The following is a 72,089-nucleotide window of genomic DNA, read 5'->3' on the forward strand; positions in this document are numbered from 1 at the left end:
TCATTCCTGTCAACCAACAATATTATTCTCACCCACTTACCATCTCACTTCCATCAACCAACCAACATATTCCTTAATCACTCTTTATAATTATTACAAATTTGCACCGAGTGAGATTCAAACCCTCGATCTTTACTATGTAGAATGAACACTTAACCATTATACTACTTAAAATTGTTGATTTCTTTTTTATAAATTTATGTATGAATATATAATTAATATGACTAACAATTATATATATAATGTTATGTATATATATATATATATATAATAAATTATATAAATGAATTAAAAATATTATTAGTTTAATTATTTAAAATGTTGAAGTTATATAATTAGATATGTCATATGTTCATCAATTTTGAAGTTGATTTTTGATTTTATTTATTTTTTCAAGCTTATGGGTGGGTGGGTCAATCATAACCCGACCTAATTATCAGTTTACTCTCATATACATATTCAAATTAATCACAGCTCTCGACCCGACAATCCGAACATTTTTAAAATTATGCATTATTATTATATATATGCACAATTATCGAAAATTATCGCCAAGAGCGAAAGAGTGCTCTCGGGAATATTAATATCACCGGGAGCAAATGGTTCATTAGTGAAAAAATGATTTTTAACGAGAGCATAAGCTCTCGGAGAAAGACAATTTGCCTTCGGTGATTGTTTTCACCGAGAGCAACAATGCTCTCGGAAAGTGTTAATGATGCGACTATCGATGAAGGAAAAATAAATATCACCGAGAGTAGTTGTAGCTCTCGGAGATAATTAATATTTTTATCGAGAGCGGAGCCAATTCTCTCGGTGATAATCAGAGCATTTTCTAAAAAAAATGAAACCCTAAAAGCTTCGATTTGGGAAGAAGTAGAAAGCTCCAATTTCAATCTAAAACAGATCTGAAATAGATTTGCAACCATCGCTAGTATCAAACCCTCCTTCTGTAAATCCAGAAACATTTCAGATAACACCATAACAAGATTAATAAATCAATTCAAATAATTCATTTGTTAAACCAACAATCAATCTTCAAACACACACACCAAACTATGAAACTGAAAAAGAAAAGAGAATTTGACTGTTTTTTACCTCTTTATATCTAGTCAAGTAAAGCTTAAAAGGATCAACATAATCTTCAAATCCTAAAGTAGTCATTGCCCAAATCAAATCATCTCCATTGACCGTCTTCTTCTCTCTCTAACGCTTATCACTCGCCCTTCACCAAACAAAGAAAACAACTTTATCAATAAATCAAACATATATCAATTAAGTATATCTATTCAATAACCGTCATTATACTCGCTAGTGATAAAGATGATAAACTACGAAACACATTTTTAAACTGGCATCTTCGTGATCTTACCGTTAGTTGGAAGTGATTTCTTCATGATTCAACATATATTAGTAATCAGTACATACCTGTCATGTTCACGAACATTAGACCTAGGACTAATTGCTTTTTTCATGGCTACCACCGCCAGGACTGCTTGGATGATTGTTGTCAGACATGTTGGCGAAACCTAAATTGATAATAGAGATTGAGAAAGAGGGGAGGAAGAGGAGAATTGGGGTTTTATGAAGAGAATTTGTATCCACAGTCGATGAAGGAGAAGAGAGCGAGGAGATCGATTGAACATTGGAGAAGAGGAGATTGAGATTGAGGGTTTGATTTTGAGCATTACTTTAATGAAATGAGGTCAAAGATAGGAAGAATAAAGGAAGAGAGAGGAAGAAGAGAGAAAAAAAGAGAGGCGACCGAGAGGAAGAAGAAAGAGGGACGCGGAAATAGGGCAAAACATAATAATTTTACCAATGGAGTATCCAATTGCTATCGTTAATAATAATTATCACCGAGGGAAACTATTTACTCTTGGTATTAAAAACTATCACTGAGGGCAACCCTTTGCTCTCGGTCATTGTACATTTTTTACCAGTGGTTGTCCTCGGTGATAGTTTTTAATATTACTGAGAGAAAATAGTTGCCCTCGGTAATAATATTCTATTTTGCCCTAATTTCGTTATTTCAAATTTGTTATTCCAGATTTTGTGTTCAACCTTGTACCACCTTCACAAAAAATTGACTATTTTATAAAATGAGTCAAAAGTAATGAAGAGGCAAAATGAAAAGTCAACATACTTTGTGAATGTGGTACATAATGAAGCACAAAATCTAGAACAACCTATTTCTTCTTCCTCTCTCTTCCTCTTGACCACCTATTCTCTCGTCGTCCGACTTCCTTTCTCGTAACTATCATTCATTCATTTCGTCTTTATTCATATTATCTCCGAGTTTTTTTTATGGTTGTCGACATAGAGCCACTTGAGATTCTTCTCCATCTTTATCTACTTTCTGAAGATAATGTAATACATGTTAACTCGTATGCAATTAGCTAGGGTTTGTTTGATAGTTCATGATTAGTGTTAATTCGATCTAAGATTTGTATGATACATTTACTACTGTATATATCAATCTCGATCTCCCAAAAATGAGAAAATCTCTGTGTTTTGAAACTTGATAATTTTTCATTTGTATAAGAGAAGAAATTCGAGTGGTAAGGAAAAAAGTGGCGGCTATGGAGGACTTTTCAGAAGGAAATCAGCAAACCAATCGGGTCAGATCAAACATTTCATCATTTGGATCCGATGGAGGTCTTTCTTATGCCATGACCACAGTTCTCTGGGCTCCTCCTAAAGATTTCATAACTTTCAGACAAGAATGGGCTACCATCAGAATCCAGACTCTCATCCGCGCTTTCCTGATGATGAATTAAACTCTTCTTCATTTGCGCTTTCCTTTGAATCACAGAAATTTCTTAGCTTTATGATTCTTGTAATGAATAGGAAAGACAAACTTTGAGAGTGTTGAAGGCAATAGTGATGTTACTAGCTATTCGAGAAGAGATGAAACTATAGAGCTTGGATGATCCTTCGATGGTTCTTGACAAGTTCTAGGGAGGTTTCCAAAATATGTCCAAGTTGTAGTTCTTGTTGGTATGAATGACTGTCAGGTTTGAGGTGGAAGAAGTACGAGATACTTGATGTCCAAGCAACAAACCAAGAGGGAAGATTGTAAATAATAAGACAATGGAAAAGACATATACACAAGAGGTAAACAACATCATGAGAAAGAATGTATTCAGTAAGAGTTCTAAGTCTATGTTGAAGACTAAAGAAAAGGTAAAGTGCTTTCGGTGTTAAAAGGAAGGACACTTCAGAAAAGACTGCCTAAAACTAAAGAAGCATAAAAGAAAAGATTGTGTTTGGAAGGCAAGAGGTGGATCATTATTGGTGAGCAATGTACTTTAGTTGTTATGGAAGGAGTAAATAAAAACGATGTGTACTCTCTATAAGGTAACTCACAAGTATGTTTAGTTATTATCTACGAGATCACTCAATATACATCAAAGTTCTAGCATCTAAGACTTCACCTCAAAGTCTTGCAAGAATTGGGTTAGAAAGAACTTTTTGGTGTAAAAGCTTTAACTCATGGTAATGCAAGAGAATATGGTCCAATGACAAAGAAAATTTTATTTATTGGATTTTAGAGAATGTCAAAGGGTATAAAGTTTGGCTAGAAGAAGGTGGAGATAAGTTATGCTAGGTCAAGATGTGAAGTTTGACAAAGCTGGAGAACACACGTTGAAGACACAAGTAGTGATTCAAGGGGAATCACAACTCGAGGTGGAGATATGTCATAAAAAATGTACATTGCCGAGGGAGAATTATCATGGGACCATTGAAATTTCTTCTAATGTTGAGGAGCAAGAACCTTGGTGAAGAGGTATCCTTGTCCATGGATGAAAAAAATAATGGTACACAATAAATCTTATCAAAAAGGCAATTACTGATGACAACATTGTCGACGTGTTGACAAGACAATCCTTCGGCCCAAAATTGCTAGATTGCATTGAGTTAACGGATGATTAAGGATTGACATATTTATAGTTAACACACAATATGAATGAAAGACTAAGAAGAGGAATATCAATGGAAGATACTTATAAATTTAGGTAGAGACATCATGAAGCAACTCTCAAACGAACCAAGAAGAAATCCTTGCATTATCTTTCAATGTGAGAAGATGAATAAAACCTTGAGTGAGATTCCTAGTCATGAAAAAATGGCTAGATGAGAGGCTCGGTTAATTCAAAGGTGATGATTTGAGTACTTTTTTATTCTATCTTAGTTGTTCGTGCATTGTGGATCATAGTTAAGATTAATGAAATAATTGATTTGTCATCTTATTGAGAAGAGGATTGAGACCTTGAATGAGATTCTTAGTCATGAAATAGGGGCTAGATGAGAGTCTTGGTCAATTTGAAGGCAAATGAGATCATTGAATTGCATTTGATGCGAAAAGATGAATGAGACCTTTAATGTGATTCCTAGTCATGAAAAGAGGGCTAGATGAGATTCTCGATCAATTCAAATGGAAGGACATTCGCAATTTCTTTTGAAAAAACTATGAAGCATGTTGAAAACAATTGAAAACAATTAGAGAAGTATGTGGTTCAAGTTCGTTGAGTGTGTAAAAAAACAAGACAAGATGAGTGACAAATGTTTGGCTAGATATTGAGCTTGAGTAAATAGATGTCGATGAATACATAATTATTTAGACGATGTAAGTTTGTCTTAGGTCTTCTTGACTTTTGATCAATATCTTACTTTGAGGAGTAGACAATGGATGTTTGTCTAGGGTGTTCTCTTCACTCTCTAGATACCTAGGTTTAGGTATTTCCACCATTGGTGAAGATACATTTTATATGTATGCACCATCTTTGATGATGATGAGGATGTTTTGAAGGTTTATGTAATCCGTTAGATTGTAAATCTTAATTTGCAAAAAAATATTGGATAACCCATTATATGTGATATAGTGGATGATTTAAGCGGCCTAAAAGTCCCGTGGTTTTACTCTTGTCGAAGGTGTTACCACGCTAAAGTTCGACGTGGGGCTGTACATCGAGAGGAGCATAATAGAGCATAGAGAAGTTGTTACCAAGAAGGTGACAATGTTGTTGATATGATGGCGCTTCCTGAATTGGGAGTTATGGGACTTTGCTTGTTGACAAAACAAATGATAGAAGACAAGACAGAGATAACATGTAAATCAATGTGGAGTGTTGAGAATGGATTTACAAATATGGTATATTCATGATACACAATCTTAGTACAAGGAAATGATATATTCAATAAAAGGAACATATATTTTTTGGTGTATAATCTTGATATTAGGAAATAAAATTATCAAATAAGAAAATTAGATCTTTTGTTATGAAAATACAATTAGAAAATATGGTAAAAATATTTTGGAAGCTCTTTGAGAGATTTGCACAAGATATTGACCTAATTGTGAACTTATTTAAAGGTGTAATCGAACACTTTAGAAAGTCAAGTCTTTGCATTGAGAGCATCGCTTCTTTGTGAGTTGTGTGTGAGTTTTCATTATGAGCGAATAATTGTAATACTCATATAACAATCTTGATAATAAAATTGAGAGTCTTTTGTGCTTCAAAAGTGGATGTAGGCCTGTTTTGGCCGAACCATTATAAATCTTGTGTTTGCGTTCTTTAGTTGATTTTTTCGTTTCCGCAATTGTTCGATGTTGTTATTATTCTTGCATTAAGGGATACTTCATCTCTTGGTATCCCAACAAAAGACAATAGTGAGCTTATAGGCTATCTTTAGAGGACGTCAAGTAAGAAAGGAAGCAACTATTACTTTGAGATGATGTAGAGTATCACAGAGAGCATTGACTCTGCTCTCGGTAAAAAAATTAATTATCACCGAGAGGGATTAGTGCTCTTGGCGATAAATATTTTTCCTTCACTAACAGTTGAATTACCGACACCTTCTGAGATCATATATCTCTCTCGGTGAAAATCATCACCGACAACAATTTGACTTTCAACGAGAGTTTTTGCTCTCGTTAAAAACTATTTTTTTACTAGTGAGCAAGCCAAACGAACCAATAAAATAATGTCGAGTGTTGGAAAATTATAAGCGACAATTAAAACTATTCTTAACCGAGTGTTGGAAAACAATACCGGAAAATGTCTATCAAATGATAATGGATCATCTGCATATATGGCCGAAAAAATGTGAAACACATACACATAATGAGAGGATATTTATAAGAGAGTCTCCATATTGAAATATCAGTTCAAGTAACTCTTTATTGAAAAAACTGAAAAATAACTTCAGATCGATTATTTGGTCTCCTTTGTTGTTAAGAGAGGGGACGACAGACACGAGAAATGATAACCAACATAATCGGAAGGTATGCACAGGAAACAACCGACCAACGATTAAAAGTATTATTCATATTACAAAAATTTCAGATTCGACTAAATAAAAGTATTTGTGATGAAAAACCTATACAAACACATTCATCCTCATAAAAAAAATTAGTTTAAAATAAATAAAGATTTTACCTTCTACAACAAAATATGATCTTTGTATGATATTTTATCAAAAAAGAGAAATAGATTTCTAATAAAATTTAATATTTAGGGATTAGTTAATCTCACATATAAATACGAGATCCGGTTGAATATCTATTCAGTTTCCAGAAAGTGTTATTACGAATAAAACTGACCATCCTGAAGTTACTACGCGGCATCATTTCTAGAGAGAGAATCGAGATCGAGACACCATTTTTGAAGAGATGGATTCCTCAACGGACTCTTCAGACCTAGCAACGGTTCAGGAAGAGAGAGACGAACTCCCACCGGCTGTGGTGCAAAGACAAAACAGTAACAACAATGTCAATTCCGCCATCTCTTCCGTCCCCAGTCGTCCTCCTGTACAGTGAGTTTTCATGTTTCAGACTCAATTCTGCAAAATATATCCACTCATGAATATTCTGAAGCAGTTCGCTATCATTTTCACACATAATAAATCAATACAGATTACCAACCGACACTGTTGAACTTTATTTTGTTTGCTTGTTTCCAGTTGATCGATCGCTCTCATTGTAGAATTATTAGTTCAGGATTGCAATAATGAGACCGGTCTCAGAGTTCCGATTTGTCATATATTTTACAAAATTTATGCAGTGGTTAAGATGTTTGTGCAAGTTCATGCTGAAAGAACATTTCAATGAGATATAATTATGTTATGATAGAAGAAATGATACATTGAACATGAGATAGCTGTCATTACTTCTTTTTAAAGGAACATATGATCAGTATAACAGTTATTATCTTTATTTTGATTCCAGAGATTCATTTGAAAAGATTCAAAAGAAATGAATTAATTGTGATGGATCCATTTACATCTAGATGTATGTGTGAAAAGGTTTTATGATGGCATCTTCATTTGTCTGCTAACTTGTTTAAAGCCTTGATTTGGATTTTGTTTTTCTTTGGCTGTTGGATTGGCACTACCGTCGCTTAAATTTTCAATGTTTGGCACGCTCCAGCGGTTCTATAAGTCTGCTTGTTAATGTTCTACAGGTCTTCTTCAGAAAAATACAAGCCATTGGATTGGACGAGCTATTTTGATGAAGAGGATGATATTAAAATCCCTAACTCAAATGATGTGAGCTGTTTTAACTATCTGTACTATCACCTGGTCATATTTGTAGCTTTTATGTTGCTGGACTACTTATTGTCCTCCTTTTATGTCTCTGCACTGCAGTTAAGGGTCTTAGAGAGTAAATTCAGTGGTTCTCATATTACTTTCTTTACTTTTAGGTTTTTCACATATATAAAGCAGGGACAGAAGGACCAGTTGTATTTTGTCTGCATGGAGGTGGTTATTCAGGGTATGCACAATTTTTGGCTCAAGCTACTGTAAAATACCTAAAAATAATGGGCTTAAACATAAAATTCTTCAATGCACTATTTACATTGTTCAGCACTTGTATCTGACAACTAGTGCATGCTTAGGAGGGATATTATCTTTTCTCTAGTGTTCTTAACGTCTTCTAGGTAACATGCAGCGGAAGAGAATAACATAAGTAAATATAATGAGAAGTAACTAGTGAAATTCCAAATCAGATGATAGTTGACAATTTTTCTCCATACTTTTTATTATAAAAGCAACAGAAATGTCATACTTTCTCCCATTTTTATTGCATTACTTCTAAATTTTCAGGATCAACCTTCTATGACTTATGTTCACTGTCTTTACATCTCTTTTGCATCCAAATCTTCCCTGCAAAATGATTATTTTCTTTACTAACCACTAAAATTCCTTTGAAGAATAAATCCAAACACTTTTATGCCTAATGAAGACTAATTTGACAGGATATTCAACTGATTTATATTTTCAGTTCTATGTCAAATGCTTTAGATAAGACTATTTAAATATAGCTGTGGGTGTATTTTAGTTTGCAAGCAGATCTACAGTTGAATTATTTTATTGACGGATAACAACATAGAAGTTTAATCTTGTACGAAAATAATCTATTTGGAGACATTCATCAATCTTATTGACTAATTGCGTTTTTAGATGATTCAGAAGTCATACATGATTAAGTGTAGTATTATTTTATTCTTGTTAAATTTACCTCACACGACTAGTGTAAATTGACAGGCTTTCTTTTGCATTAGCAACTAGTAATATTAAACAAAACGCTAGGGTTGTTGCCATGGACCAAAGAGGACATGGAAAGTCAGCTACAGAAGATGAGCTTGATCTATCTATTGAGGTAAACAAGAATGTTAAATGAAGAAAATATTTGCTCCTCTGATGTCTTACTGTAACTAACTACTCATTGGGCACTTCACAAAAAATCAACAGTTTATGCTTGTTGCAGACCCTATGTAATGATGTCTTTGCTGTCTTAAAGGCTTTGTATGGAGACTCTCCTCCTGCAATTGTGCTAATTGGCCACAGGTTTGCTGACACCTTTATGTTGATACTTATCACTAACTATTCAAATAATGGTTTTAAGGTGAACTTGCGACATATGTAAGTCATTATTTAAAAAAGATCTGATTTTGACTGTTTTCTTTATGCCTTGTCTCAATGCCAAACTGCTGTCCTAGATCCAGAGCTTGTTTGATCTTGGATTATTTGAAAACAAAAAATCATGTTTGATGTTTGTTTAAAAAACATAAATTATTTAAGTTCATTTACCATTTTATTCTTACTTAAATTATAATAAATAAAGTTAAAAAAAATGAAGGGTATTTTAGTATTTTAGTTGATGATTTGCATGATGGGTTTAAAAAAAGTGATGTTTGATGGGAAATAATCCACATCAAACAAGCTCTCTAATCTCCTTTTAGGAATTTCCTAGGATGTCATTGAACAAAGAATCTAATGTATAATTTGTTAGAGGAGAAGGAAATATGGTTCCAAGGCAATTTTGGAATGCAATGCCCTTGTTTACTTATTGCTTACACTTTTTTATTGAGAAGAAAAACACCATAATGGACTCCAAGGGTTATAAGATAATGCGTAGGTACTTGTTGAAATTTAGTTTTTAGTGACTATACTTTTATTTGCTGATAGATTGAACTCACTGGGTCTAAGTGTTTTGTAAGCACATCTGGGAGACTTTCGAAACAATTAATTTTACTGTGTTATTCTACTGCAAAGTCACGAAAGATAATGAACCATTGAGGCTTTATTTTTAGTGGTATTTTCCTCTCCCTAGCTAGACTTTTAATTGCACATGACATTGAATTTATTGTTGAGATGGTAAGAGAACTGTTTTGTTATCCATCTTTTATTTTCAAGCTGATCTTGTTTTGTTAAAAAAAAAAATCACATTTGTTGTTTTGTGAAAAAATCTCTTGTGCCAAATGAACAATAACTAATTACACTATAATTTGGATCATTATCTAAGACAATTTGTATATGAGATAACAACAAAAATCACATTATAATCTGGATAATAAATAAACTATGATACTGACTCAAAATATGATACAACTAATCCGTCAGATATAGGGTCTTCATCTAGTATAAACCGATGTAGTAAAGCTGAATTTAAACTTATCCAAAAAATTGACCAAACCTGATCCATAACCAATGAACCAATCCTAGGAGGACATAGTCTTAACCTCAACTAAGGTTATGAAAATAGAACTAAGTAGCATACGGTCCAGCATTCTTTTAATTTCAAATGTCCTTTTATTCCTTTCGAACCATATGATCCACCATAAAATCAAAATCACTAGGATGCTTTTTTATTTCAGTCTCGGAAATACACATTATCTAGTCCATGCTTCCAAACACTCCGTGATAGTCCTAGGTATAACCCACTCCGTACCTAATGAGTTCCTTTGGAGCCCCTATATATTTTTGACAAATTTGCAGCGAAGCAGAATGTGGTTCACCATTTGTTGCTCCTTGTGACATAATCGGCTAACGATTATAGCCCATTTTTGTTTAGAACTATTTGGGAGAAAGGTTTGCTTTATTTTGTATCTTAATTGCTAATTATATTTCTGAAATTCACAGCATGGGGGGCTCAGTCGCAATACACGTTGCTGCAAAGAAGGCATTACCAACTCTGTGTGGGCTGATTGTTGTGGATGTAGTTGAGGTGTGACCTGCCATTGATTATTGTTGTCATTGGTTTGATGTACTTTTTATTTGAAACTTTAATTGGTTCCTGCTCTTTTATCCATTCAGGGAACAGCAATGGCTTCACTTATTCATATGCAGAAAATACTTTCAAATAGGGTGCAGCACTTTACAACCATTGAGAAAGCGGTAAATTGATGGCATTGGACTCTTTATCTTTTCTATCAAACACTTGTTTTCTGTTCTTAGCAAGATGAAAAAAAATTAAATAGAGAATTACCTAAATACTGTTAACTACTAACATAACTATCTTTAAGTACTATTAACCACTTATAACATACAACTACATACTAATGGTCTATTCATTATGTATACTAATTTTATTAGGCTGCCTGTATTGTAACATTGTGTTGTTGAGAACAGGGATCTAATGCTTTATATACAGATAAATAGAGTACATGTGATTATGATATAAAATCATTTATGTATAATATAATATTTTTTACATGTGGTCTTCACAATAAGTACAATATTGTGTTGACATTAAGAAAAGTAACTCATAAATATTTTGGATCTTGATTTATAGTGTGGTTTTTGGCTTCATTTGTTATAAATATTATTTTATGGACCATAATCTTTATAATTTTTTTTTATAGATGATGATAAAAAAAAATACTTTTTAAATCATTGTGACAAAATCAGTTTTTTCTGGATAATGATTCGGATCTTTTGTGATAACAAATATGCCCATGTATAATGCTAGCAATACAACTGATGTATTTTTTTCTGGAAAATGTGGCTTTACATTGATTGGTTTTAGCATTACAACATACTTAACATTTGCGCAGGTCTAGAAAACTTCTTAAAGTATTTCATTAGTTTAGTAAAACTATTCCAGGCAGATGTTGTCTTCTTTAACTCGTCTTTGAACATTTGAAATTCCTAATGCATTTTTGTATTTGTTGTTGGCTACCCGAAGCTCTGATTTTGTTTCTAATTTATTAATAGATTGAATGGAGTGTTAAAGGGGGTTCACTTAGAAACATGGAGTCTGCAAGAATTTCTGTTCCTGGCACGTTGAAGTATGATGAATCAAAAAAATGGTACGAATGTTTTCATGCTGGGTAATTTGGTTTGTATCCCCTTTCTTGTAATCAGGTTTAGTAGTCCATCATGTTAGGTATTCATGTAGTGGGACCATTCTATTTGATAAAATTGAAAATTAAGTGTTCAATAAGTATCTGAAAAATAATACAGAATTAACCAAACAAAAAAATCTAAATTTTATGGGGAAAAAAAATCTAAATTTTAACTACTTAGTATGTAAGTTGATTTGATAAAATGTGGAATTAATATCGGAAAAGTACTCAAAGACTATTATTGTACACTTATAGTGACACAATTTGATTAATTTTTAGGGGTTAATGTTGCCTTAAGGAAATTCTTACTAAATTACTGAATTAAGCGACTGTAAATAGTAGTTATTAAATGAACTTAATTCAATTAAGCACCTAATCATTTAGATTAAATAATAAATTGTGTTAGACTAGTGCTTAACTTGATAATCTTTCGGTGGGTGATTATTTGACTTACATAATGGTTCGCTAGTGCAGAACGAGAAAAACTAGTAAAGATGATTTGGGCACAATACTTCTTGAAATTAAAACTGTTTTACCATGTTAAGTTAGGGAATCTTCGAGAACACGTAATGCTGGCTTTCTTAGCAACAATCTTATTGTTAATGAATTGGAACTTGCAGTTATTTTCATCGTGCCAAGCTGGAAGATACTGAACAATATTGGAAGAGCTGGTATGGGCTGTTTATTTTCTCAGTTTAATCACTGTTGTATATTCTTTTCATGCGAATCTTCTGTTTATTGCTTTTGGAGATTGACTATTCAGTAATAATCTTTTCAGTCATCTTGATTTCAACATTTCACGTTACATCTTTTTTTTGTTCCTACTTCCTATGCTTCTAGGTACGAAGGCCTTTCTGACAAGTTTCTGTCAAGTCCGGTGCCAAAACTCTTGCTGTTGGCTGGAACAGACCGGCTGGACAAGTTAATTTTTTCTCCTTATTTGTCAAAAAAATTATAGAAGCAATTCTTATGGAATATCTAGACCACTTAACATAACCGTTATTTTGTAGAGCTCTGACAATTGGTCAAATGCAAGGAAAGTTCCAAATGGTGGTGGTTAGACACACTGGTCATGCTATTCAGGTCAGTTCATCTCTTTTACCCTTTTCTCATAGAAAAGGAAGCATGGCTGAAATGATCATTTTTTTCATTAATGTTATCCTACTGCTCCTACAGGAAGATGTACCCGAGGAATTTGCCACTCTCGTAGTCAATTTCATTACCCGAAATCAAATAGGGCCAAATGGTGTCGAGGTTGGTATCCTATATTTATTTTTTAGCTTCTATTTGCTTGAATCAAAGTTTTTTTCTTGTTTTTTACTCGAAATTAAGAAACCATTAATATGAATTAATATATTCTTCCAAGCAAGTAGTGATATCACCACCTAAGCCCTTTAAGACCAGGAAGACAAAAACAGTTAACTGATAATCTGAGAGGGTGGAATTAGAATTGGAGATTTAATTCCAAATTCCATTGTTAGTATACCTTAAAATAAGGAATTAGAATTGAATATGATGTTTTTTTGAAATTCAATTTTACTCTTTCCTCACTTCCAAATTGTAATTCTACAACTTTTTCTTATATAAAAAATTAATTATAATTCAATTTCAGTCAATTTCAGTTTCAAGTAGTACCCATCCAACTCAATCCTTATTAATTATGGATTGGATTTAGTTGACCAAAATGGATTTGATTAGCCTAGGTTAACTGCCAATTTATTTTATATTGGAAATTGAGTGTTCAAACAGATTATGGTCATAATAATAAATCTCAAATCAAAAGCATATATAGGAATTAACTTTAAACTTTCTTAATAAATCTTCTTTCTGGGAGTGTAACCTCTAGTTTTATGTACTTTACAGATTCCTGGAATCCGACGACCATAACTGGTTAGACCATTTAAGATATAAGTTTTTCGAAGTTTCAATATTGAAGCCACAAGTGATGGATGGGAGTACTGAGTTTTTCCTAAAATATTAGCAGTAAAATGTATTAACTTGTCTCTCCATTCTTGTCTTTATGCTGATCAGCCAGACTTGATGAATATAATATATAGCCCCAAGCTTTTTATCAACTTTTATATGTATCTATTGGAGATATATAAGTGTTTCCTTTGCAGCTATGATGTATTATATATCAACTATTATTTTGAATAAATTTCTCTAATATGTCAATTTTGGAACTATCCTAACCGCTTAGGGTTGCAAATGAGTCAAACCGAGCTCAAAACAGCTTAACTCGATTCAGTATTTATTAACTCGATTCAGTTTATATATTTGAGCTTGAGTTCGACTCGACTATTTATCTATGTGAAAAAAATTATTTATTTTAGATTTTAGGTTTTAATATTAATATAAATAAAAAAAATATTATATATTATTGACTCGAAAAAGCTTGCTGGAGCTTGACTTGAATATTAAATGAGCGAGTTCAGACTCACGAACGCTTAACTCATTTGTATTGGCAGCTGAGGTTTAGCTGTTTAAAATTTCAGTTACTTCAATTTTTTTTACAAAAATGAATATATTTTTTGATTGTATTAATTTGTGTTAATTTTTAAACTGAACAAATCAAACTGTAATAAGATGAAGATTTTGAAAAGGAATTTTCGTATTATTACTTTATTTCAACCTAAAATTATTTATATTAATTTAATTTTTGCTATTTAAGAAAATGTTTTTATCAGACAATAAAATCAAATTTGAAAACATTTTCTTACATTTTCGTATGTGTTAAAAATATCAAACTTTTTTTTATAAATCTATGTTTAATTTAATTCTAATATTATAGTTCTCATTAAAATTCAAATCTATATTCATATCTAAAATGTGTTTCCAAACTAGGTCTAAATAAAATAACGATCGATACTTCTCCTCGTTATGCTACCCACGTCTCTCCGGCAACAGCTTTGGTCGGAACGACTTGCCGGAAACCAGACTCTGTTCACTGCTCCCGCCATTTTCTCTCTCCTATTATACACAGTACAATGTTGAACAAACGTTGACGCATTTCTCTGTATTTATTATGTATATATTTATATATATATAATATTTATATATATATATATATATATATGCTACTCTAAACAAACCTCCCCGCAAATCCCTCTTTCTCTCTCAAACAGAATTACTCATCATCCTCAATTTCTTTTCTTTTTCATTACTTATATTCTTCCATTTCCAACTTCTTCCTCTGTTTGCTCCTCTGTCCAATTTCTAATAATTTGATTTTTCAACCCAACTGATTTGTTTTTTTTTTTCAAAAAAAACCCAAAAAAACTGAATCTTTCGTTTGAATATAACTCTTTTCAGAAAGATTATCCTCCCCCTCCCTCCCATCAAGGTTATCTCAATTTCCATTTCCATATTCTTCTCTTGAATGATATACACATGTTCATACACCCTTTTTGAATCTTAATCCCCCCAAAAAAGTGTATGTTTGCATGCTCATATCATTCCTGTAATTTCTTCATCTGGGTTTTTTCTTAAAAATTTATCCTTTACCGTTCATTTACAATGATACACCCTTTCCCCGATCTCAATTCCTTTCCTTTCTGATTCATTTCCAAGATTGCCCAGATTCTAATTACCATGAATTTGGGCAGCGATTGAGGTTTTAAAGAAAAAGAAGGTGATTTCTTTTTATTTTTTGATTTGGAAATGGGCTGTCTTTGTTCGAAAGGATCAAACGCAATTGAATATGTAGCTAACAATGAGAATGATAAAGAATCTTACAATATTTCAACTCAAGGATTTGACCCATCAAAGAAAGGAGATAGATATGATGAATCGGTTCGAGCTCCGATTCCTATAACGAGTACAGATAGAGGTTCTGTTAAGAAGGGAAAGAACGATGATCAAAAAAGTGGTTCTGTTAGAGGTAAATCTGCATTTAGTTATCATAAAAGAAGAGCCACTTCTGATTTGGGTGCTCATGGAGGAAAAGCGGTTATTTCTAGAACGACTAGTATTCCTAGAGCCACCGAAGGTGAACAGATTGCCGCCGGTTGGCCGTCGTGGTTAACTTCTGTTGCCGGTGAAGCTATTCAAGGATGGATTCCTCGTACTGCTGAGTCATTCGAGAAGTTTGACAAAGTTAGTATTTTTTTATATTGTTTCTATTATGTATTGTATTCAATTATTCAAAACAAATAAATAGTTGTGTTCTTGTTGTTATGTAGATTGGACAAGGAACTTATAGTAGCGTTTACAAGGCTCGGGATTTGAACACGGGTAAGACTGTGGCGATGAAGAAAGTGCGGTTTGTGAATATGGATCCTGAAAGTGTTCGTTTTATGGCAAGAGAAATTTATATTTTGAGAAAACTTGATCATCCTAATGTGATGAAGCTTGAAGGAATTGTTACTTCCATGGGTTCGGGGAGTTTGTATCTTGTTTTCGAATATATGGATCATGATCTTGCTGGGCTTTCGACTTCACCTAAAATCAAGTTCAGTGAATCACAGGTAAATATTTGTTTTGAAAGATTAAATGACTTAGGTTTATGTTTGATTCTCATTTAAAATGTCTTAAAATAAGATTCTTTTAAACATGGATGTTTCAGATAAAATGTTATATGAAACAACTATTTGATGGACTAGAACACTGTCATAACCGAGGAATTCTTCATCGAGACATAAAAGGTTCAAATTTGCTGATTGATAATAAAGGTCTTCTCAAGATTGGTGATTTCGGTCTTGCAAATTTCTATCAGTCCGATCCAAAGCAGCCATTGACGAGTCGCGTTGTAACCCTTTGGTACAGAGCTCCTGAACTTCTTTTAGGTGCTACAGATTATGGAGTTTCCATTGATCTATGGAGTGCTGGTTGCATCCTTGCAGAGCTTTTTGCTGGAAAACCCATTATGCCCGGAAGAACAGAGGTTGAACAGATGCATAAAATCTTCAAGCTTTGTGGATCCCCTTCTAATGATTATTGGAAGAAGTCCAAGTTACCACTTGCCACCAGTTTTAAACCTCAACATCCTTATAAACGTTGTGTTGCCGATACTTTCAAGGATTTTCCTCCTTCTTCTTTGTCTTTGATTGAAGTTCTTCTTGCAATTGAACCAAAGGAAAGAGGAACTGCTACTTCTGCCCTAAATAGTGAGGTAATTTAATACTCTCTTTTTCTTACTTTAGAATTCAATAGATGCTTGGGGATTATCATTTTGAGGTCTAGATTCTTGTTTAAAACACCTGGTTTGAAATGGGGGAACATGTTTGGTGGTGAGTTACTTTGCTAAATAATTATGAATCTTGTTTTAGGGGCAGTTTTTGTTGAAAATTTTGTGATTTGTAAATGAAAATATGCTTAGATTAAGGGGCTTATAATCCTGATATATGGGTTCTTGTTAAAATCACCTTGTTTGAAATGAGGATCATGGTGGTGGGTTGCTCTGTTAAATATTTATGAATCTTGTTCTAGGGTTCCACTAATTCTTATGAATCAACTTTAACCTTGTTGTTACTTGAACATGATATCACATAAATAGAGATGAAAAGATGCTTGGATTAAAGGGTTTATAATTTTGAGGTCTAGATTCTTGATCAAATCACCTGGATTGAAATGGTGGTCATGTTTGGTGGTGGGTTACTTTGCTAAATATTTATGAATCTTGTTTTAGGGATTATAAATTTATCATTTGTAATATGCTATCACATAACTAGAGATGAAAAGATGCTTATAACCTTGATATATTGGTTCTTGTTAAAATCAGTTTGTTTGAAATGAGGATCATGGTGGTGGTGGGTTGCTCTGCTAAATATTTATGAATCTTGTTTCTAGGGTTCCACCAATTCTTATGAATCAACTTCAATCTTGTTGTTACTCGAGCCTATTACTCTCTGTGCTTTTTCCCCTATTCAATTTAGACTCCACGATCATAGTCTGAGTTTAGATGAAAAATGTCAACAAATTTATGAATATATGTCTAATCAAGTTACATTCAAGAATATTATCTCATCTAAATCAATATTTAAATGAGTTACTTCACAAAAAGAAGAGTTTTCAAATAGGTAATGTTGCATGAATTGTGGCAAAACATCCAAACAAAAACAAGTCAACTAAAGGGTTTTCGTAAGTTAATAAGAATAATATAACATATCGAAAGCATCTAAAGAAGTTAAAAAGTTCAAAAAGAAGCTCAAAACTAGAAATCATCTTGGAGGTTCAAATTCTTTATAGGCTCATTTCAATCTGTCATCGAGCTTTGATCTGGCTTTTCTCGATTTACTTTTGCCATTGCTATGTTTATGAACCACTTAAATTTTTTTCATCCATTTTCGTGAATTATCAAACAAAATAAGAACATCAAATTAAATTGATATCTTGTAGTATAGTTTGAATATCTTCATTGTGTTAATCAACTTGATTTGTCTATGGCAGTTCTTCACCACAGATCCATTGCCTTGTGATCCATCCAGTTTACCAAAATACCCTGCTAGCAAAGAATACGATGCCAAGCTTCGCGACGAAGAAGCTAGAAAGTATATCTAATTTTGACAATGCGACAAATTATGCCTACTTTTTATTTTAAACATTATTATTATTTTTATTTGTAGGAGAAGGGCCGAGGCAAAGGCTCGTGGACCCGAATCAGTAAGAGCCGGAAGAGATAATAAGGATCTTCCTACCCCTGAGTTTGTCGATGTCCCTGGACAGGCTTCTGTTCAAGTACATTATTTGTCTGAAACATTTTTGAAAATAAAATCTTGCACAATATTTCGTGGCTAATTTGTGACTACAACAGGTACAGTCGAAGGCGAAGGGTATAAATGGAAAATACAATATGAAAGGTGACGGTTCAGTTGATCCATCTCGAGGAAATGGTAGGAATGCAATTACTTATTCAACTTCAATGGTACATCCTTCTGTTAAAACATGGACTAAGAAAGCAAACGATGATGAATACAAACGCATTGGACTACAAAGAACAACTAGTTCAAACAACCAATCTCATTTGATAAATGGAGTTGTCGAATACTCCAATAATCATTCGAGGAAGGACGAACAAGCTTATCATCCAGATTCTTCTGTAAGTTTTTTATAATAGCCTGTTTTGGTCAATTGAGAAAAATAACTTGAAACAATGTTTTTTCTTTCTTTAAAACTATACAAGGGATATGTACAAAAGAAAAGAATTCATTTATCTGGACCATTAGTGCCTCCTGGTGGAAACATGGAAGATATGTTGAAGGAACATGAGCGACAAATTCAAGAAGCGGTTCGAAAGGCGAGGTTAGATAAGACCAAGAGCACCAATGAATGAATAGAAAGACGAAATCAAATTGAGAAAATAAAAACAAATGAACCGTTCTCATTTTTAGCCAGCCGAGATGATCCGTGGGATAGGGGTTTGTCGAGATGAAGTGGTTATTATGGTTAAAATGAATCGGGATTGGGGTTTGGTGGAGAAATTTGCTTGTTATTATGAAAAAAAGTTGGCAATTGAGAATGGTGTTGAGGGGGGTTTTGTACAGCCTCAGCATTGTTTTGCTGTACAGATAGGAAAGATTGCTTATAACATAGCATTATTTCTAATATTGGAAATTCTATCATTCTCTTATATTATATTTCATATTGTCACTTGTTATAGTTGAGTCATTGCCATAAAATCCAATATTCACTATAGCGATTAAGAGAAAATAGACACTATATATAAATTACTAATTTATTCAAACACAAACAAGATATATAATTTAAAGGACATCACATTCAAATACTTAGTTATATATTAAAAATCGAGAAACTAATAACAAGTCTTATGGCTGTGGACCTCTCGGAGGCAGACAACATAAGAAATCTTTCTCACAACATATTGGATTGCAACATCGTTTACCCCATTTCATCTCATCAGACGGAGCTCGAGGAACAAGGGCGAATCCAGGATTTTTTTTTTCACTGGGCTGAAAATTTTATAAGTATTACTAGGGGTGGGTCGGTACGGTATACCTTAGTGTTTTATCTATACTTTATATCTTACTTAAAATTTCGGTATGCAAAAAATGCATACATTTACCTAACTTGATTTCGGTATACTTTGATTTCGATATAACTTAATTTCGGTATAAAAAAATTCATACATTTATCTTACCTTAATTTCGGTATAAAAAAATTAATACATTTATCTTACCTTAATTTCGGTATACCTTAATTTTTGTACGGTATCGATATTATACCTTTGATACCTAAAAAACATATTAACTTTAAAAAAATCAATTTCATGCATAAGGTAGAGATTGCATATATTGAATAATATTACAGTATAATTATATTTTGATATTATTCAAAAATTATATTTCTATAATTAAATTAATATGAAATATATTTAATTATTTCCTTATAAGTATTATATATATATATATTTTAACTTATAAATACTATTTCGGTATTTCGGTATATCTCGATATAACAAAATCTTAAAAATCTCATACCTTTATCGTACTAATAAATTCGACATGGTATCATACCTTACCTTTTTTTCGGTATACCTTAAAAATTGGTATTTTCGATATATTGCGGTACGGTATTTTCGATATACCTTTAATATTGATATTTTTTTCTTTCCCTATGTATTACACTAATCTATATATATATAATGATGCTTAATTTTTAAAGTGTCCGGATTGCCGGGTCGAGAGCTGTGGTTAATTTGGATATTTGGGTCGGATTGTGGGTTGACCCGTTTTTAAATTTAAAACGGTTAAAAATAAAATTAAAAATGCTAGAGGTATGTTTCGAACTTGCAACCTAACAAAACAAATACAACTCTTTAACCAACTAGGCTACAAAGACTTTATATTTTAAATTTAACACCAAATCTGATAAACGCGGGACATTTTAATATTAATATAAGTTCAACTTTTTAACTAACTAATATATAATGATGTTGAGTAAATAGATACTTGGTTCGGATTGTGGGTTGACCCACCCATAAACTTAAAACGGTTAAAAATAAAATTAAAAATGATATGTAATTTTTTTCACTGTTTTTTATATTATTACTCGTGCAAATGCACAGGATAAATGCTAGTATGAGTAATAAGTAAACATATTAATTAAACAGTTCCAAAAATACCTTTACTAAAATAAAATAAATATACGAAACCTAATAAAATATAAGAATACTCAATTTAAAAAAATATATATTAAAACAAAATGAGAAGTTAAATTAATTAAGTTTTAAATAATAAAAAACTAAATATATAAATAAATAAATAAAATATACAAGTCTAATTAATGAATTTAGACTAATTTTTGTGTGAATGTAAATAAAAAGTAAACAAAAAATATAAATAAGAATAAAAATACAAAATAGAAAACTAAATATATAAATAAATAAATAAAATATACAAGTCTAATTAATGAATTCCAGCCTAATTTTTGTGTGAATGTAGATAAAAAGTAAACAAAAAATATAAATAAAAAAAATACAAAATTGTGGTAAATAAATAAACATTCAAAATTAGAATTATAAAATATTAATGCATATAAATCATTTTAGAAGAATAAATAATATATCAATTTATTTATTTAAATACTGAACCAAATCAACTTAACTTTTCTTGTTTATTAATATTAATTTATGTTTTTTTATAAATTTTTGAAATAGTTTAAAATTAAAAAATATAAAAAATTATTTTAACCTTATATTTATATAAATTATTATTTTAATTTTTATATTTTACCCTTCTTATATTTATATAAATTATTATTTTAATCTTTATATTTTACCCTTTTTAAATCATTTATATTATTAATTATATTCAAATTAATAAAAATAATAATATATAATTATTGTATAAATGTAGTTTTATAAATACTATTAAATATAATAAAAAAGAAGGTGAGGCCAGGGTTTGATCACCTGACCTCATTATAACATTTAGCTGAAAAGCTAATTGGACAAGGCTGTGTATGTTAAATATACATATATAATTTATTTTAAAAGATTTAGACTGGGCTACAGCCCAACGCAGACCTCCACGTAGCTCCGCCGTTGTCGAGGAAGAAGCGTTGGACCGGTGGTCGCCATTGCCATTGCCTCTCCCCTTGAACACATTAGAGCAATCATCACCACGAATAAAAGTTTCATGACCAATTTTACAATGTTCTCCATATGTAATAAAATCCTAAGAACCTCTCAATTCTATACTCTATTTATATTCACATTTTTTGAACACATGTTAAGTCATATGCATGCGATTTAACACATGTTAGAAAGGTTATGTTGAGTATAATAATACAATAAATTCAAATTTATTGATTGCTTGCATGGATGAGTGAATTATATATTAAACTAAATTTATGTATAATTTATTTATTATTTATAAATATATAATATTTAAGTGAATTTACATTATTTAATATATTTATTTTTATATAAAATAGAAAATAAATTATTTAAAATTAATTAAAGTTAATGAAGTACAACCTAATTACATTATCTAAGTGGTCAATAATAAAATGTCTACTACACACGATAATAAAAAAAACATGCCCACAACAATTTAAAAATGCAATTTTTATAATAACAAACAACCTAAAACATATCCAAAATGGTCTAATTAATAATCCCTTAACAGAATAATATCCAAAATGCACCAAAATACTTCTATTCTTCTTCTTCAACATCCTTCATTCAAATTTGTTAAACATTGATTTCATTTAATTGAACACTAACTTTATTGAGTTCTTCATTTCCTTGTCTTTATCTACAAACAAAGTGTTATTTATTAATAATAAACATTTAAATGATATGAATTTGGAAGATGGAGAAGATGAATATTAACGAGGTATATGTCTTAGTCTGGTTATTGTTAACTAATTATTATGGTCCATCATTAGTGTTACGACCCTTTCAAGGGGATGTCGAGGTTCATTGAAGTCCTGACCTAATAGGGTGCTAATCTCCCTAGCCCAAAGGAGGCCCAATCATCCAAGTAAGCCCACTACAAAGAATATTTTAGAAACATTAGAGAAGACATGCCCTAGAGTAATAAATGTAATAGTTAGGTAGTAGGCCCATTAATGAGGTAGTTGGGAGAATATTATTAATGGGATAGTTGAACATTATATAATTAATATAATAGTTGGAAAATATCATTAATATAGTTGTTGTAATTAGACTTATAAATACCTTAAAGGTATTTTTTTTGTAAACACCAAGTATTCATTCAAAAGAATTCTTATTCCGAAACATTTTATCTCTCTAAGTTCTTTTTCATTGTCTAAAAAGGCTAGAATCTAAGTCAATTTAGCTTAGTGCCTCACGGGTCAAATTTCATCCCGTGCTTCAATACTTTGCACATTTTTTTTCAAACCTCGTTTTCTTCTTTGCCATGATGTTTCATTTTTTCAGCCCTTGCATCCTTGAATATTGTACATAATTAACTTTTTACAGTTCCCACACCATAAAGTACCTCCAACTCTAGATATTTTACCATAGTTCATTTAATTGTCTTTGTCTCTTCCTTTAAGGGGTGACCTGTTGGCTTCCTAATCAATGGTGGATGCATTTCTTGTTCTTCCGTCACTAACCACTCATCTTGGCTCGAAATGGTTCAATATAAGAAGTTAATGAGATACAAAATCAATTTTGATAAAGAATCCCAAAAATGTAAAATTGCTCTTTGAAATTTGAAATGTTAGAAAAATATGAGAAGAATAGTTTTTTATTTTTTAAATTTGTAAAACGAGTTTTTGTTGAAAAGATAAAATTTCTTATTTTCGATTATTAGTAAAACCGATCTAAAATTGAATATTAGTTGAGACCAAAGATTATATATTTGGGCCTTATTATCTTTCTAACATTCATATAAAAATATAGTTTTTTTATTTGGCTTATATTTTTCTCTTCAATTGTTTGGTTGTAATTATAGATCTTCTAATTGAATATGGAATCTAATCTCAAATACTGTGGATGGTTTGCTTCCTTTAGATCAATAGAAAAAAAAAAGCATCAAAGAGAAGTTTGTGTTCTACTTAGATAACTAGCTAGGTTCAGGGTGAGCAAACAGGTCAACTCAACCCGTATTATCTAACCTATATTCAACCCAAATTAAATTTACCCAATCCATATTAAATAATATGGATTGATATTAAATAATATAGGGGATGGGTTGGGTAACCCAAATTATTTTTTTATCTTTTCATTTAACATGTATTAAACTCATTTAACACATTTTTATCCGTTTAACACGTTTTGACATTTTAACACGTTATTCACACGTTTAATACGTTTTCACATTTTTGGCACGTTTAACACGTTTTTGACACGTTCAACACGTTTAACACGTTTTGACATGCTTAATATATTTTTTACACATTTAACACGTTTTTGATACGATTAACACGTTTTTAACATGTTTACACATTTTCACATGTTTTTCACGTTTTTGGCACGTTTAACACATTTTTGACACGTTTAACATATTTTTCATATTTTTGACACATTTAATACGTTTTTTTCACACGTTTAATACGTTTTGACACATTTAACACGTTTTGACACATTTTCACACATTTAACATGTTCTTCATGTTTTTGGCACGTTTAACAAATTTTTAATACATTTAACAGGTTTTTGACACGTTTAAACGTGTTAAAAACGTATTAAACATGCCAAAAACGTAAAAAACATATTAAATGTGTCAAAACGTGTTAAATATGTCAAAAATGTGTTAAACATGCAAAAAACGTAAAAGCGTGTTAAACGTATTAATAATGTGTTAAACGTGCCAAACACGTGAAAAACATATTAAACGTGTCAAAAATGTTAAGAATTTTGTTAAACATGCAAAAAAACGTGTTAAACATGCCAAAATGTGTCAAACGTGCCAAAACGTGTTTAATTTATAAAATATTTGTTAAACATGCCAAAAACTAGTCAAAACGTGTTTAACGTGTCTAAAACGTGTTAAACATGTTAAATGTGAAAAAACATGTTTAACGTGTCAAAAACGTGTTAAACATGTTAAATGTGCAAAAACATGTTAAACGTATTAAAATGTCAAAAATGTGTTAAACGTGGCAAAAACGTGAAAAACGTGTTAAGCGTAACAAAACGTGTTAAATGTGCTAAAAATGTGTCAAAATGTGTTAAACTTGTCAAAACGTGTTAAACATGTTAAAAACATGAAAAACGTGTTAAACATGTCAAAAACGTGTTAAACATGTCAAAAACATGAAAAACGTGTTAAACATGTCAAAAACGTGTCAAACGCGTCAAACATGCTAAAAACGTGAAATAATGTTAAACGTGTGAAAATGTGTTAAATGTGTCAAAAATGTGTTAAAGATGCCAAAAACGTAAAAAAAACGTAAAAAAACGTGTTATAAGTGTGAAAACATGTTAAATATGTCAAAAACGTGTTAAAGATGCCAAAAAGATGAAAAACATGTTAAACGTGTAAAAAATGTGTTGGACGTGTTAAACATATTTAAAACATGTTCGACTGTAATGGAGATTAACATAGTAAAAATCAAGAGAATATATTAAAGTTGGAAGATGGTTAGTTTATATTGAATTAATAAGAGAAAATTAAATTAAATTTATATAATTTGAGTAATTTAGATAACCCTAACTTAACCCAAATTAAACCCAACCTATATTCAATCCATACTCAACCCAAATTAATATTTTAAGTTTGGGTGAACCCTGTAATTTTTTTAATCATTTGAATCCTATAAGAGGGAGCCACATAAAAATTTTGTTCACATAGAACCTTAGTGATTTAGTCTTAGGTTTGCTATTACGTCCCTCTACATATATGACTGTCTTTTAGTAAGAAAACTTCTAAGTATGAATGAAATTTAATTTTTTATTTACAAGATAATAATCATTGTCACTTAAAATATATTATAAAAATCAATTTAATTTATTAATAATAATGTAAAATGAAGTTTTCTTTCATTGGCTTTAGGGCTCACATGCAATAATGGGACCATACTATTTATGGATACTGCATAAATTAATTAAAATGATTATCTTTTTCAATTTCTCCACGATGCTATAAAACGGGTATCCAATTCAATTTTGAATTTTTTTTTAATTTAAACATCGTTTCATTTTTTTTAATCAATTATATCACTTAATTTATTAATCAAAATATTAAAATATTCTTTATTTTAAATTATTATTATTTATATTTATTTATATATTAATATTAGTTAAGTCTTTTTACTTTAAAAAAAACATCTTCAAATATCACTTATCATTAATTTTTTGTTTCTCTTTTGATTTTTTAAATAACTTCATAAAAAACCAGACCTAAACTTAAACTAACTTACAACTTTCCTAGAAAATGAAAAAAAGAGTTTAATTTGAATAGCTTTTGCAACATTTAACTCAAACCATTATCTTTTACTTTTTTTCTTCTTGAAGCTTTGCTTTTTCATTAATTTGTTCTATTGTCTTTTATTTTAATACAACAACTATAAAAAAAAAAATAAAGAGATTTCCTTTATATCAAAATGGATAAAGAATCTCAATAAAGAGATTTTTTGTGTTCTACCTAAATTAGTATACTCATTTCATGTTCATAAAAAAACAAATTACATATCACACACCTTTTAGATATGAATGGTTGATATAGCCTAGGTTGATTAATTAGTATATATATTATAAGGTCTTATATAAAAGAGAGGCATAGAGAGAAGAAGGCAACTTACTCTTACAATGGCCGAGAATCAAGCCATTCCTCCTCCGGTCATCCCTCCTCCGGCCATCCCTCCTCCACCAAACCCTCGTGTTTGTCGTCTCACTAAGTCTAACGTTACATTCTTCTTTGTGGTCTTATCCTTGACGGTCTTGATGTTAATCTTGTAAGTGCATTGCGAATTAAGACATTAAAAATTATATATGATTATACATTTGTTTTTTTTTTGCGTGTATTTTAAATGTTTTATTAGACACGTAATATTATTTTCCTTATAATTGATCAAATTATCATGTTTTACAGGATCTTCTTCACCTGCTTTTCCAATTCATTGGGATCTATCTTTCGTGGTCGTACTAAGTTTTAGATTGCTCTAACATGTTTTTGCCTTTTTTATGATGCTAGTGTTTTTTATTGGTTACTTAATTAATCGTTTGTAAGTTGTTTGAATATTATAACTATTTCTTTTTTCGTGATTTGAATTGATGAAAAATTGTTATCAAGAAATTACATTAGCCAACTCAAAACCCTAAAAATACTCTTTAACATGACACTTTCACTCTAATTAAAGTTTAAGTTATATAGAACACAAATATTATAAATTTAGACCAAAAAAAAAATTAATGTATCCAAACTAGCCTTCAACAATATCAACTTCATGGATTTTTTTTTTGTAATTTTAGTCGACATTTACTATATAAATGTTAGATCTACTTATTTTATTTTTTATTTCTAAAAAAAATCAAATATAAGTGAAAAATAATTCAAATATATATATATATATATATATATATATATATATATATATATATATATATATATATATATATATATATATATATATATATATATATATATATATATATATATAAAGAATTGAGATATGTTATTATCAAAATATAATTAAAATTAGATGTAAAAAAAAAATAATAAAACTATAAAAATCAAAATCAATCATATGTTTTTCTTTTCTTTCTGAAAACATACAAATTAAATTTTAATTTATCTTCATTAAAGTTTATCTAACAAGTCATTCTTTTATTTATTTGTTATTCACGTTCCTATTTTTTTTGTTTATAAGCCTTCAATGCTAGCTTTTTATATGTTTTGGTTAAAATTATATACTGAAAAACTATTATAACTTATGAGTGATAACAAATCATATTTAAAATCCAAGTAGGACTTGACCAGATGATTTGTTATTGATATTTTAACATTTAAAATTTTCAATTATTTGGTTCTTTAACATGGGTGATTTTTTTTCCTTAAATTGAAGGAATAATATTTTGTTTGTTTTAATTACACATTTTAACTATAATATTAATATGCGGTAACGAATAAGTGAATTAATTTTAACACGATGAATTTGATCGATTCATTTGGATATTAATGTGATCAAAATTATCAATTATTTTTACGAGCTCGAACCAGAACCTCAAGAGGCTGGGAGATATTCACCTCTTATTGCCATTAAGCTAGAAAAAGAGAATATAATTATCAATTTTTAGATAACCTAAAATTTTATTAGTTAAATAAGTTAACAAAAATAAATACAAATGGCTCTTCCAATTTTAAAAAGTTAGACAAATATATCAATAATAGTTTTCTAAACTTGTTTATATATTTTCACAACAATATATAGTTTGGTCTTAATTTTATTTTTTATTTTATTTTATTTTCTTTCATGTTATTTTTGTGAATGCTTAAAACACTTTATATAATTTTTTGTAAAAATTGTTCTTAATACATATGTTTCAATTAAATGTGAATCTTAACTCATTAGGACAATTCTAATGACAAGAATCGTAGTTAAAGAGAACAATTAAAGGTTCGTTTCACTTAAAATGTCTTAAATTGAAGTTGAATATCATTATTATATATAAGTCATGCTAGATTATTAAATATATAAAACAACAAAAATTTAAAATGTGAAATCTCATATCTTGAAAGCAAAAGAAAAAGTTGATTCCTTTAGATCAAAATGAAAAAAGAAGTCTTAGTTAGTGACTTGAGAGAAATTTTGTGTTCTACCTACATTTGTACACGATGTTGACTAGCTAATATATATGGAAACACTCCAATCTTTGATTTGTCATAATTTACAATATAAATGTTAGATATACTTTTTTTCTATTTTTTTTTAAAAAATCTTATATAAGTGAAACCTAATTCAAATCTATAAAAAAATTCACATATGTTATTAACAAATATAAATAAGATTAGATGTAAAAAACAAAAACAAAACACTATAAAAATAATTTTTCTTTATCTGAAAACATACAACATTTAAGCTTACTTAACCGCTTATTCTTTTGCCACTTTTCTTAATTTGTTACACGTCCCTTCTTCTTTTATTTTTTTTAAAGTTACACAAAATAAGTCAGGTCCATTGTGCAAGATTTTAAAAATGAATAAATCAAATTCTTTTCAAATTGCCATTACAACATGAAAGTTGAATCAAACTTAATATAAGTATGTTTCTAAGACTTAAATAAAATCAAATATATTGGCAAGTCAACATTTTTCGTAATAAAAATAAAACTCACTCTTAGGTAATTAGATTTGTTTGTGATGGGTTTGCAAACAAATCATATACAAAAATAAAACCGGTTATATTAAATTCAATATTCATAATTCATCATATATCAAACAAATCAATTGATTCAGATATAGATTCGGTTAATTCGTGTACTTATATTTATTTTCTACCAAATAAAAATTCGATAGAATAAATTTAGTAATATTTCTGAAGTTAACAATGAAATAATCTAATTTTATTATAATTTTTTATTTTCGAAGTTGGAATCTTTTCTTTTAATAATAACAAGTTAGGTTGGTTGCCATTAGATCAAAAACGGATAAAGAATATCATTAAAGAGATGTTTTGTGGTCTACATAAATAAGCATACTCATTTCATGTTTCATTAAAAAAAACAAGTTACATATAGCCTAGCTAGGTTCATTATTTAGTATATATATAAGGTGTTATATAAAAGAGAGGCAGCGAGGAATCTAAACTACCCAACACCTTATTCTTACCATGGCCGAGAATCAAGACATCATTAATGTCCCTCAAGCCGCAAACCCTCCGACCATTCCTCCTCTGGCAAACCCTTATGTTCCTCGTTCGACTACTGGTCCATTCTTCTTGGCGGTATTCCTGATCATCTTGTAAGTGCGTTACGAATTAAGACACTAAATATTAGATGTGATCAAACATTTTGTTTGTGTATTTTTATGTTTTTTTTAAACACATATATAATATTATTTTCAGGTTAAGCTTCGTTTGCGTTACCGTTTATTTGGGATATGTAATCCGTGGTAGTCTTACCAAGTCTTAGAGTGCTCTAATATGTTGTTTCCTTTCTTTGTTTTTGTTATGATATTCTAGTTTTATTTTATTACTTAATTAATCGCTTATTGTAACTTAATAAATATTATAAGTATTTCTTTTTCTGTAACTTAAATTAATGAATAATTGTTATCAACTAATTACATTAACCAATTCAATGCCTTAAAAGAACTTTTTGACATGATACAGCTTTCCCTCTAATTAAGCTTTAAGTTATATATCTTATGAAGAAAATATTATAAATTTAGACAAAAAATAATTTTAATGTTTCCAATTATAGCAAGAACAATCATCAGAGTAGTTATCGTCTTCTCCATAGCTCGATGAAATGTCATGAACATCTCTGTTACTCCATGTTTCCATTTATTATATTAATCTAATATATAGTTTTTTTTAAGAGAAATATGGTATAAACGGTATTCATATTCTTTCCGAAAACATACAAATTTTTAATATTTTTCATTGAAGATTATAAATTTAGACAAAAAAATAATTTTATTGTATTCCAACTAGTTTTCAACAATATCAACTTCATGGATTTTATTTTGTAATCTTACTCATTTATAATATAACTGTTATATAACCTTCTTTTTCTTTTTCTTTTATTTTCTAATAAAATAAAATATAAGTGAAAAATAATTCAAATTTATATATATATATAAAAAAATTCAGAGATGTTTTCCTAATATATATATATATATATATATATATATTTTCAAGAGAATATGGTATAAACGATATTAATATATTTTTTTTTAAAACATACACGTTTTTAATTTTTTTCATTGAAGTTTATCTAACATATTCTTTTACTTCTTTTTATTCACGTTCCTATTTTTTTCTTTTCTAATTAAGTATTCATGCTAGTATTTTATACATTAGGTTAATCTTATAATACAAAATATTATAACTTAAGAGATAACAAATCATATTAAATCCAAGTTGAATGGGATGCTGATCATTAATTTAAATTAAACGTCTTACTACTTGACCCTGAATAATTTTAAGTTATATCGTTGATTTTTATTATCTAAATCATCAACCTAACAGACAAATTTGCTGCAAAAAATTTATAAATCGGCCATTACTCGGTTAGGTCGGTTTATAATTGTTTTTATCAATTTTTCATTGGCTTAATTCAATTAGATTATTTTGGTTTTGTTTAACCTCAGTAGATACGTAGTATATATTTTGTTTCAACTCTCCTTTTGTTTGGATTTAATTTATTATTGGTTTTAATTCATCATTTGTTTGGATATAATTGATTTTTATCACTAATTCAATCTTTTTAGATACTTTTATAAAGTGATCTTACCAAATAGACATAAATAATAATCTATAAAAAAAATTGTAATTTGAAAACTAAATTCATATCTTTCTATGTAATAATATTATTTAATTTTGTGAAGTTTAAATATTATTATTATTATGTTAATTTTTAATTATAATAATTAATAATTTTACTGAATAAAATCTTATTTCATAAAGAAAACTGAAATATCAAATTTTTTATTTAAGAGATCAAAATTCATAAATTCCATTTTTCACTAAAAAATTCTTAAATTGAAATGAAGTAATTTTTATGTATATAAAAAATTAATAACAACCAAAATTAAATAAGTTAACAAATACAAATAACACTTTAAAATTTGAAAAGTTAGACAAATATATTAATAATAGTTTTCTAAACTTGTTTATATATTTTCACAACAATAGTTTCGTATTAATTGTATTTTTACATTTTGTGATTTTGTTTTCTTTTATTTTGTTTGGTACGAGTATGCTTAACACTTTATATATATATTTTTTAAATTGCTTTAATTACACATGTTTTAATAAAATGTGGAATCGCATCTCATTAGAATAGTTTAATGACAATAATTGTGCATAAGATATAAAAGTCCATGTTTTTTATTCTTACTTAAAATGTCTCAGAATGAAAGTTGATAAACATTATATATAAATTGTGCTAGATTATTAAACATAAAAAAAAGTGAAATCTTATCTCCTGAAAGCAAAAGATAAATTGATTATTTTAGATCAAACTGAAAAAGAAGTCTTAGTTAGTGACTTGAGAGAGATTTTGTGTTCTACCCATACTGTACAATATGTTCATTATATATAATATATATATATATATATATATATATATTTGATAACCAAATTTCATCAGGAGACTAATTCATTAATAACAAGTCTCATTATTGTGATTTTGAAAAAATATCTTCAATTCAAGTTGTCTTAGAGCATTTCTATTTGTTGGTAGGAATTAATTTATAGGTCATGTATTCACATTTGAATAATCTTTCTTTTTTATTTTCATTTTTATTTTGCAACATGTTAATGAAATTATTTTATATTTTTCTTTAAACAAAAGCATCTTTGAAAATATAACAACATAAACAAAATTTTTGATAAGGGAAATCATAATAACTTAACCTTTAGATAGACAAATTAAGTTATTGTTTTTTATTTTTTAAATATGGGATATCTTTCATTTGGATCATTATGGATCCACATCCAAAACTAAATGAACATTTACATTAGCATCACGTTCATTCATCATCCTCTTTAAAGTTGGACTTTTTTTCATCTTACATCACCCATTTTTTTTTAAATTAATCTTTTTTTTGTTTAAGCCAAAGTAAACAACAAAACCCAAGTGTATTAATTTTTTTTTTTAAAATACTAAGTTTATTTTCTGAAAGACGGAAACGAGTTAAACTCCTATTATTTTCCAATAAAATGGAATAGCCCTACATTAAAGTAAAAACAATTAGGAGTTTATCACTAAAGAGATAATCTAAACCTCGGTTAATTCCTTAATACTCATGGTGTACCCCCTTTCGACTTCTTCATCATACTTCCGTCTCCATACAACAGATTCATTCATTGCTTCTCTATTAACACGATCAAACAATTGTTGGAATTAAGCTAATTCAATTAATGAATAGAAATAATATTGTGATTAAATAAAATCAAACAAAATTCACACTAAATTTAAACATGAATTAAAAGTGAATTTAATTCAAATTATAATTAAATCTAAATTATTCATGGTCTCGGCTAATCTTAAAAAATTCCAAGAACCCACTCAAGAGCCTACTCAAGAAACATTTTTTGATGATCCACCTTTTCTTCTTAAGACAGGGGATGAACCAACATTTTCTTTGCACACATTCATGGTCTTGTAGAGTAATCCTCGGGCACAAGTCAATATGATGCAAGGCAACCATCTGGAGAAGCCCTTGGAAAATTACAGTGTTGTTGCCATGGTGCAAATAACGAACAAGCATGAAAGCCAAATTGTTTCACTCGCGCAACGACATTGGAAGACACTCATGAAGATCTCCAACACACAATCGAAGTCTTCAATGCTCTATTCCAGTAACCCAAAGACCGACCACCAGTTAAGAGAGTAATTAGAAGCCATGGCTATTTTGCTGCCCTAGTGGTGATGGTCCGGAAAAAGGACTGGACTTGGATATTTGATGACACTCTAGAGTATAATCGGAAGAAGAATGGCTGCTTGTCTGCTCATGGGGTGCTGGTTCGAAAGAAAGATTGGTTCTTGATTTTTGATAACACCATAGTGTATAAGCAGAGCTGAAAGAAATATATTATTTTTATATCTGCACTAGGTCCCGACCAGCTCCACTTTTGGAAGGATGCTACCGAATGTTTTTTAAGGATTTCGGTCCTGGACTTCGACACTTTCTGGACCTGCTGAAAATCCAACCGAACAGTAAGAGAAATGAGTTCTCTTTGAAGATAGGGGATGCGAATTAGAGGCTAAAAAGGCCACGATCTTTTCGTCGAGAGCGGTAAATTTTGAAGGTGAGATAATGTTACGGTATCCAAATAAGTGTTGCAGTCCCAAAATAATTCCAGCACCCTCCACGCCTCCACGGTCTTATTGTGCACATGGGCTAGATTTATGTTTTTTAGTTTTAATATGTTGTTTTGTTTTACTTTTCTATTTTCCCAACTGAATTCTTTATTTTCTAGTAGTTGTTGTAACTGAATATTCTGGGGTAAATCAGATCCTATATAAGGTTGATCCATCCTCTCTATGGACCCATCGAATAATGAATATATCATTCGTGTGAAATTTCTTCACCCCTATTTTATTTTATGTATTGAACTTTTGTTTTGGACTGTTTGGTATGGACCAACAATATTTCTTTTTTCATTTTTATTCTTCTTTTCCTCTCATCTCAAATTATTTATCACAAAACCCTTCCGGTGCACTTTTATTATGGATTTCCCACTCGGTCTTAGAGATCAAAAACTTTATTTTTAAAATCAAGAACCCAAAACGCTAAGTTACAAATTAAGTTGTAACCGTCTTCCCCATATTTTTTCTTTTCATTTCAATTTCTATTATTATTATTAAGACTAACAGATTATGGATTTTTCAGAAATTTGAAATTGATCTTGACTATAATGGTGTTTTCTGCACAAATAAGTTGAACATTAGGTTACATTTGAATGTATATATAATATTGAAAAGAAAAGTGCAAGAATTGAAGACTATATATAATAACTGAAATTTCAGAAAGGCCAACACATTTCAAAACACTTAATATATGTTTCAGGATCTTGATCGAAACTTCTTATCTCATCATTGTTCAAATCATTACAGTTTTCTAAACTAGCATTTAAAGTCATAATTCTGGCCGGTTTTCTATAAATATATCATATCTGAATGTCTAATTTAAAGTCGTCTAAGGTCTGATTTTAAGCTTAGAAATATAAAACATAATCATTTAAGATATATATAACAGTATAAACAACCTTTTTTACGGATTTAAAACCTAATAACTATAAATTTTAGATGTTCTAAGAGATTCATGACTATCAAACATAAATCAAGAGTCTCAATAACAGCTCACCAAACTGTACACATTTTCTGATCAACAAAAGATCTAATTATATATGCATCAAATCAAATATGTAAGTAAAATTTAAAATGCAAAGAAAATTAGATCAAATTGTTTTATACAATATGTGGCTTTTATCTGTCACAATTATTCGTAGTTTGGCGCATCAACAATAACTTCCCCACTTTCTACCAGCAGAAGATTCCTGAATTTTCCTGATGCAAAAGATTACATAACATGTGTTATATAATGGAATGGAAAGTGGAAAGCAGATGGTGAAAGAAACAGCCTAAACAATAGAAAGAGAGCTGCTCTACATACCAAATTTGGTTATATGGCCACTATGCTCTGCTCTTCGTGTTTGTTTTCCAACAGATTATGTACTCTGAACTTATTTCAAGTAAATAAGAATTACAAAATGAATGTAATTATTTCACTAGTTTAGTTATATAGGTCCGTACCTCCTTGTTGAGTCTTCTACTCTTTTAGGTTATCACTATATGTCAAGAAATTAATTACAAGTCATTAAATATTTAATAATAGATGCAATTAATCGATGTTTATAATACGTACCTTCTATTCCTCCTTTATGATATCGACATGGAATTTCTCAGGACCAAGTCTGATTCGAAGGGAACGCAAGAGTGCGATAAAATCGTCCCCCCGCTTCTTCTGAAGACACCAGCTTAGGACAATCTTTAATAGAACATTTGTCTTTTAGCTGTTGCGATTCGTATAACTTCACAACTTTCGACCTGCAGAATTTTCCTGATGCAAAAGATCATATAACATATGTTATACTGTGAACATGGCATTATATAAATATAAAAGAGAAAAGTTAGAATTATGTTGATGATAAATATAAAATAATAGAAACAGAGGTCTGCAATGGAAGAATGTAATTGTTTAGCTACATACCAAATTTTCTTATATGCTCCTCTTCCAATAAATTATCTATTCTGAATTTTCTTCTGTAGACACCAACTTAATTTGTTTATATGGCCAGTTTGTTCTGAACTTCAAGTAAATATATAAGAAATAAGAAACCATTACATTTACATAAAAAATGAATATAATTATTTAGGTACGTACCTCCATCTTGAGTCTTCTAATAATTTAGGTACTCCTTTAGATTATCACTGTATGTCAAGAAATTTCTTACAAATCATAAAATAACTAATAAAAGATAGAATTAATGGATGAATATAATTATTATTTTTATACGTACCTTCAAAATATGATATCAACATTGAACTTATCTACATAGACCTTCTCAGGAACCGGCTGGCGGGTTCCGTTCTCGGAACCGTTCTCGGAATCGTTCTCGGAACCGTTCTCGGAACCAAGTAGGCTGTTTCGAAGGGAAAGCAGGAGTGCCCTAAACTCGTCCGCTTCTTCTGAAGACACCAACTTAGGACAACGCCTGATATACAATCTCTGTAGTGAATCGTTAATATTGAGGTTTCTAAATTCCTCAACTGATATCGTCAACTCGGGACAATTACGAATATCCAATTCCGTGAGAGAGTTGATGAAGTCTTTGGTCTGGCAGTCACTAATCTTTGTATTACAAATCAATTCCGTGAGAAAGTTCATTAAGTCTCTGTTCTGGCAATTATTACTACTAATCAATTCTGTGAGAGAGCTGATGTGACCTCTTGTTCTTTCTGTTTGTCCTTGAAGATGATTCTTTAATGTCTCTTGCATTATCATTCCCTCATCAAACAAACGCCTTAACTTGGGGCACCTATCAATAGACAGGAATCGAAGAGATGGGAAAGCTGAGCGTACTCCAAATAAAACACTTCTTTCACCCAATCCAATAAGAGTGAGATGAGTGAGGGAACTAAGATTTGAGATGCTATATAACAACTCATTAGAACATTCAACCCAAACAGTTACATCTTTGAGTGAGTTGAGATTCGGTGGCAAGGCCCCTAGATTTGGGCAATCACGTATCAACAGCGTGCAGAGATTAGGGAATGCTCTGACACTCGGAATAGTAGGAGACAACAATTCCCTCAAATTCCTCATGCCACCAATCTTGAGTTCCTTTAACAAAGGGAATAACTCTACTTCAATTCCATTCATGTTGTTGTTGACTGTGAATATTCCATGCTCCACATCATTATTCAATTCACTAAGATTCAGATAAGTGAGAGTACCATTAAGATTCGTGATGCTATATAACAATTCATCCGAACATTCACCTACAAGGGTTACATGTTTGAGTGATTTGAGATGCGGTGGCAAGGCCCCTAGCTTTGGGCAATAAGATATTGCCAGCGTGGATAGATTAGGGAATGCTCCAGTACTCCAACAGCTAGGTGACACCAATCCCCTCAAATTCTTCATTCTATCAATAACAAGTCTCTCTAACAAAGGGAATTGATTTCCCTTCAAAACAGGGGGATTCACACCTTTGTAACCCCTCATTATCAAAATCTTCAACCTCGCAGTTGAAACTTCTAGACCTTCAACAATTTTTTCATCTCTAATACTCTTGCTCTCATTATCATCTACTTCATAATCTTCATCATCAGATGTCCATTCCAACTTCAATTCATTGATACTCGTCTTTTTAGCCATACTTATCCCTCTTTTCATAGATGCATTACTAACTCGTCCCAGATTCTTAAGTTTCAAAGATCTGCCGATATCCAATTCTATTAATTCATGTAGTTGGCCGTCTCTCTCCTTATTGCTTATTACAAACAAGCTTAACGTCTTCAAATGTTTCAATTGCCCCATCCCTCTAGGCATATATTTTAATTCATTACAATTCTCCAAATGAAGATGTCGCAGACTAATAAGGTTTTTCGTATTTCTGGGCAAACTTTTAAGATTATAACACTCATTGAGTTTCAAAGTCTGTAAGTTCAAGAGATCACAAATACTATTCGGTAATGTTGTTATATGATCGTTACCGGAAATGTCTAAGTATCTAAGATGTTTTAGACATCCCAGGTAACGCAAATCTTGATACTTTTTCGATTCATTCTTGGAGTTGAATATCTCACTGAGGTAATCGTCTTGATACAACACATGGCAGCTTAGTTCAAGGACACGTAAAGTCTGAAGTTCCTTCAAAACACTCAAAAACATCAGATTTCCATCAACATCTATGCCATTAAGCATAAGTGATTGCAACCCTTCAATTGTTTTAAGAGAACCAACTGATTTTTTGAGAAATTCATCATCCATTACCGTTAGATGACAAACTTCTCGTCTTAAACCATCACTTGAGTTATAATCCTCCAACGTATAACATTCACCTTCCATAATAGATTGAGCAAGATCGTGCATAATATCGTGCATCTTACATATTTCTTTTCCAAAGCAATTTAATTTCTCATCTTGAAAAAAGGATCTACAACACAACTCTTTCCAAATTGTATTCCCAATATCTTCCATTTCTTGATTTTCAACTATAGGAATTAAACCATGGGCCATCCACAATTGGATTAATCTCTCCTTTTCAATTTCAGCATTATTGGGAAATATAGCACAAAACAAAAAACACCTTCTCAAATGATAAGGGAGGTCATAGTAACCCAATTTTAGAATATAAAAGAGAACTTCTGATTCTTGAGGTATTTCCCATATCTCACTATCTCTTATTTTGCACCATTCAATTTCATCGCTCTTGAAGCCCAATTGATTTCCCAATGTCTTGGCAATTAAAGGAATACCCTTACATTTTTTAGCTATTTCTATTCCAATATGAACAAAGTTTGGAGTTTTTGGTGTACCACACATAAATGCACGCTCTTCAAAGAGTAGCCAACAATCCTCGTGAGAAAGATGTGATAATTCAAAATGTTGATTCGTTCTCATGATTCTTGCCACAATATGTTTGCGTGTCGTGGCAAGGACAAACGCACCATTTGATCCACAATCCAATATAGATCTCAACTGATCCCATGTCACAACGTTTTCATTCCAAACATCATCCAATACAATCAAATATCTTTTCCCACTCAATTTTTCTCTAACTTTTCTCTGCAATTCTTCTAAGCGTGCTCCCGCCTTTTCTCCTAAGATGGCTTTCATCACCAATTTAATATCAAATTCATTAGAAACACAAACCCAGATTTTGGTTTCAAAATGCTTAGTAATCTCCTCGTCGTTGAAGACCGTTTGGACAAATGTTGTTTTACCAAGACCCCCAGATCCAACAATTGGTAGAACAGATAACTTTTTGGCACTAGATGAATTGACCAGAAAATCAATAATCTGTTTCTTTTCCTCATCTCTCCCATAAACTTGATTACAACTAGAAAGAGAGATGGTTTCACGCGAACTACTAGTAAGCTTGTCTATTTTTGAGTCAGGAACAGATTCAAGCAAATGTAACTTTTGGCGCTCTAAAGAAATTTGGTCAAGCTTCTTTTGAACATCCTTAATTTTGTGACCAACTTTTAGTCGTGTCATAGGAATGCTAAAAGGACGGGTTATTGAGTTGGTTACCTGGATCAGGGTTGAAGAGGAGGCATTACGCCTGTTGACTTGAAGACAAAGATCTTCAAAGGTGCAGTCATCCATGATGTCTCGAACCTCGTACGCCACATCTTTGAGTTTCCGCAACCAATCTTCCGTTTTTTTGTCCCTCTCCTGCACGTTCTTTCTCTCTGCATCCTCAAGTACGGCACTAATCGAAGATAGTGTGCTGGATAGCTTTTGAACCTCCTCCTTAAAACTCCAAAACAACGAGAATTCATCCTGAATCAGAGGTGCCAAGTTTGAAAGCAATCCACTGATTAGAGCTGCATCAACCATGTTGGTTTCTCTCTCGATGATCAATCAGATGATGATCAATAAGATGAATAAACTTCTCAAAAATGTTATATTGTGTCTACTGAATTATAATGATACATGTCATTTAGAAAATAGAAAAGTACAATAAAATAGTAAAAGAAAACAATGGTGATCGGAGTCTTTTGAGGGAAAATAGAATAGTACAATAAAATAGTAAAAGAATAATAATGGTGATCGGAATCTTTTGAGGTAATGGGTTGGGCAGAATGATGATGAAAATGCTCCAACAAAAACCTAGCTACTTATTATTTTATATTTGATTGTCTTATTTTCATATACAAGTTTTGACATTTCAACTTATATGTAATGATTATCTAATTAAAAAAATGGCATCTAATATAAATTAGCACACCCTACAAAACATAAATTGAAATTAATCACATACAAAACGGAACACACATTCCGATAAAGTTACTTTAATATTATTTTATAATCTATTCTCACAGGAAGAATTAAGTATAAGTTAATATTGGTTTATAATTTTATTTCATACCAGATCTCAACAACTTATAATGAAAAAACTAAGTCTTAATTTCATTATAATGAAGAGAAATAACCAAATCACAATTTTAATTATTCATCTAAATAAAAAAAAAAGTCTGTCAAAAAAATAAAATAATTCACTACTTTAAAAAACTACAAAAAAAATTTATATTTCAATTCGATTGAATATCTTTGCATATAGGAAATGTTTAAATTAACTTAAAAAAATATAACACTCTATTGTAAACTAGTCAAATACTTATTTTACTTTTTCATTTTTATATTAAAATTTTTGGAGGCATTTATTCTTTGTTGACCATTCCAAATTTAATTAGGTACCATGCCCATCAATAAGACATGATCAAATTTTTCAATAATATTAGTTTTCACAATACATTTATGTTTAGTTCAATTTGTCTACTAAATTTGTATAATTATCTCAAATAACTTATTTTCATAAAGAAAATATTTCACAATCATATATTAAATTCATTTTTTATTAATTGTTTCATTTTTTTTACCTTTATAGTATCTAACCAAATAAGAAATTATAACTTACATAATAATAAATGAATATAAGTGATTGGTAACAACCAAATAACATCTCCTCTTCTAGCCTAGTGACAATGAGACGTGAATATCCTCAATCTCTTTGGAGATCCTGGGTTGGAGTCCGCCAGGAGACAAATTATGCATCTGATTAAATGATTAAGTGTGTTTGCGGGCTTAATGCTTAACTTGCAGGGATTAGCCGCACTCCAAAACAGAAGTGAAACCCAACGTTCTAAAAAAAATTTACAATGTTACAACACATTTGTAATGATGTTACAACATTTTTGAGCGACTTCCAACGTCATGTTACTAATATGTAGTGAATTGTGAGAATCAAATTGCAATGGATTTTAGGGACCAAATTTTTCATAGTATTAGTCAATTCATAACAGGTTTTAGCGATGGCAAAAAGAACTGGTACAAAGTTTATAATTTTTCTTTACAACCATTTTTTTTATAAAATTGACTGGTGTAAAACTATTTCGAACCAATTAATTTATGGGCATAAGTTTTTGTGCTCTAACATGAGTCTTCTCTCATCATCTTTTATTTCTAACTCTCTTATTTTCTAGGTAGACAAATATTAATCGAAGTATAGGTTTCCTAATTCACAATAAAGTTTTAAGTGCCTAATTGAATATAAAAAAAAAAGTTTAGAAATGTATAGTGAAAAAAAATACTTATATATAGTTTTCCTTCGTTCAATGCAAAGACATGCGGTGTGGATCAAGAAATAGACAACACTTTTGTAGAAAAATTATATTGCTTTGTATAAGATAAATATTAGTCTAAATCAAACTTCTTTAAATCCATCCTTACAATGCAATGGTATACATTGCTAAAAAGTGGATAGTCATTTCTTTATATTTTTTATGGATGATATAATTGAGCCAATATAAGAATTTTTTGAAACAAAATGAAAATTACGCAAAATATATGTGAATCAAATCTCATCAGTGGAGACTAAGTCTGGTTGTGATCTTGAAAAATATGTTCAGTTCAAGTTGTGTTTTCAACTTCTTCTAATTGATGTTTTTTGGTGGTAGGAATTAAACTATATGTCATGTATCCACATTTGGATAATCTTTTTTCATTTACATTATTATTGTGAAATATTCTTTTGATCGAGACTTGTTTTTAACATAAACAAACTTTTGATAAGGGGATCATAATAACTTAGCATTTAGATAAATAGTAATTGTTATTATTTTTATTTTTTCACATGGGATATCTTTCATTTGGATCGATTATGGGTCCAAAACTAAAAGAGCATTTACATTTGAAAAAATGCTCACTTTAAACGTATTTACTTGTACAACTAACTCATTTAGATAGCTTATTTAGAGGTATTTAATAATAAAAGTTCATTTAAACATACGTATTATCAAAAATTAGTTCATTTAACCTCTTTGAGTAAACCATGGTTAATTTTTATTTTTTAATTTATATATTTTTTAATTAAATATTAATATACTTTCTCTCTCATTTTTTATCTTTTATTAATAAATGAACCCTCTATTTTTATCATTTTCATAAATGTTTTATTATTTTTATTTGAGTATTTATTATTGATTATTTTTAATTTAATTATATATATATATATATATATATATATATATATATATATATATATATATATATATATATATATATATATATATATATGGGATAAACGATAAATTTAAGACTAAGTTGGAGAGTTTTGTCAAATTTAGAATTATCCTAATTTTCTTTTGTCATTTAAAAAACTCACCTTCCATTATTTAGTCATATTTAGAACTTCAACTAAATAACTTATTTAACGTTATTGTTATATTTATTTATTTTTATTAACTACAAACAAACGTAACCTAAATTTATGTAATTATTACTATCAATTAAACAACAACTTCAACTTAGCGCTTCACCTCTCCATTCTCCATTCACACTAAGATTGAATTTCTTCAATGAAATTTTAATGTAGTCTCTCCTTCGCTAATGTCATCTCCTTCTTCACTTCCGTACCATGTAGCGGTGACGGACTTCCAATATGGGTCATCAACAGTGTGTAAATGCTGGAAAGATACCATTGAGAAACAAATTAATTCATCATAAGGAAGGGTGAAGACCCTCCATTGTTGAATTGTTACGATACCGCCAGAGAAATCAAGGCAGAGAAGAGGTGGTTTTCTATGTGAACAGTTTTATATTAATTATTATTAATTCAACAAAGCAAAGGGAATTGTTATGTTCTCTTCTGTTATGGATAGATCTAATATTGTTTGAAATTAGGATAATTAATATTTCTTCAAGAAACATCGAATAACTAGTTCTATATTTATATAATTTCGAATAGAGGGGTTTATTTGAATCTAGGTCATATTTTACTTTACTTCTAGCCCTAATCGATCTACTTGTTTCTTCTTTTCATTGATTCGTCTTCAGCATCAAGTCTTCACGGCGAGCGGTATAATCATCGTAGTTAGGGTCCTTGGAATCAACCTCCTCATCAACATCTCCAAGGATCCCTAGTTCCACCGGTGAATAACCGTTTCCGGACCAGGTGAACTTGTCGTCGTGACCGCCCTTCTTTTGTGTACGTACCGTCCATCCCTATCGCCGACTTCCAATCCTTCCTCTGGCTCGTAGTCTGTTAGGGTTTCCCTTAGTAGTAGATGATCGATCGAATATGAATACTGTGATACCCTATCTGTCCTGGGCACCAACTGTAGCTCCTCTTTGAAACAAACGACTATAGTGATGTGATAAGAGAGATAAGATTAAATTTCGTTGAAGAAATAGTGAAAAATATAGCCGTTTAAGTTTTTGTTTTTGTTTACAAGTAATAAATAAATAATTTATGTTTTGTTTGATTGATCTTAAAAAATTATAATAAAGAAAAATAAATAACATTAAATAAGTTAACAGAGTACTAAATATGACTAAAGTTTTTTAAACAATAAAAAAAATTAGAAGAGTTTTAAATTTAATAAAACTATCCAAGTACAATATTAAATTTGTCATTTATTATATATATATATATATATATATATATATATATATGTATATGGCAACACTCCAATCCAATCTTATGAACAAAAATATTAATACCAAATTAATGTATCCGAACTAGCCTTTAACATTATCATGAACTTCATGGATTTTTTTTTTCTTCATAAAATCAGATATAAGTGAAAAGTAATTAAAATCTATAAAAAAAAAATAAACATAAGTTATTATCAAATATAAATAAAATTAGATGTAAAAAAACAAAAACTTAAAAAAAATTAAAAAATTTATGATAACATACAAATCAATTAAGTTTACTTCACAGTTTATTCTTTTCCTAATTTTACTACAACAATTTTTTTTAAAAGACACAAAAGCTTTCCATTGGTTTACTCACATGAATCATACAAACACGTGAAGAAATATAAACCAAATAAAGTTAAATGGTAACAAAAGATTGCTAGGTTTTAAATTTTGGTCTACTTAGTCTTCTATCTATATATATAGCAAACAAGAAAGTGGACAATGTTTCTTTTTATCTCTGGTTAATGGTTGCCCGTATCGAGATAGGAAAAGGTTATGGAATCTTATTGCAAACAATTTTTCAAATAAATCAACCTTAGTCTTTTCGAGGATTTGAATAATGATGGATAAGGTGCAAGTCTTAATGATTGTCACTTGATTGATCTAATGAATAAGTGTGAGTTATCTGAACTGAAGCCGAAAGGTTGCGCTTATACTTGGTCCAATAACCATGAAGGGAAGGCTAACATTAGATCATCAATTGATAAAAGATTGTTCAATAAGGAGTGAAAAACTTTGTTTCCAAATGTGTTAGCACTTGCCCTAGCTCAAATGGGATCTGATCATAGCCTGATCCTTATGGACTATTGTCCATTCCAATTTAAGAGGAAAAGAATATTTGTTTTCGAAAGATTTTGGGCAGATGAGGAAGATTTTGGACAGATCAATCATTAAAAATTCATGGAAACAACTCAGCTATAGTGAAGGGTTGAAAAGCAATCAAAGACAACTTGAGGAGAACTATTCATAACCTTGAGAAATGGAACAACAACACTTTAAAAAACTCAATGAAGGAAATTGAAAGGTTGAAGAAGGAGTTGACAAAAGAAATGAATAAGAATAAACAAGAATTCTTAATTGCGAAAGTGTCGACTATTAAAGATCAAATTGGAGTTCTTTGGGAAGGAGTTGACAAAAGAAATGAATAAGAATAGACAAGAATTCTTAATTGCGAAAGTGTCGACAATTAAAGATCAAATTGGAGTTCTTTGGGATAGAGAGGAGAACTATTGGGGTTGGGCAATGAGATCAAGAGAAAAGTATATCAAAAGGGGATAAGAATACAAGATTTTTTCATACATTCACAATGCAAAGGCGTTATTTCAATCTGATTGTTAGATTGATGGATAAAGAGGGATTTTGGAAAGAGAATCATAAGGATATTGAAGATGTTGTGTTGGATTATTTTAGAAACATTTTTAAATCTGAAAGTGGAGGAAACATTGAGCCCATCATTGAGACAATTACAAAACTTGTGGATGATGAGATTAATTTAATATTGGATAAGTTCCGGATGATATGGAAATCAAGAAAGTTGTTTTTGGAATTAGACAAATAAAGCACCTGAAATGGACGGCTTTATAGGTACATTTTTTTCACAACTTTTGGGATCTTATTGAAATTTCAGTTGTACGTTGATTCAAGAAATCTTAAGAAAAAAAAAAAAGGTGATCTCAGACGAACTTAATTAGACCATTATCTCTTTGATCCAAAAATATGCAAATTCAAACGAGGTTAGTCAAATTTGTCCTATTAGTTTATGCAACTTTTTGTACAAGGTTTGTTTAAAAAATTATCACAAATCAATTACAAAATGTGCTACCAAAATTGATCTCAAAAGAAAAAAGTGTTTTCATAAATGTTAGACAAATTCAAGATAATATTTTCATTACCCAAAATTTCCAAAATTTTAAAAATCGACATAAAAGCAGAAACTTTTTATTTTTCCATGAAAGTGGATATGAACAAAGCATATGATATAAACGAATGTAACTTTTTGAAAAATTTATTATTGAGATTTGGTTTTTCAACAAATTGGGTCTCCTTAATTATAAATTGTGTTTCCATAGTTTCATACTTTATTAAAATTAATGGAAATTTAAGTGAGTCATTTAAACATTCGAGACAGGGAGACCCTTTATCACTTTATCTTTTTATTTGAGTTCTTGATGCCTTATCTCACAAATTTTATCAAAAATATGAGAAATATTGTTCTTTGAATGGAATCAAGCTTAGAAGACACTGTCTTTCCATTACAAACATTTTCTTTGTGGACGATGCTATATTTTACTCAAAGGTAAGTGAAACTAAATGTTCTATTTTATTAGACTGTATTCACAGATTTTGTCATGCATCAATGCAACAAATTAATTTTAACAAGTCTATGGTTTTATTTTTTCAAGAACATGCATGTACATATTCAAAATCATTTGGCTGATATTTTGCGAGTTCTAGTCGGGAATCCTAAAGATACATTGGGGGTGCCCATGGATAGGAAAAATGCTAAAAAAGACGTTTCGTTTCGAGACAATCTTGAATAGAAATCTTGAATACCCTGATTTGGCCACTTTATCCCGATGGAATTTATTATGTCAAATCAGGGTTTCGTCTTTGTTCAAATTATGATCGTGCTTGTAATAGACCTTCTTCTTCGAGGCAGTCTCAAGATGAATTTTAGGAAATTATTTGGGAGAGTAACGTCCTCCCAAAAGTTAAAAACTTTGTTTGGAGAGTTTGTCCCAATGGAATTGCAAACTTAGAAAATTTAACTAACGAAAAATTGTTTCGGATCAGATTTGTAAATTTTGCAATCAAGAAGTGGAAACAGTTGAGATATTCTACTCCGGTGCAAAATGAGTAAGTCATTTTGGTCTTTCTTGAATCCTAGTTTGGTTTTTTCTGTCTCGTAGGTAGTTAGATTGATATTTGGATTTGGGACCGGTTTAAAGAATTTAAACAAGGGGCTCTTAAAGATAGAAAAATGGCAGTGATTTTGTATGCTCTTTGGAACATTTGAAGATGGAGAACAAAGTGGAGTTTTGGGGGGAAAAGTAACGATTTCCATTAATGGGTGAAGGAAGCAACCTAAATGACAAATGAGATGAATCATATCCAAACCGATGCACATAATACTCAAAACCAAAAGTTTTTTTTGAAGGTAACAAATGGACTCGCCCGTCAGAATGATGGCTTAAAATCAATTGTGAGGCAGCAGTTTGTAAAAATAGTAAAGATGCGTTTGTGACATCGATGGTTCACGATAATGAAGAAAAACTTATTTCTGAAAGCTATAGAAACACGAGACAGATTGATTGTCTACAAGCCAAAGGTGAAGCAATCATTGATGCAGTTATCATAATTTTCAATCTTAGTGTTCAAAAGGCTATTATCGAATTAGATTCCAAATTATTTATTGAATATTGCATTTTGGAAGTGAAGCACATCCAGTGGAAAATTAAGAAGATTGTGGAGAACATCAAGGCTTTGATTAACCAAAGACAAACTTTTAGATTCTCTTTTACTATATGTTGTAACAATCGGTTATCCCATTGTGTGGCAAGTTTAGCTAAAAAGAAATGTCTAGATATTACGTGGGTTTGTAATGCTAATATCGAACTCAAATGTATCACCCACGAGGAAAGTTTTAATTCAGTTAAAAATAAGAATTATGTTCTTAATATTACTATGTGATGTAGTGTTAATTTTTAAAAAATTATCTTAAACACTAATTATTTAATAAATATTATGTATATATAGACATAACTTATTTACATATTAATTGTCAAACATTTAAAAAAATCAATTTTTTTTTAATTTTTTTGTATATTTCCTTAATCTATATATAATGTTTAATTTTAAAATGTTCGATTTGTTGGGTTAAGAGTTGCAGTCAACTTGGATATATATGTGAGAGTAAATTGATACTTTTGTCAGATTTTGGGTTGACCCGCCCATGAACTTAAAATGATTAAAAATAAAATAAAAAATGTTATAGGTATATTTTGAATTTACAACCTAACAAAAACAAGTGAATCTCTTTAACAAACCATTTAATTCATATATATATATATATATATATATATATATATATATATATATATATATATATAAAACAAATAAACAAAACTAATAATTCAAAATTTATTTAAAATAATAATAATAATTCATTCATATATATAATAAACCTTACTGAAAAAATTAATAAATTTTAAAAATAAAATTTTTATTTAAATATATTTAAATAATTATTATTTATTAAATATTTTAAAAATACAAATATTAAATATATATATATATATAAGTATTTTGTAATTGTTAGTCATATAAATTATAAACACAAAATTAATTATATATATATATATAAATAAATCAACAATCTTAAGTGGTCTAATGATTATTGAAGTACTAATGTTACATAATAGAGACTACAGTTCAAATCCTGTTAGTCACAATTTTTAAATTATTAAAAAATAATGATGATTAATATGTGAAATAAAATCGTTCGTTTATCGAAGTGAGGAGATGGATGCGAATGATATTTTGGTTAAAATATGCAATGAAATTGGTGGTTGGGTAAATATCATTCACAATATGGAATGAGATGGTTGGTTAGTCGAAGTGAGTATGTCACACGATAAGAGGTTGATTGGGGATTGGTGGGACAAAGTGAGGGTAAAAGAGATTGATAATGTACCAAAGTGAAGAGCAAAAGAGGTTGGTGATGTTGAAGATGGTTGATTTAATCGAAGTGAAAGTGTAAGGTCACATATGAAGGGTCAATTATTGGGGTGGATAAATGTGGAATGAGATGGATGGTTAGCCGAATTGAGGATAAAGAAGGCCGGGTTGTATATTGTAAAATATGTTAAGAGATGAGTTGTTTGACAAAGTGAAAGCAAGGTCTTGAGATGAGAGGTCGATTGTGAATTGGTGGATAAATGTGGAATTAGATGGTTAATTAGTCAAAATGAAAATATGGTAACGAGATGAGAGGTCAATTGGGGTGGATAAATGTGGAATGAGATGTATGTTTAGCCGAAGTGAGAATAAGAATGTCGGTTTGTATATTATAAAATATGTGAGAAGATGAGTTGTTTGATAAAGTAAAATTAAGGTCTACGAGAGAATAGAGGTCGATTGTTATTGGTGGATAAATATGAAATGAGATGATTTTTGATTGTCGAAATGAAAGTAAGGTAAATAGATAGAAGTTGATTGGAAAAGAAATTGATATTGGTGGTTAAAATATGCGAGAATATTAGTTGTTTGACCGAAGTGAAAGTTAAAGTTACGAGACGAGAAGTCCGATTTGAATTGATAGATAAATGTGGAATGAGATGGTTGATCAGCCTAAGTGTTTTAAGGTCACGAGATGAGAGGTCGATTGAGCATTGATTGACTAAAGTGAGGGTAAAAAAGAGATTGGTAATGTTTGAGATTTTTGATTTGACCAAAGTAAAAGTGTAAAGTCACGAGATGAAAGATTCTTTGAAAAAAAATATGTAATTAGATACGTGAGAAGATGAGTTGTTTACCGAGTGAATAAAATGTGTGATGACAGTGTTCTATTTTTTATTTTAATATATTATTTGTGATTTATTAAGAATTTTAAATATTAAAATACATATAATATAATTTTTTTATATTTTATCCGTGTGAATCGCACGAAAATTTTCCTAGTTATAATACATCCCTTAAGTCGAGATGAGACTCAAGAGGGTACACTCTCATAGCATGCATAATGTAATTGAAAAAATGAGAGATGACGAGATTTAGAATGAGTTTGACTTACGACCCATCACATTATTCTGAGAGCACGAAGAATGAGTGAACTAATCACATGCATGATTATAAAAAAGTAAATTAATTCCAAAGAAAGATTACTCAAGAATTACGATGTAGGGAAAGCTGAAAATAAGCACAAAACCAAACAGGAAAAGAAACACAAAAGTTTGACAATGATGTGATTGAGTATCACACGTAGATAAATGAGTATCACACTTAGATCATTTACAAAAAAAAAAAAAAAAAAAAAATTTAGTGAAACTTGGGGGAGAAAAGAAAAGACAAATCTTTGCACTAAAAGGGTTATATCAATGTCGATTTTATAGTAATTTTAAAAAATAATTAATGTACTTCAACATTTCAACATCGATTAGCCGCACAAAAATGCACTTATATATTAGTGTGAAAATTCTATGTATTATTTGAATACATTAAAAATGTCTTAAAAACCTGACAGACATTGGCCAATTGTTTTTCAAATCTTTAGTCTTAGATTTAAAAACATAATCCCTATACATAGAAAACAAGAATAAAAAATAAAAAAATATAGCTAATGAATAAAATAAAACTTTATTCAGAACCTTTAAAAATTCTATATATACAGCCAGTTATGTGCAACAAAATATATATTAAAGGGAATTGTGAATTAAGGGAGCCCAAGAGGGAGAATTGTCTAGATTAGTATATATGATGAATAAATATTGAATTACGTTAAAGGAGTAAAAAAAATTAAATTCTGGGTTTAAACCAAAATCCATAAACAACATTGGAATGTATAACAAAATGATTAGACATAAATTAAGGTTTGAATATAATAATATCTTTATCATGTACATTTTTATTCATTTACTTATATGATGAAAACTTCATAATTCAAGTATAGTCTTATATATAAAATTATAAACTCAGATTAATAGTCCTTAAAAAATGTTTTCATATTGAACCACGAAAAAAATTTTGTATTGAGTTCCGGTGAAAAGTTTGAAATTCGAGAAATTCAACCTCGGTTTGCATATCAAGAATTTTGTTTAAATTAAATATTATTTTTAAAAGATATCGCTGATTCCTAGCTGCCATTTGAAACTAATTAAAAATAATTAATTTCGGGGTATATAATTTTAAATAATCCATGTATTTATGATAATCAAATCATGGTTTGATTTCTGAAAAATCATACATGACTTTAACTCTACAATTTTTTTTGATGAGAAATGATTGGAAGATGAAATTTGGATGAGGAATTTGGGTAAAGGAATGATTTGACACAATTTAATTGATTGAAAAAATAAAATAATTTCTCTTTTATACATTTCTTTATACTTTTATACTTTTAGTAATTCTCTTTCAGATCCTCTACTCAAATTCTCTCATACTATCACTCATCTCCTCTAATTCAGTCTCTCATTTTTACTACTTATTTAACGATTTTCTTATAAAATAATAAATAAACATTTTGTAGTTTTTTATTAGCAAAAACAATAAATTTTTATTGTATTTTCATTCCATATGAAATAATGAATTAACTATTTAAATCATTATATTTATAAAATTTTCAATATTAACATGTTTATTTATAACATTTAAGATATTGATTTTTTATTATTTTAAGTATATATATCTATCTTATCCATTTCGGAATTTTACTTTAGCTATTGTCACAAGAATAGACTAGACTTGTGGAAGACTTTGCTTCTTTCCCCATAAGTATATCTATCTTATCCACTTCGGAACTTTACTTTAGTTTTAGTTTGTTCCTATATGACCAAAATCGCCCGTGTCACTCACTGGAAGGGTTAAAATTGTAATTTTTTTTAATCATTTGAATCCCTATAAGAGGGAGCCACAGAAAATTTTTGGTCACATAGAACTTTAGTGATTTAATCTTAGGTTTGCTATTACGCCCACAGACATGACTGTCTTTTAGTAAGAAAACTTCTAAGTATGAATGAAATTTAATTTTTTATTTACAAGATAATAATCATTGTCACTTCAAATATATTATAAAAATCAATTTAATTTATTATTAATAATAATGTAAAATGAAGTTTTCTTTCATTGGCTTTAGGGCTCACATGCAATAATTGGACCATACTATTTATGGATACTGCATAAATTAAGTAGAAAAAAATTAAAATGATTATCTTTTTCAATTTCAGGAAGTGCTACTCACCTACTCCATAATGCTATGAAACGGGTATCCAATTCAATTTTGATTTTTTTTTTTTAACATAAACATCATTTCATTTCTTTAATCAATTATATATATATCACTTAATTTTTACTTTAAAAAAAAAAAAAAAAACATCTTCAAGTATATCACTTATCATTAATTTTTTGTTTCTCTTTAGATTTTTTAAATAACTTCACACAAACCAGCCTTAAACTTAAACTAACCTTACAACTTTCCTAGAAAATGAAAAAAAAAAAGAGTTTAATTTGAATAGTTTTTGCAACATTTAACTCAAACCATTATCTTTTACTTTTTTTTCTTCTTGAAGCTTTGCTTTTTCATTAATTTGTTCTATTGTCTTTTATTTTAATACAACAACTATAAAAAAATAAATAAAGAGATTTCCTTTATATCAAAATGGATAAAGAATCTCAATAAAGAGATTTTTTGTGTTCTACCTAAATTAGTATACTCATTTCATGTTCATAAAAAAAACAAATTACATATCACACACCTTTTAGATATGAATGATTGATATAGCCTAGGTTGATTAATTAGTATATTTATTATACGGTCTTATATAAAAGAGAGGCATAGAGAGAAGAAGGCAACTTAATTACTCTTACAATGGCCGAGAATCAAGCCATTCCTCCTCCGGTCATCCCTCCTCCGGCCATCCCTCCTCCACCAAACCCTCGTGTTTGTCGTCTCACTAAGTCTAACGTTACATTCTTCTTTCTGGTCTTATCCTTGACGGTCTTGATGTTAATCTTGTAAGTGCATTACGAATTAAAACATTAAAAATTATATATGATTATACATTTGTTTTTTTTGTGTGTATTTTAAATGTTTTATTAAACAAATAATATTATTTTCTTTATAATTGATCAAATTATCATGTTTTACAGGATCTTCTTCGCCTGCTTTTACACACTGGGATCTCTTTTTCGTGGTCGTACCAAGTTTTAGATTGATCAAATATGTTTTTGCCTATTTTTTTATGATGCTAGTGTTTTTTATTGGTTACTTAATTAATCGTTTGTAAGTTGTTTGAATATTATAACTATTTCTTTTTTCGTAATTTGAATTGATGAAAAATTGTTATCAAGAAATTACATTAGCCAACTCAAAACCCTAAAAATACTCTTTAACATGACACTTTCACTCTAATTAAAGTTTAAGTTATATAGAACACAAATATTATAAATTTAGACCAAAAAAAAAATTAATGTATCCAAACTAGCCTTCAACAATATCAACTTCATGGATTTTTTTTTTTGTAATTTTAGTCATTTACTATATAAATGTTAGATCTACTTATTTTTATTTTTTATTTCTAAAAAAATCAAATATAAGTGAAAAATAATTCAAATATATATATATATATATATATATATATATATATATATATATATATATATATATATATATATATATATATATATATATATATATATATATATATATATATATATATATATATATATATATATATATATATATATATATATATATATATATATATATATATATATATATATATATATATATATAAAGAATTGAGATATGTTATTATCAAAATATAATTAAAATTAGATGTAAAAAAAAAAAAACTATAAAAATCAAAATCAATCATGTTTTTCTTTTCTTTCTGAAAACATACAAATTAGATTTTAATTTATCTTCATTTAAGTTTATCTAACAAGTCATTCTTTTATTTATTTGTTATTCACGTTCCTATTTTTTGTTTATAAGCCTTCAATGCTAGCTTTTTATATGTTTTGGTTAAAATTATATACTGAAAAACTATTATAACTTATGAGTGATAACAAATCATATTTAAAATCCAAGTAGGACTTGACCAGATGATTTGTTATTGATATTTTAACATTTAAAATTTTCAATTATTTGGTTCTTTAACATGGGTGTTTTTTTTTTCTTAAGTTGAAGGAATAATATTTTGTTTGTTTTAATTACACATTTTAACTATAATATTAATATGCGGTAATGAATAAGTGAATTAATTTTAACACGATGAATTTGATCGATTCATTTGGATATTAATGTGATCAAAATTATCAATTATTTTTACGAGCTCGAATCCAGAACCTCAGAAAGCTGGGAGATATTCATCTCTTTTGCCATTAAGCTAGAAGAAGAGAATATAGTTATCAAATTTTAGATAACCTAAAATTTTATTAGTTAAATAAGTTAACAAAAATAAATACAAATGGCTCTTTCAATTTTAAAAAGTTAGACAAATATATCAATAATAGTTTTCTAAACTTGTTTATATATTTTCACAACAATATATAGTTTGGTCTTAATTTTATTTTTTATTTTATTTTATTTTCTTTCATGTTATTTTTGTGAATGCTTAAAACACTTTATATAATTTTTTGTAAAAATTGTTCTTAATACATATGTTTCAATTAAATGTGAATCTTAACTCATTAGGACAATTCTAATGACAAGAATCGTAGTTAAAGAGAACAATTAAAGGTTCGTTTCACTTAAAATGTCTTAAATTGAAGTTGAATATCATTATTATATATAAGTCATGCTAGATTATTAAATATATAAAACAACAAAAATTTAAAATATGAAATCTCATATCTTGAAAGCAAAAGAAAAAGTTGATTCCTTTAGATCAAAATGAAAAAAGAAGTCTTAGTTAGTGACTTGAGAGAAATTTTGTGTTCTACCTACATTTGTACACGATGTTGACTAGCTAATATATATGGAAACACTCCAATCTTTGATTTGTCATAATTTACAATATAAATGTTAGATATACTTTTTTTCTATTTTTTTAAAAAAAATCTTATATAAGTGAAACCTAATTCAAATCTATAAAAAAATTCACATATGTTATTAACAAATATAAATAAGATTAGATGTAAAAAACAAAAACAAAACACTATAAAAATAATTTTTCTTTATCTGAAAACATACAACATTTAAGCTTACTTAACCGCTTATTCTTTTGCCACTTTTCTTAATTTGTTACACGTCCCTTCTTCTTTTATTTTTTTAAAGTTACACAAAATAAGTCAGGTCCATTGTGCAAGATTTTAAAAATGAATAAATCAAATTCTTTTCAAATTGCCATTACAACATGAAAGTTGAATCAAACTTAATATAAGTATGTTTCTAAGACTTGAATAAAATCAAATATATTGGCAAGTCAACATTTTTCGTAATAAAAATAAAACTCACTCTTAGGTAATTAGATTTGTTTGTGATGGGTTTGCAAACGAATCGTATACAAAAATAAAACCGGTTATATTAAATTCAATATTCATAATTCACCCTATATCAAACAAATCAATTGATTCAGATATAGATTCGGTTAATTCGTGTACTTATTTTTTTTTCTACTAAATAAAAATTCAACAATAAATGTAGTAATATTTCTGAAGTTAATAATGAAATAATCTAATTTTATTATAATTTTTTATTTTCTAAGTTGGAATCTTTTCTTTTAATAAAACAAGTTAGGTTGGTTACCATTAGATCAAAACGGATAAAGAATATCATTAAAGAGATGTTTTGTGGTCTACATAAATTAGCATACTCATTTCATGTTTCATAAAAAAAAAACAAGTTACATATAGCCTAGGTTCATTATTTAGTATATATATAAGATGTTATATAAAAGAGAGGCAGTGAAGAATCAAAACTACCCAACACCTTATTCTTACCATGGACGAGAATCAAGCCATCATTAATGTCCCTCAAGCCGCAAACCCTCCGACCATTCCTCCTCCGGCAAACCTTTCTGTTCATCGTTCAACTACTGGTCCATTCTTCTTGGCGGTATTCCTGATCATCTTGTAAGTGCGTTACGAATTAAGACACTAGAAATTAGATGTGATCAAACATTTTGTTTTGTGTATTTTTATGTTATTTTTTAAACACATATATAATATTATTTTCAGGTTAAGCTTTGTTGGCGTTACCGTTTATTTGGGATATGTAATCCGTGATAGTCTTACCAAGTCTTAGAGTGCTCTAATATGTTGTTTGCTTTCTTTTTTTTTTTTTGTTATGATATGTGATTTGATTACTTAATTAATCGCTTATTGTAACTTAATAAATATTATAAGTATTTCTTTTTCTGTAACTTAAATTAATGAATAATTGTTATCAACTAATTACATTAACCAATTCAATGCCTTAAAGAACTTTTTGACATGATACAACTTTCCCTCTAATTAAGCTTTAAGTTATATATCTTATGAAGAAAATATTATAAATTTAGACAAAAAAAAAATAATTTTAATGTTTCCCATTCTAGCAAGAACAATAATCAGAGTAGTTATCGTCTTGTCCCTAGTTCGATGAAATGTCATGAACATCTCTGTTACTCCATGTTTCCATTTATTATATTAATTTAATATATAGTTTTTTTTTTTTGTAGAGAAATATGGTATAAACGGTATTCATTTTCTTTCTGAAAACATACAAATTTTTAATATTTTATCGCTAAAATATTAATTTAACTTTATGACGCTCTATGGAGAATTTAATTTACATATGTACCGTGGTCTCAACTTGTGGACACCGAGTTGGGATGTGTATTTTTCAACAACGATTGTATAATGCAGAGTATTTTATCCCACTAATCCCCTTTATCCATTAACAAGAGTTCGGAAGAGTTCGGATAAGGGTCGAGTTCCTATGGTAGACGTACTTGGAATCAAGAAGGAAATGAATAATTTAGATGATAAAAGATAAAAATATATATTATAGTTGAAACTTTGGCTATTCAAGAGCTGAAATTGTTCTATTCAATTATATTAACAAAACAAAAGGGATGTTTAGGAAGCACAAAAATAAATGAACAAGGAAATATAAATTAATTATGAAATAAATACAAATGAAACTTAAGAGCGTGATTTGTTTAAGTCTATTCTTGTCTTGGTTTCTTTGAATCGTGGTTACATTCCTCGGCATAGATCTTTGCGGGATGTGGCTCGGATACTACTTATAGAGCCAACAATTGCGTGAGTTTGACAACACTATAAACAATCTATGATGAATTGGGTGCGAATCGTGACTATTCATGTTCTTTTAACACTTTATTTGTCTAGTGCCATTATATCTCCTTGTTTGGTTGTGGGATGATCTCATTTTGTTACTATATTCACATTAATTTTGAAATTTATTGGCAAGTATATAAGCAATTTTCTTCTAAGAAAAATTATGAAATGGAGATGTTCTCGTTGAATTATTAATGAAAAGTATGACATTTTAAAAAAACGAAATTAGTATGATTGATTAACTAATTAAATTTTAAGTTGTATAAAAATTGATAATTAAGATCACACTTATATCAAAGTGAATTGATCATATTCATCGTGCTAATATAAATTTTATTCGATTATTCCTTACAACATATTAATATTATAGTTAAAATGTGTATTAGAAACAAATAAAATATTATTACTTAACTTAGAAAAAAACAATCACCCATTTAAAAACCAAATAATTGGAAATTTTAAATAGTAAAATATCAATAAGAAATCATTTAGTCAAGTAGTAAGTCATTTAATATAAATTAATGAACATCCCATTTAACTTGGATTCAATATTTAATCAAATTACAATATATAAACGATTAGTTAAGTAATCAAACAATAAAACTAGCATCATCATGAAAAACAAAGAAAGCAAACAAATATTAGAGCACTCTAAAACTTGGAAAGAAGACATGCACGGATGAGAATTCCCAAAGAAATGATAGTCAAGATGAATCTGTAAAGCAAGATAACTTGAATTAAAAAGAAAATAATATGATGTACATGTTTAATACAACATTTAAAAATACAAAAAAAATAAAATCAAAGGTTTGATCGCATCTAATTTTTAGTGTCTTAATTCGCAATGCACTTACAAGGAGATCAATAGCGTCATCCACATTGCTTCGTTATGATTCAGATGACGACGAACAGGAAGGTTTGGCGGCGGCGGAGAGATGGTCGGAGCTGGGGCTTGAGGGACATTAACGATGGCTTGATTCTCGGCCATTGTAAGAGTAAGGTGTTGTGTTGGCCTGTTGGGGATTCGAAATCTGCTATCTTTTATATAACACCTTGTATATATATATATATATACTAATAAATCAACCTAGGCTATATCAATCAATCATATCCAAAACGCATGTGATATGTAATTTGTTTTTTTTATGAAACCATAATTGAGTATACTAATTTAGGTAGAACACAAAACATATCTTTAATGAGATGTTTTTATCCATTTTGATATAAAGGAAACCATCCTCTCTTGTTTTATTAAAAAGAAAAGATTCCAACTTCGAAAAAAAAAAGATGCAATCCCCCAAGAGGATCTAAATACATGTATTTGATGAGTTTTGTGTTAGGAGCATCATTGATCATTGCTCATACTTTTATTAAGTTTGATCCAAACTTTAATAGTCTAAATAAAGGTTTCTCAACACTTGTTTTCACCCTTTTACAATTACTCATATTAATTAGTTTATATTTACTTATTACAAATTAACATTAATTATAAATAGAATATATATATATATACAAAGTAGAATTATTAATCTTATTAAATAATAAAAATAAAATCTTAATTTTAAAATATTCTATTTGTTTTTATTTTATAATATAATAATTAAGTTAAATGTTAAGTATATATATATTTTAAAAATTTATAATAAAAATCCCTATGATTTTATGTTCCACGTTATTCTAAAACCCTTCAACTGTCTCTATATTCAATAATGACATTTAAATGTTTTTTTTTCACCATTTAAAGTATATATTTGTTAATTTAAAAAAATATATATATAATCTTAAACACAAATTATTTAATAAATATTATTTATATATAGACATAACTTAATTATTTACATATTAATTATTGTCGAACATTTTAAAAATCAAAATATTTTTTTTACTTCTATATATTTTTATTTAATTATATTGATGAAAATAATTCACAAATCAAGTCGAGATAAAATTTATGGAGGCGTTTGGAGTAGCGGGCATAATCAACACCTCAAGTTAAGATGAGACTTAATAGATTCCCTTGAAATATAATGTAATTGAAAAATTAAGAGATAAGGAGATCAAGAATGAGTGAGACAACCCCCTAAAAGTACAAAGAATGAGTGAACTAATCACATTATTGTAAAAAATAAATTAATTATAAACAAATATCTACTCAAGAATTACTTATGTACTCAAGAATTACTATGTAGGCAAAGCTGCAATACAAATAATTGAGAAAACTAATAAAAATGAGGAGAGGAGTGAAAAAATGAAGGCAAATAAAAAGATATACAAAACTTTGATAGTAGCCATTTATAGAAAAAGGCACCATCACATCCTTCCCCTCATTTATTTGGTTTTAAAAATATTTAAATAAAATTAATTTTTTAATTAATCACTTCTTAATAATTATATTACTCATTTTTATTAATAAAAATACTAAAATATCTTATATTTTAAATTATTATTTTTTATTTTATTTATATATATTATTTAAGTTTTTTTAACAAAAAATAATTATCACCCCTTTAAAATCATTAAAATTATTCTTTTTCTCCCTCTATTTTAAAAAATTCTCAATTTGAGCCTAAATTTAAGTGTTATCAATATCTTATACATGGTGTTAACTATCCCCCACCAAAATATAACCATGTGTCTTCTTTTGTTATGTACTTTGAAATTGTTAGTGGTACATTTGGGCCTTCTACCTTTTATATTTAAAAAAAATTCAAACAAAATTAATTTTTTAATTAATCACTTCTCCAAAATTACATCACTAATTTCATTAACAAAAATAATAAAATAACATCTATTTTAAATTATTATTTTTTATTTTATTTATATATATATATTAATACTCTTTAAATATTTTTATCAAAAATAGTTATCATTTCCTCAAAATCATCAACAATCACTATTTTTTTTCACTTTAGATTTTTTTTAAAAACCTCAATCTGAACAAGGCCAATTTACATGTATAATATTTGTGTATACTACTGCAAGGTACGGACCCAAAGAATAGGGTTGGAGTGAGCTTAAAAAAAATTGGGGTGGGCTTAAAAAAATGGTGAGAAAATTCGGAATAAAACTAGTGGATAAATGTAAGTTTTTTAATTTTTTTTTTTTATAATTAGATAAACAAATATTGAAGTATATATTGAAAATTTTTAAAAAATTAACGGGAATAGTCAAATAATCAAATCAGTAAAAAAATGGTTGTGACGGGCTTTTTTTTATATATATATATATATATATATATATATATATATAAATGAATGAATGATTAAAAAAACTCTCATTCTCTAATATTAAGTGATACAAATAATCAAAATTACATCCACAAAAATTAATTCACAATCCAAGTACTAAATTTTACTCTATTTACTCTAACAAAACACAATAAAAACTATATCATATAAATGCATGTGATTCTTAAAATTAAATAGTTAACTATTTAAACTGAAACAGAAAATTTTATAGAAAGAAATTAATAAAATATTTATAGAAAAATAATGTACTATGAATAAATTTTATTGTGAAAGAACATAAAATAATATTTATTAGTTATTTACATTTGCTTTACAATGATTAGTTAGTAAAAATATTAATTATGTGAATAACAGTCCAAAAGATCAACTCCCTCCATGAATAATATTAGCATTACAATAGCTTAAACAATCTTTATATTTATTTCAACAGTAAACAATCGTTATATTTATTTCATATTTCAGCTAACTAATTCGAGGTTTCTTGAATTTTGCAGATATAGATCTATTTGGATTTAGAGTCCATATAGAATTTGTTTCTTTTATTAAGTTCAAGCACTCCTAAATTCTAAATTGTTTTCCAAGCAATGGATGGTAGTTTCTTGATATCTCGAGTCAGTTATTCCACTTCTTTCTCCCTACGACAACTAAGTCGTTTCTCCCTAAGTCGCGTCCATCGCCTACATTTACTTGCCCAACCGATTGTCCGTATGCAACTCCATACACATCCACAAGGATCACAACAATGATGTAATTTCTAACCGACTCTCCATACCAAAAATATTTTTTTCATCATCCCCTTCTAGCAATCGTTCCCATAACAGTGTTTGCCTCTTAGCTAGTAGCGCGACAGCCATGTTACTGCGAGATTTAACAACAATGTCACAACCCCAATTGAAGTTCAAACAGTTTGTATGAAACATCAAACAAAATTCAGCAGCCTAATGTGGGATATAGGATGTTAATTACCTATTTCTATGGATAAGATTATTTGAAAATTAGTATTTTGTCATAAGTAGAATTGTAATTAATTTTGAACTTGTGAATGAAAGTGAATTTTCTTTTCATCTAATATGAAAGTTAGAGATCTAACTGAAATAGATGAAAATCAAATATGAAATATGTGATTGAAATAGATGAAACTTGACATTTTTTAATAATAATTTAAATGAAACTATATATATATAAAAAAAAAACAATTAACTTTTTTTTTGACAAACATAATTAGTTTTTTTTTATCAAAATGAAATATTTTTTTAACAAATAAACTTAAAATTTGAACACAATTAGATTACCAAATATTACAATTAATTTGGTTTAATACTTTCCTTCACGTTAAAGTTCATTATCCTTACTTTATAATAATGTTATTTAATGAATGATAAAAAAACAAGCATTTTCACTCATAAAACATAGAAAAAATGATTTAGGTCACGAAAACTAAAAGAGAGCAATGTCAACGAATCCAACGTGATATGTCAATATGCATGAATGAGAAATAAAAAAAAAAATTATTATAAATTTAAAAAAGAGAAATAATACAACACTTTTAACTCTAAGCCATTCTCTCTCTATCAAAAAAAAAAAGAGTCATTCTCCGTTTTCACCATAGAGCTTCACTTTCTCCATCGCAAGTTCCATTTTTTCAGCCGCCCACAAGTTTCGTGCTCTGTTCCGTTTTCTCCATCACTCACAAACTCTGTGCTTCGTTCCTTTTTCTCCGTTGCCCGCAAGGTTCGTGCTTTGTTCCGTGCTTAAACCATTTAAAGCATCTGAAGCTCCTTTTCTCATTCGTAAACGTAAGCTCCGTTTCACCGTCTGAAGCTACATTTTCAGCATCTAAAGCTACGTTTTCAAACTCCATTCCTGTAAGGTCAAATAAGTTGTGTTTTCACCATCTGAAGTATTTAATTTTTTTTTAAATCTAATGATTTGTTGTAGAAAGACTAGAAGAAAACATACACATTTGATTTAAAATTTCTGGAAAACGTTTTAAAATTGTTTTTGTGAGCTTATATGCATGTTATTTTCTCAACGCTTCGTTGTCATGTTCTCAGCGAAGCGTTGTCATGGTTTCAACGCTTCGTTATCGCATTCTTAACGAATCGTTGTCATGTCAAAATTTAAACTGAAATTATTCCTATTAAACTGAAATTATTTATTTTTTAAATTTAGTGATTTGTTGTACAAAGACTAAAAGAAAACATACACATTTGATTTAATAAATTCTATAAGCGTTTTTAAAAAAATTGTAAGCTTATATGAATGTCATTTTCTCAACGCTTCGTTGTCATGTTCTCAACGCTTCGTTGTCATGTTCTCAACGAAGCGTTGTCTTGTTTTCAACACTTCGTTGTCATGTACTTTAACGAAGTGTTGTCATATCAAATTTTAAACTAAAATTATTTTTATTAAACTGAAATATGAAAAATCTAATGAATTGTTGTACAAAGACTAGAAGAAAACATACATATTTGATTTAATAAATTCTGGAAACGTTTTTAAATTATTTTTTTGTAAGTTAATATGCATATAATTTTCTCAACACTTCGTTGTCATGTTCTCAACGAAGCGTTATTATATTTTCAACGCTTCGTTGTCATGCTCTTAACGAAGCGTTGTCAATTGTCATGTCAGATTTCAAACTAAAATTATTTCTATTAAATTGATTTTTTTTTAAATCTAGTGATTTATTGTACAAAGACTAGAAGAAAATAATCTAGTGAAATTATTTTGTTAGTGCACGATTCAATATCAATGCAACAACAATTGAATGATTTAGTCTCCACTCAACTTTTCTTCACATCACTTTTGTCTTCTCAACTTTCCTTTCCGAAGCTAATACTTATGGGGACAACATTCAACGAAGATAGTAGTTATGTTAATATCATGTAGTTAATATATTACTATAATCTTTCAGGAAGTTTTATATTACTGATCAAATTGATGTTATCATTATAAGTCTTCTAATAAATTATATAAGTTGATCAATATACAAGTAAGTTAGTAGTAAGATATCTTTCAATTATTTGTGTTCATATTTCAGGTATAATATATGTTGGATATTTATAACATAACAACGTTGTATAAATAACATGACAACGATGTATTATAAGCATGACAACGAGTACAAATAACATGACAACGGTGTGAACTGTTAATATATGTTGTAAGTATTAATATATGTTGTAAAGTGTTAATATATGTTGTAAATTGTAAATATATGTTGTAGTTAATATATTAATGTAGTCTTTTAGTAAGTTATAATATATTATTGTAGTTTTCCAGTAAGTTATGATATATATGTTGGATATTTATAATATGAAAACGATGTACAAATAACATGACAACGAAGTTAATAAATCATGTCAATACTGTAAACTATTAATATATGTTATAAAGTATTAATATATATTATTGTAATATTTCAGTAAGTTATAATATATTGGGCCTGAATGTTGGAAGACAATAATATATTAACTACATGATATTAACAATAATTACAGGGAGCACTAGAGAGAAAAATACTCAGGTTAATCAAGAGGAAGAAGAAAATTTCAAGATTGATACAGAGGAATCCAAAGTTGCTGAGAATTTCAAAGCTGAAGTTGAAGGAAATAAAGATAATGATCTCAAAATTCAAGTTGAGAACAACAAGGTGAATAGTTTGGAAATCCTAAATAATAATTTTTTCTATCAAATCAGAACGGGTTTATATAAAGAAAGAAATCAAAATAAGAATAGACAATATTCATCAACCTCTTCAGTTCATCCTCCTTTCATTGCAAAAGGAATAGGAGGGGGAAGAGGAAGGACAAGGGGAAGGGGAAGAGGAAGACAACATGTTGAAACATCAGGTTGGTATGGAAATAAAAATCATGATTGAGATAATTAAGATTTGATACAGTTTGTAATCTTTATTTGTAATCTATGTTTTTGTATGTTTGATTGCTACTAATTAGGTTCTTTAGGGTCGTTTGATTGTCATCATTTAATCATAGCTAAAATTTGTCTAACTTTGATTCTTGACCCTCCTATTTTTGAGATTTTAATGAAATGGTTTTAATCGTTTTCCCAAAAAATTACAGGAAGTACATGCTATATTACAAAGATAGTAGTTTATATTAACTACATTGCGTTAACTACAAGAACCACTGTCGGCTCCATTTTGTAGATGGAAGGAGCGACAGCAGAGAAATGAAGCTTGAAGGAAGGAAGAAGAACTAAAGGAAGACAAACGGAAGGCTGAAAGGAAGGAAGATAAACCGAAGGAAGACAAACTGAAGGCTACTAGGGTTCGATTAAAACAGAAGAAAGATGAATCGCGCTAGGGCTGAAGCGGAAGGAAGAAGGGCGTAATGGAGAAAAAGGAAGGCTTAGGGTTTGAAGGAAATATGCGCACTATTTATTTTTTTTCACCTGTCGCTCCACCGTACACCGTCGTTGCGGGTTGCGATCCTTGTCTATATCATTTATCTTTAAAAAAATAGCCATATGGGTCATTTTCGAAAATGATAATGTTCGGGACATTTTTGTTTCATGACCATTTTTTTAATTTATTATTTTTTTGAGTACATTTTTATTTATTTATCACTTTTGTACAAATGTCAGGCCACGACAGATTCATGGTGTTACTTTCCTTTTCAATGTTGCCCCTATCACATTCTAAAATTTATAAAGAGTTTTTTTTTTTTTTTTTTACTTTAGTCTATATTCTCTTCTAAAGAGAGAAATAATTTTATCAAAATTATATATTTAATTTTAAATCCAATGAAATTTTATCTAATTTTTAAAATAGTTCTCAATTTCAAAATCCATTACTAAACAAACAAGGCCTTACATGACAGCTTATCTTCTTCAGGCCATTTCGGCTGCGCCCTCCCTATCGGTTATTTCGCCTTCAGAACCAAAACCAGAAGAGAGAAAGAGAGAGAGAGAGAGAGAGAATCGATCGTTTCTGGAATTCAGGAGTAATGGCGAAGACGAAGAAGGAACTACTTTCTTCCGCTCCATGGAGAGGTGAAGAAGAGGATAAGTTTAAAGACGCAAAAATGAAGGTCACCAGTCAGCCTGGCTCCACTCCTACCATGTATGTTCCTGGCAAGAAGTCTGCAAATTCTCATCATCATGCCGAAGATGCCGATGATTCTCTCTCCGAGATAGATCCCGAACTCCGTTATAGTTTCCAGCGTAACTTCCAGGTCTCTATATCTCCTTTTCTGCATTATTAGCGAATATGTTGATTTAGGATGTTAATTGCTGTTAGAGTGTATGAAATTGACAGAATTCTGATTACTTCAGTATCCTCATTCTATAATTGCTGCAATTTCTTTCTGTTTGAGTAATCGACCTAGTTATTCATCAATTATAGTCTTCATCGCTGGTTTTATTTGCTTTTCTACGTGTTGAAGAATGATAGGTCTAATAGTCATCCTTAAGAGTAATAATAGTGCCATAAGTAGTTAAGAAGACATGAGTAAATCTCAATGTCATCAGCTCCTGCTCTAGAAATTCAACTTAAAAGAAACAAATGAATCTATGAACTTCATTAGAGAAGCTATACAATAACCTGTAACTGGATTAACAAGCTAAGGAAAGGATGGGAGAGGGAAAAGAAAGAATCAACAGAGCTTTAGGAAGAAGAACTAAGGGCTAAAGCCATGTATTCTTTAAGGGAGAGGGTTAGGAATTACATCAAAATAGCCTATCTTGTAAAATAACAATGGATATATATACACTTCTAGTTAACAGACCAGATTCTTCTTGTAGATCCTTCTATATCCCCTGTGTACATGAATTATTGACTCCATATAGGTCATGACAAAGAAAGAAATGTGTAAAAGATATACTCTTGGTTCTGTAACCTGATATTTACTTTCCTTAGGTTCTATAGTCAAGGATTGTCCTATGTTACAGCCTGCACAACAGCTATGATGATGGAAGAAAGTTAGAAATCAAAACAAAATAAATGTAAACAAGGTCGTAGATGGTTATAAATGACTAACCCATTCAGAAACTAGTTTTGTTTTTCAGAAAATTTGGAGTTGTATCTCAATCCTAATTAGAAATACCAAATTTCTATCTGTATTGGATTTTCTTCTTCACTTGGCAAAGAAATGTAGTTGTACTGGAACATGTTTCCAAGTTTTGAGAAGCACATACTTCTGTTTGGTAGAAGTGTAGTTGGATCACAAGTTTAATTTTAGGCTGACTGAAAAACAAAATTTGAGTTGGATTAGATCAAATATAAAAATTGGGGATAACAATATGGCTGTAGATGTCCTGAAAAACCTGCCTCTATTTGAAAATACTTTTTATTTATGTTTCTTTTTAGATTCGGATACATTTGGAAACTATTGGTTGTGACATGTTGGTTTGATTTCTGAATTATTTTATGCAAATACAGTTTCTTCAGAGTGTGTTCAGTATTGACACTGTAGTGAAGCCTCTTCCTCCAGCAATGGCGTACAACGTTTCTCGTAACCTGAGCTTCTTCACCCGAATCTTCACTCAATTCTTCGGTACCCTTCTTTCTCTCTTTCTATGTTCTTGCTGGTTTTGACAATCAAACCTGAATTAGACTAGATTAGCGATACTAGCAAATGACACCCCTTTTTAGTTTCACCAAATTGAGTTTTTCGGGTAGAATTGTTTTATAGTTGGTTGTATCAACATTGAAACAAACATAGGTGAAATTACTCTATCTATTGCTTAATAATTCACTTAAAGTTCATTTCTTTCTGGCTAAATACTCAAGAAACACTTTTTAAATATGTTTCTTTTCTGGCCCCATTTGAACACAAAAATAAATTTCTAAATCTATGTCGGATTAAGTAGTTTTCAACGTTTCGATTCACATATGGGAAAAGGATATGAAAAGTGTTTCCAAATGGGGCCACTTAACGATCAACAAATAATTGAAGTTTTTGTATAGAGTTCAACCGTAGTGGATATATTAGAATAGTTTTCATCCCATTGAACAATTATAGAGTTTCATGTTTTATGATTAATGTTTGTTAGACCCCGAGGGTATTTCGAATGCCCAGAAGTCGCTTGGATTAGGACAAGAAGAGAAAGTTCGTCGCGTTCGCTGAAGGAAACATCTATTGCACCTTTTTTCTTTTCCTTTCAGCCCTAGATTGAGGTAACTGTTTTTTATGTTCAGTCTTCAAACATCTTCCATAAAACATATTAAATTTGTAGTACTGACTTATTATTAAAAGTAATATTTATGTTTAATTTGATAAATATATAAGGATTGTTATACTCTTTTACATTGATTACTTTGTTAACTTTTCAATATATCAAAAGTTAGGTTATCATAGTCTTATTAAATAGACTTAAATTAGATAAGCTCTTCTTAATACATTAATAACTTGATAACACAGATTCAGATCTAACTTGTATTAGTTTGTTCTACTGAACCAACAAACTGACTTCACGAAGATAAATAAACGCTTTAACTCTAGAAAAAAACCGGAACGAAAACATAACATGAAGAAAAAAGACAAGAACAAACTCTCTCGACTAAGTTGATTAGATCATCGCAAGTTGCTGGATGTTCATGGGATAAACGACAGACATGTTACCGGAGAATGCCTTTCTCCCTATAAGAACATTAACCGCATCAGTTGGGTGAAACGCATCCCAAAACACATACTCTTTCCTGTTTGTACAAGGAGTTTGAAACGGAAGGCATGTTATTTGTCCTTTGTTCCTACCAATCCCGCAACACCCTCTATCTATGACGCTAAATCCTGTTCATACATACACAAATAGAGTTAGCTATTAAGAATGAAAGACGAGATAGATCAAATACTCACCATATGATTTGTAGTTTGTAAGTATGTCTTGAAATATTCGGTGAATGTCAACGTATAAGAATTGAGAACCGGGAAGGTTCATGCCAAGTTCGCTGATCATTGCCTTGACATTGTCGTTAAATGGAAGGACTAGTTTATTAACATCGTCAGAACATTGCCCAATCGGACTCTTTGCTAGAATGCTCGGTATGCATCCCATTAATCCTAAACCCGATAGTACTATCTTCCTCGCTCCCAAGCTGTACAATCTCTGTCAAATGCAAACACATATAGGATGTTTTGTTATCATTTCTTACGGCGAAAATGAACCAACAAGTGATGACTAGGGACGAGTCCAACTATTACTATTGATCTTAAGGTCATTTTGGTAATTTGGTACTTACGGTGAGTTGACGAGAGTACTGTTTAACCAAATAATCGGAATATTGTTGTCCATTGTACTTATTGCGAGTGGGGTAATTGGGCATAAGATAATTGTTAAGATAGTCGTTGCTTCCCATTCCCACGAAAAATATGCATCGAGAAAGCTCATCTGCCATACTAATTGCTTCCATCTTTCCCGTTATCTGATCTAACGTTTTCTCGAAGTTGTTTATCTGTTTGTCGAATGGAATTCTCCCTATCTGTTTAATTTCCCATGCATTTGAGGATTAGTTATTCAAGTTTAGAGAAATGAAAGGTGAGATCACTTACGAAGTTCCGACCAGTGATGTCGAGGATTCCGGCAGCGGCGGAGGCATAATTGACTCCGTGAAGCATGTCATCGGGGGAGGTTCCTGAGTATGGTGGAATCAACGGCAGTCCTAATAACTCCGCTGCAATATTTGTCACTTTTTAAAAATGACTAAAATACCCCTCTATGTGTATATTGTTTTATTACAATTTTAAAAAATATATATTAAACTTGTACTAACAAACAAAGACATAAAGACATATTAAATCTAAAAAGGTGGATACAAAATATAATAAAAATAAAACACTTCTAAAATCTCTTGGTGACATGTTTGTATTTTTCTTTTCTTATTTTTATGATTTGTGATTTTTTTTTTTAATTTCTCTTTTGGCATGTTTGTATCTTGTATTTACACGATTATAATTATTTTTTATTATACATGAGCCAGTTTCAAACAAAAAACAAAATCTAAAATCAATTTATACAAGATTAACATCAAACCCTAGAGGGTATCATTGTAATTATGTTCAAACCCTAGTGAATGTAAACCAAGTTTAATATCACAAAATATATAACCAGCCAGGTTTTTTGAGCCCAAGTCAAGCATGTGCCCTTGAAGAGGGTTTTAATGATTTAAAAAATAAAAATAAAATTAATTACCATTTTAACCCTCCTGATAAGGTAGGAGAACACAAAGTTGATATTTACTTAGAAACTTTTAATTATTCATAAAGTTCATTTGATAAATAAAAAATGGTCACAAATTTATGATAAAAACTCAAATAAAAATATTTAAATATAACATAAGATCTGAATTAGTCACGTTTCAAAAGACAATAGTAAACCTCAAGCAACAAAAAGAAAATATAAGAGTTGTGTCATTCATCTAGCATTGAATTACAAATATCCATTCGCAAATTGGTCATTTGATATAATTGCTTAATTCCTTAATTATTTATTTATTTTATCAATATATTTTTGATAATCTTTATCAAGTTGTCGAAATTTAGGACTATCTAGATATAAAAGAGGATAATACATACCAATTTCATCAACCATGGTGTAGCCATTGGAAAATCGACCAGTAGGTCCGTCTTCAAAATCAATACCATAAGGATAATAGTTAGCTTTTGCGAAAGACCGAAGTTTATTATTGTTTCCATTGTCGAGAAGTGAATCTCCGAAAACAAACATTGCCGGAACCATTTCTGAACCACCACTTTTCCCAAAAATCACCCCGTTATCATCTCCATCACCGATCGATTCTTGCCCTCTCGACACGAACAACATAACCGTCATACTCACCACCCAAAGGGGAACCCATGAAGTGAACTTAGCCATATGTGGTTCAAGAAGATAGAATTGTGAGTGAGTGGGAAGAAATTAAGAAAGGAGGAGAATAAATAGATAGAGAATCTGTATTAATTATAAATGCTTTCAACTGCCCTTTTCCTTTTGTAGTAAATACATGCAATTTTCAATGACAATTTACCATTGATGGTTTAGAATATTGTAATGACATTAATGGTCTATGCATGCAAGTCTATTTCTAAGGTTACCTAGCTAACATCCTCTAGGGTTTTATATTTGTTATATATTTTTATTTTGGAATTAATAAAATCTTTACATTGATTTTGAATTGAAACATTGAATAAGTCAATAATATATGCATTTGGAGAAAAATAATGATTTATGAATTTGTTGGATTCAATGGGTTTTTGGTATTTGCATAAACTTTGGATTCTCATTATGAAATTTAAATTTAAATATAAAAAAATAAAAACCGTGTGTGAGAGAGTTTAGGTGATTGGGTAATTTGGAGGCAGTACTGAAGTGTTTGACTTTTATTTACTTCATTTTCTAAGAAATTATCATGGTCAAATCTCTGCATTTAAAGCCTTATTTGGTCGATGTTATTTTAATTCTTTATAAAATTCATAATTTAAAATCACTTAATATACAATCTTAAATTAAAAATGGGCCATTATATAAACAATTTATCTTTGACAAATAAAATCAATAAGAAACATAAATGAAGGACTATGTTTAAGTCTCTAAAGATAAAGATATATTTAAATTTGTGTTATAATATATTATATAAGTTAGGTATATATAATTATAATTTTGAATATTTTTATAATTGAAAAACCAATTAATTGAAAATAATTAATACAAAATAATTGAAATTTTAATTAATGAAAAAAATAATAAAATAAATTTAACTTTAATAATTAATATGTCTGTCTTTTTTTAGAACGTTGGGTTACACTTCTCCTATGAAGTGCGACTAATCTCCGTGTGTTAAGTACATAACCCGTAAACACACATAATCATTTAAATAGGCGTGGAACTTGTCGTTTGACAAACTCAAACCCAGGATTTCAAAGAGACTGGGGATATTCATCTATTGTTGTCGCTACGCTAGAAGAGGGGATAAAAAAAGGTGATCACAAAGGTTAAACACATAACCTGGAAATATATATATATATATATATATATATATATATAATTTATGACAAATTAAAAATACTCAATAAATGTTATATTGAAAAATTAAAAACCCAATTAGCTAGGTTAATTTATTTAATTACTGGGCGGCGGACCATCATTGGGGGCATATATATAGGCAGTTGAGAGTTGAGACACAATTCTCAAAATACAAATTAAGGTATTTGATTTAGGGTTATTTAAAAGTCAATTTTATTATACTATATTATATATCTAAAAAAATAAAAATTATCAACAAGACATTTATCACAAATTACTATGCATTACATTACATAATTGTCGCACATGAAATTATGACAATCTTAAAGATGAGACCTAAGGCATAATTAAATGCCATATTAATTATTTCAATAAAGTAAGCAGAAAATCCAGAACAAACCCATTATCCCATTATTAATTTATTAATTATTAATCCAAAACATAAACTACTTACCAATAGTTTAGCTAGGATATATATATGCCTAATAATATATATGTCACACCTGATAAATTTCACTATCTACTGTTAGTGGATAATATTGGTTACTACTATTCACTGGCAGAAAGTTACTAGTTCCCCAAAAATGTTCATCCATCTGCAATATTATAAGTTATTTAAATTAATAATATATAATTATTAAATAGCTGAATTTACAAAGGTAAAATAATAATAACCTTGTCTTGGAGATGTTTGTTTGCTGCTTTTAATATGCCCTCCTTATATCACAAGAAAATATAATGAAATCAATATATATAGGAAAATTTTACTTATTTTCATTATAAGTTAAAGTTTTAATGAAATGATTTGGAAATATAGGATGAATTTTATGGATATTGGATATTGTTAATTGTCTACCTTGTTCTTCAACAATTGAATCTCTTGGAACATGATATCCATCTGTTTAAAGAAGAATAAAGATTAAGAAATTGAGCAATTTAGAAGTTAATTGATTCCATTATTAGATCGAAACACGATAAAACAAACTCTTATAAATTATCGCATACTTTCGCTGATCGGACATGATAAATCCAGACTTCTAGATTCTTCTCGAGTGTATTCATTTCATCAAGTGTCATTGTGCCACTTCCCACTCCAAACATGTACCTAAGCATATGGTTACATTGGACCTTCTAATTATATCATAATGTGATTTTAATTAATATATAAGTTAATGATGTTTTTCATCATAATAATACATAAACAAGGATACCTTAAATATTAATTTGTATAGTTTTCTTAGTATCCAAGAGTAATATATATAATTAATATTTATAGATTTTTAAAATATGTATAGAATTAGCAAATTCATACCTCAGGCCCTTTTCCAGAAAGTCAATCTCATTCTTCAGCATATCAATTTCCTCCACAGGTTCCTAAAGAACAAATAATTAAATATATAATTTATGTAAAT

The 72,089-nt window shown here is 29.3% G+C and overlaps 5 protein-coding genes and 1 pseudogene across 5 annotated transcripts in view; 3 read left to right on the plus strand and 3 right to left on the minus strand.

Moving 5' to 3' along the window:
- The first annotated feature begins 6,583 nt into the window (after window positions 1-6,583).
- Window positions 6,584-13,541, plus strand: LOC124924345 (annotated as a pseudogene).
- A 1,445-nt stretch (window positions 13,542-14,986) lies between these two features.
- Window positions 14,987-19,202, plus strand: LOC124924346 (probable serine/threonine-protein kinase At1g09600). The gene is made up of 7 exons (XM_047464399.1): window positions 14,987-15,725; window positions 15,812-16,096; window positions 16,195-16,740; window positions 18,018-18,118; window positions 18,194-18,305; window positions 18,382-18,666; window positions 18,751-19,202. The coding sequence occupies exons 1-7, from the start codon at window positions 15,291-15,293 to the stop codon at window positions 18,898-18,900; spliced, it is 1,914 nt and encodes a 637-aa protein (XP_047320355.1). The 5' UTR covers window positions 14,987-15,290; the 3' UTR covers window positions 18,901-19,202.
- A 16,553-nt stretch (window positions 19,203-35,755) lies between these two features.
- On the minus strand, window positions 35,756-39,304 carry LOC124924347 (putative disease resistance protein RGA1). Its single transcript, XM_047464400.1, has one exon. The coding sequence runs from the start codon at window positions 39,302-39,304 to the stop codon at window positions 35,756-35,758; it is 3,549 nt and encodes a 1,182-aa protein (XP_047320356.1).
- Window positions 39,305-64,566: 25,262 nt separating this feature from the next.
- LOC124928016 lies at window positions 64,567-66,977 on the plus strand. Its single transcript, XM_047468538.1, has 3 exons — window positions 64,567-64,895; window positions 66,101-66,215; window positions 66,715-66,977. The coding sequence occupies exons 1-3, from the start codon at window positions 64,668-64,670 to the stop codon at window positions 66,786-66,788; spliced, it is 417 nt and encodes a 138-aa protein (XP_047324494.1). The 5' UTR covers window positions 64,567-64,667; the 3' UTR covers window positions 66,789-66,977.
- A 253-nt stretch (window positions 66,978-67,230) lies between these two features.
- LOC124924348 (GDSL esterase/lipase At1g71691-like) lies at window positions 67,231-69,531 on the minus strand. Its single transcript, XM_047464401.1, has 5 exons — window positions 69,234-69,531; window positions 68,211-68,332; window positions 67,901-68,140; window positions 67,518-67,767; window positions 67,231-67,451 (listed from the first exon to the last, which is right to left on the minus strand). Exons 1-5 carry the CDS (start codon window positions 69,529-69,531, stop codon window positions 67,231-67,233), a joined length of 1,131 nt encoding a protein of 376 aa, XP_047320357.1.
- Window positions 69,532-70,932: 1,401 nt separating this feature from the next.
- LOC124927956 (agamous-like MADS-box protein AGL12) overlaps window positions 70,933-72,089 on the minus strand; it is a 4,472-nt gene continuing 3,315 nt past the window's right edge. The window contains exons 3-7 of the mRNA XM_047468466.1: window positions 71,990-72,039; window positions 71,683-71,782; window positions 71,534-71,575; window positions 71,353-71,394; window positions 70,933-71,273 (exon numbers count right to left, since the gene is read on the minus strand). Coding sequence (XP_047324422.1) covers window positions 71,175-71,273; window positions 71,353-71,394; window positions 71,534-71,575; window positions 71,683-71,782; window positions 71,990-72,039 — 333 coding nt within the window. The 3' untranslated portion in view covers window positions 70,933-71,174. The remainder of the gene's footprint in view (window positions 71,274-71,352; window positions 71,395-71,533; window positions 71,576-71,682; window positions 71,783-71,989; window positions 72,040-72,089) is intronic.

Source organism: Impatiens glandulifera, chromosome 2 (genome assembly GCF_907164915.1).
Source record: "Impatiens glandulifera chromosome 2, dImpGla2.1, whole genome shotgun sequence".
Classification (NCBI taxonomy): Eukaryota; Viridiplantae; Streptophyta; class Magnoliopsida; order Ericales; family Balsaminaceae; genus Impatiens; species Impatiens glandulifera.

Bases quoted from the DNA above. Each gene is read 5' to 3' on its own strand.
- LOC124924346 (XM_047464399.1), top strand. From the start codon at position 15,291: ATGGGCTGTCTTTGTTCGAAAGGATCAAACGCAATTGAATATGTAGCT. The intron at 18,119-18,193 runs GTATATCTAATT...TTTTATTTGTAG, and splicing joins CGCGACGAAGAAGCTAGAAA to GAGAAGGGCCGAGGCAAAGG. The intron at 18,667-18,750 runs GTAAGTTTTTTA...AAACTATACAAG, and splicing joins CTTATCATCCAGATTCTTCT to GGATATGTACAAAAGAAAAG.
- LOC124924347 (XM_047464400.1), bottom strand. From the start codon at position 39,304: ATGGTTGATGCAGCTCTAATCAGTGGATTGCTTTCAAACTTGGCACCT.
- LOC124928016 (XM_047468538.1), top strand. From the start codon at position 64,668: ATGGCGAAGACGAAGAAGGAACTACTTTCTTCCGCTCCATGGAGAGGT. The intron at 64,896-66,100 runs GTCTCTATATCT...ATGCAAATACAG, and splicing joins GTTTCCAGCGTAACTTCCAG to TTTCTTCAGAGTGTGTTCAG. The intron at 66,216-66,714 runs GTACCCTTCTTT...AATGTTTGTTAG, and splicing joins AATCTTCACTCAATTCTTCG to ACCCCGAGGGTATTTCGAAT.
- LOC124924348 (XM_047464401.1), bottom strand. From the start codon at position 69,531: ATGGCTAAGTTCACTTCATGGGTTCCCCTTTGGGTGGTGAGTATGACG. The intron at 68,333-69,233 runs GTATGTATTATC...CAAATATTGCAG, and splicing joins CACCATGGTTGATGAAATTG to CGGAGTTATTAGGACTGCCG. The intron at 67,768-67,900 runs GTAAGTACCAAA...TGCATTTGACAG, and splicing joins AGTACTCTCGTCAACTCACC to AGATTGTACAGCTTGGGAGC.